General features: G+C 34.0%; 2 protein-coding genes and 1 pseudogene across 2 annotated transcripts; all 3 read right to left on the bottom strand.

Annotated features, from left to right (window-relative positions):
* Positions 1-15,335: 15,335 nt before the first annotated feature.
* Positions 15,336-19,791, bottom strand: LOC112999786 (uncharacterized). Its single transcript, XM_026126099.1, has 6 exons — positions 19,072-19,791; positions 18,503-18,965; positions 18,300-18,406; positions 17,601-18,184; positions 16,231-16,276; positions 15,336-15,509 (listed from the first exon to the last, which is right to left on the bottom strand). Exons 1-6 carry the CDS (start codon positions 19,789-19,791, stop codon positions 15,336-15,338), a joined length of 2,094 nt encoding a protein of 697 aa, XP_025981884.1.
* Positions 19,792-28,535: 8,744 nt separating this feature from the next.
* On the bottom strand, positions 28,536-35,325 carry LOC102666084 (receptor-like protein EIX2). The gene is made up of 2 exons (XM_006599826.1): positions 35,319-35,325; positions 28,536-31,789 (listed from the first exon to the last, which is right to left on the bottom strand). The coding sequence occupies exons 1-2, from the start codon at positions 35,323-35,325 to the stop codon at positions 28,536-28,538; spliced, it is 3,261 nt and encodes a 1,086-aa protein (XP_006599889.1).
* A 1,684-nt stretch (positions 35,326-37,009) lies between these two features.
* Positions 37,010-55,250, bottom strand: LOC100808688 (probable hexosyltransferase MUCI70; annotated as a pseudogene).
* Between the last annotated feature and the right edge of the window lie 16,839 nt (positions 55,251-72,089).

Below are 72,089 nucleotides of genomic sequence, written 5' to 3'. Positions count from 1 at the left end.
GGGCCAGCCCAACCGTGTATGTCTTTATGGGCCTCATTAAAATTAGTTCGCATTTAAATAGCTATATATAATCATCTTAGGAAACTCTTGTGCTAATTGCACGAATTTTGTTAATGTCGTTTTATTAAAAAAAAATATTATTAATAATAAAAAAATGTCTACTTATTTTTTGATAAATTTAAACCTAACATTTTAAACTTTTTTATATTATTTTTAATTAGGTTTTATCTTAATAATTAACATTTTTCATTTTCAAAATTATGAAATTATTTATTACTTTCAAATTAATTTTACTTTTCTTATAATTATTTTCATGATTTTTTTTTATTGAAATGGTTGGTTATGCTTTCTTATATCAATTAAATGGTTGATTTATTTCAATTGATTTATTTGAAAATTTAAAATTTCTTAAACTGAATCGCTTATTTATTTAATTTAGCTGTATAATATATCATAATTTAGCATATTTTATTTATTTTTATTTATATTTATTAAAGGATAAATTATATTTTCTTCGCTTATAATTTGTCTGAAAAACACTGATTAAAATTTGATATGTTACCTCTTTATACTACGTTTCATTAATTGGCCATCTTGATATACTTTAGTCTATTTTTTAATATTACACATTCAAAATATAAAATTACTATTTTCCACATCGTTGTTTAATTTAAAATTATTTTTTTCCAACTTCTAATTTAAAATATAATAAGGTAATTCTCTAAAGTTATATAAAAAATATTTCTTTCATATACAAACAATATATAATATAATTTTAATACATATGGAGAATGCTTAACAAAAAAAATTATATTTTTATATTATTTATTGTCACTTAATATAAATCACAACATTATACGTGCACACACACACATTAACATTATTTACAGGATTCATTTGTTATATAAAAAAATGTTGTATAAATATATAGTAAGTAAACAAAACAAAAAATTAAAACAAATAAAGGCTTAATAACATTTTCATCTTCTTATGTGATTTTAGTTTACAGTTTCAAACTATTTTTTAATCTTAAATGTTTTATTATTTTATATGTGTATGTGATTATTAAAATACTAATAAGCTGACATACCATGATTGGTGCATGTTGGTTTGTTAGATAAGTTGACATATCATACATACATGTATAATTGACATTGCTTATAGTTAAGGATTTTCGGTGGTCATCCACTTGTGTTGAAGGTTTTCGTGGTAGTTAACCCCTATAGATGTTAAGGTCTTTGTAAGTCTTACTAAGGTAAATCATTACCTCACACTCATCTATTTCTAATACAACTACACTTTCTTCGTAAGGTAAACTTAGGTCTCCACCAATAGTTAAGGAAAAGGATTATGTTAAGGAATGTACTTAAATTAATCACTTAAAAGGTGAAAATCTCCTTGAAGTAAGCATTTGCATGGTATAACATAATTCATGAATATGTTGCATTTGGATATTTTGGTTTCGAAGTGGATGTTGTTATGTAATTTGGCAAAAGGTTTCCATATTATTAGTGTTTGTGAAATTTCAAATCTCTTTTGAAGTTTATTTTTATTATTTCATGTTGTCATTTATATGTTATGTTTTTTAAATAAAAAAATAAGCTTACCTTTTTTGTTCTATTGAACTATGATAATTGTGTTAGTTGAAATGGGAGCAAACAATGATGTAGCTTCAGATAAACATGTTTTCATGGTTGAGATGGACTTGTTGGTGGACTTAGTATCGAGATTCGACCCTTAATCTTTTTGCTTTGTTGTTTGGATACATGTTGTATTTATGGTTTTGTTGTATTTATTCTCTTAAGAGAACCATTGATACTTGTTTTATTTGCTTGGATATGCTTATGTTGTAGTGCACCAGGCACAATACTATTTATGTTTTATATGACTTGATGATGTTTTTATTTCATGATGGATAATGATTGATGACATGTTTAGAATTGCTAAAACTAAATGAGAATTTTCATTAATTAAATTAAATTCAAGAGTTTTGAAAGAACTTAAATGAATCCTTTTGGGTGATAGCCATAGTGTCCTTTAACAATTTTTGGGTCGTTACAATACTAAGCATTCAACATTTTAATTACCAAGCTTTTATCACATGTTTCAAATTTCAATGGTACCATGGAAAGGATTTAAAATACAAACATCATTTCAAGAATTATATATATAAAAAAAATCCCCACTTGGTCCAGGTTAATCTTGGTATGGGCCATGTGACACGGTTCTAGTTACATATTGATTGATGACAGGTGGAAGACATCATTATTTCCAATAATGAAAGATAAGCCAAAGGAGACGCCACAAGGGTGATAAACAACCCCTGATAAGTCCGAACAGGTTTAGCCTGGAGAATACCTTCACGGTACACATGTATTTATTTGAAAATTTGTTCATTTCATTGCAATTTCATGTGCATATAGGTCATCAACCTTTAATTATTCTAAATACACCATTAACTTTAATTATGGAGGCAAAACATTAATTCCTAGTGGTGCGCATTAAAAGGCACCAAGGCTACCAACCACTAAAATAAATAAAAGAAAAAAAAATGAAAATAAAACTTTATTTAATTCTAAAAAGAAAAAAGTTAGTAACAGCACCCTTTAGCTAATGGGTCTTCAATAATAATCCTGCACTGAAATAATTTGGGTTCAATGTCCTTCGCTGTAGGTACAACTTCAAGAATTGTTGTTGCCACTTATTATAGGGTCTCCTTTGCCTTTTTGTTTATAGGTTCTCCTAGTCCTTGTGTCGGTCCTAGAGCTCCAATGTCTTAATCATCATCAATTTTGGTCAAACTAGATTGAGTCAACCTAGATTTATCTAGGTCGATTGCATAACTGATACGATGACCTGATACGATGACATGTTAGGACCAATTTTATCACTTGTTTGTAATTTGATCGACTGATTCGAGTCGATTTCACAGACACAATTAAAAAGTTGAATTTGGTTCCTCTATAATTAAAAAATAATAATTTGATCCCTTATTTTTCAAAATTATCTCAATCTCGCCTTTGATATCCATTTGAATTAAAAGTCATTATTATAAATATCAGTCATTTAGATTTGTGAATACCTACAATTTTGAATTGCTACTATTTAAATTTTAAATTATTTAATTTTATAAATTTATATAAAAAATTAAATAAACATATATAGTGTTGGTTATAAACCACCACTGGATTTAGAATGGAAGTATCTAATGATGAAATGTTCTCATCATCCTCGATTTTGGTCAAACTAGGTTGAGTCAACTTGGATTTATCTGGGTCGATTGCATAACTGATATGATGACCTACTAGGACCAATTTTATCACTTGTTCATAATTTGAGTCAACCTAAATTTCACTTTGAGGGACTAAAAACAATAATTAAAAAACCAAAATCATAAGTGCCTCAAATTTGATTGACTAAAAAGATATTTAAACCTTGCATATACACTAGACCAAAAGGACAAGAGAAATGATAATACTATCATATCTTATTGGCACAATAAACAATGATTATAACAAAATAGGATAGTTGTCCTATCATATCTTGACCACCAAACAATGATTATAACAAATATTATAGTAATGGTTAAAAATCATCACTATTTTAATCTTAATTATATTGATGATGTTAAGTTTACACCAAAGGACCATTTTGAAACTTTTTAAAAATATAAAGGACCAAAATGAACTTTTTAAAAGACGAAAGACTAAATTGAACAAAAATAAATAAAATAAAAACACCAAAAAAATCATTTAGCCTTTTATAATTTAGAGGGCTTCATTGAATTTTTCAGAAATAAGAAAGACCTAATTGAACACTCTAAAATAATTAACGGTGACATTAATAATTAATCCTAATTTATATAAAGAATGATCAAATAACAAACAAATAATGGAAAAGGAAAATGTATTTTGATGCTACAGTAGAAAGCAATGCTATCAGACTCGACTCAGACCAATCGGGTCGACCTAGTGACTGGAAAAAGATCACCTAACTAGTCTAAGCCACTAAATAGATTGACCACACAACAGACTCAGTTTGACTAATCGAGTTCAGAGGTTGAACCGATGACCCAATTTGACCTGACGAGCCATGCACTTCTTTTTATAGAAGAGCAACATCACTCATACAAGGAAAATCAATTTACACCTTACACTTATGCTATTTATTGATTTGCTTACTACTTTTTTTTATCAAGCGTAGATGCATCTTGGCATTTAAGATGATAAAGTTGTTGTCACTTCCAATTTGGCTCTTTTCTTTATTTTATATTGTTACCTAGAGTAAAACTTGTATTTACCTTATCTTGTCCAATAAATTTATTAGTTTGAAAAATGATTATTCTTTATCAGAGCAATAATGAGATGAATGAAAAAATAGTCTTGTCTATATAAAATAGTTCTTTATTAGAGCAATAATGAGATGAATTCAAAAATTGCATTGTCTAAATAAAATAGTAGAATTTGTAAAACTTTGTTGAGTTCATTGAATTTGCTTTTATATTTGCCACTCATAATCATATATTAATAAATAAATGGTAATAATATATTTTAAATTCTAACTTAAGATTCTGTACACTGAATTTTGAACAAATATGTTGCTCATCAAAATTTTTAAACAAGTTCATAATTGGTTCCGTGCATTTTTTGTTACAAAACTCATTATAATCTGTTCATAATCAAAATTCTTTGAAAAATAATTTTCAATAAAAATTAAAACAAAACTATTTAATCTATTGTGTGCATAGTATATCTCATATAAAATTTTAACATTTTCAATTTTGATAAACTTTTTTAGTAGATGCAACAATAACATGAATAGTTAATATTATTCTATAAGATGTAATGCATTAGGAAAACAATTAAATGTCTTCAAAGAACTCAATATCATAAAACTTTATTTTGATTCAATTGTTAAAACCTCTCAATTGGCTTTTAATTCTTCAAATAAAATTTGACCATCAAGAGCACAAGAATTATCATGTTTTAGAGAAGTTTCATTTTTTATTGTTTTCTTTAATGTTCCTATTTATCCTTTTTATATTATGCAACCCAACCTAACATAAACAAATTTTCAGGTCCCATTGGAATTGCTACATTATAACATTATATAAAAAAATATTTTAAAATTTTATAGATGTAATAAAAATTTGGTGCCCCTTTAAAAATGATCTCATCACCTCCGTGGTCACCCACCTTAACCATGCTCAAGGTCACCAGTGACTACTGAGGTTTGGTTGAGATGAAGAAAATGGAAAAGAATGAAATAAAGAAGAAATATTTGAATTAATGTGGAGAGAAAGAGGGTGGGTAGACCTTGTTATTTTTTGTGCCTTAGGTGAACAAAAAGAATTATACCCTCGTAATCATTTGAATTTTATCCTTCTTGCAATTTTTGTGGCAAAATCATTAATAATTTGTTCATAATCAAGATTTTTAAATAATCATATTTAATAGAAATCAAACCAAGTTTATATAATCTACCTTGTGTCATAGTTTCTCTTCTCATCGAATTTGGCAGAACCTATTCATGGCGGTGGTCCTCCGTGAACTTCTCCACGTATGGTGGTGGAGTATACCTACAAAGACACTCCGACACTTAAGTTAGTGGGATAACAGTATACAAGTATCATAATATAGGTTGGATTACTAGTTGGTTTACTTAAACCTTAATTACTCCCTTTTATAGAGGTAAAATTGGATATAAGATATCAATTTCCCTTTTAAGATAATGTAAAATAGGAAAAAAATATGATTTTATCTTATCTTTCCTCTAATAATAGATAACATATGGTTTTAGGGGATATCTTTATCTTTTTGGTAAAAGATTAAGTTTCCCTCTAACCTTAATTAAATCCATTTAGATTCTTTGAATCCAAGTAGCCTACTCGATCGGCCACCGAGTACGAAGGCTTGCCAAGTCCGAGTAATACACAAGCCCCTCAAGCTCTAAAGCTGGATGTATGAGCCTTTTATGTATCAGTGAATGTTCAAATAATGATCTTTCTCATCGTCATAGCGGTTTTGATGTCGTCAATGACTAAGAATCTAGTATTCCCCTTGGTGACAGTGTCGTAGTTAGTGGTGTTATTCCTCTAATCGTTGGTGATGCCACCTCTGTTGGTGGTGTTGGTGCTACTAAGGGAGAGCGTCACCCAAACACTAGAGTTTGCTTCTTCCCAAGGGAGGACGAGGTTAAGTCCCCTCTACATGTTCCTCCTCATAATGTTATTGACCTAGACTCGAAGGCTACTGTCATCCAAGTTTTGGTTTATCGTCCATTTATTCCTCATCCCCCTTCTCCTAGAAAACCTAGTAAGGTCAGAAAAGAGTTCCCTCCTACAACCCTTCTAGGCTACTCTTGGGTTCACGAGGAATTCCAATTCTATGAAATTAGTTTCCAAACTTATGAATCTATCATTGACATCCTTGAGTTTGTCAAGCTCTATCACATTGATGGACTGAATGTGATGGTCATTGAAACTTGTCTTGCTAGTGAGCATGTCTTTATGCACGCTTATTTGACCAAGACTCACTTTATGTATATGTATTTTACTCTCTTCTCGAACCTACATCTTACTGCCCCTTTTAATAAGTTTGACATAGATGTTCTTTGTGAACTTAACGTCACCCCTACCCAGTTGCATCTGAATGTCCGGGCAGCCATGTGTGCTTTTAGGGTTTTATGTGACAAATTCTTTATTACTCCTATCGCTTCCAAATTCCTCCATCACTATAATGTGAATATAAACAAAAAAAGGGTTGGGTTTCTCTCCTTGGCATTCCCAAACAAGCTATTATAGGCTCATATATCCTTTTATAAAAAAATTTAAGGGTCATTTCTTCTGAGTTTGTCCCAGTGCCAAGACTATGTCGAACTATTTTACTCGGCAAATGATGACTCATTTCCCTTTTTATTGGACTTCTTCCCCTAACAAAGATATCACAAAACTTGTGGTATGCATGTCTCCCTTCGACTAGGAAAATATGGTTGTACTTCATAAGTTCCCCAGGGCTCTTTATTGTAAGACCCTAATGGACAAGTCTTTCTCCAAAACTCCGACCAAGGATTGGGATTGTGAGTATCTTTTTGTTATATTTTCTTTGCTTTCTTTGTTGAGTTATAACTTTTTTTTTCTTTTTAGGAATTATGGCCAAGTTCGATTACTAATCCATCAAGAAGGCTTAGACTGAGAAGGTTCCAAAAGCAAAGGCTGAGAAGGTTCAGGCCAACAAGGCCAAGGGAAAGCAACAAGACCGCATCGATGACTAGGTTCCTCCTTCCCTTCCCATCAGCCTAGTGTCGCTAAAAGGGCCAATCCAGGTCCTCAACATGAGGGGTCTTCAAAAAGGCGAAGAGTGGAGTCAATGCCACTTGTTGTTACTTCTTCCCCTAACAAGGATATCACAAAACTAGTGGTGTACATGTCTCTTTTTGAGTAGGAAGATATGGTCGTACTTCATAAGTTCCTTAGGGCTTTTCATTGTAAGACCCTGATGGGCATGTCTTTCTCCAAAATTCCGATCCCAGATTAGGATCATGAATATCTTTTTGTTAATTGTTCTTTGCCTTCTTTGTTGAGTTTTGACCTTGTTTTTCTTTTTTTAGGAATTATGGTCAAGTTTGGCTACAATTCCATCAAGAAGGCTCAAGCCAAGAAGGCTGCAAAAGCAAAGACTATGAAGGTTCAGGCCGACAAGGCCAAGGTAAAGCAATAGGACCACATTAATGACTAGGTTCCTCCTCCCCCTCCCATCAGCCTAGGTGTTGTTGAGAGGGCCAATCCGGGTCCTCAAGATGAAGGGCCTTCAAAAAGGCTAAGAGTGGAGCTGGTGCCACTAGTTGTTACTTCTTCCATTGAGAGTCACCCCGTCTTACTTTCTATGAAGGAGGAGACTGTTTCTCTTTAGGGGAAAGATTTCAATCCTAGTGCCCTCATCCAGTCTTCCATGTTCAGCCAATTAGATCACAACATGCTAAAGGGTGTTGGCCCCCATGTCGATGGACTTCATTGCTTGTTTCATGACAAGAACTTGGGGGATTGCTGATTTATGGGCTAAAGAGTTTGAGAAAGTTAATGTTGAGTCCGAAAAGGCTCAAGTTGAGTGTGCCAAGGCCAAGTAGGCCTTGGTCGAAGCTACCAAAGCCAACGAGACCCTACTGCAATTCATTAAGGACTCATAAAAGTCTCTTAAAGATTCGGAGACAAAGTTAAAGGAGGTCGAGACCAAAGAGGAGGCATTAAAGACCAAGTTAGCCTCCATCGAGAATTCTTCTAAGACTCTCCTAGAAAAGATTGAGTGCCTCTACAAGAAGTTTTCTCTCTTTAAGGTGGGTGTTGAGAATGTTGAGGAAAAGTTAAAGAGTGATCTCGGTGAGGTTGAGTCCAAGATCCTAAGGACTCACAAATTCAATTTTAAGAAGGCGCTATGTCAGGTCAAATTTTTTCTGATATGCCCGAGAATGAAGTACCAATCGGTTCGACCCAAGTGTAACTTGTCTTTTATTTTTTTTTAAAGGCCTGGGACCTGGCCTATCGAATAGGGTCCTCTGATTAATATATATATATATATATATATATATATATATATATATATATATATATATATATATATATATATATATATATATATATATATATATATATATATATATATATATATATATATATATATATATATATATATATATATATATATATATATATATATATATATATATATATATATATATATATATATATATCAATGCCTTTTATTTTATCCCAAGTGTTGTATTCATTTGTATTCATACTCTAATTCTTAATTAGGAACTACTTGTTAATGCAATCACTTTTTTAGCCGAATCTCTTGATTAGTTTCAATCTCATTTGTTAGTTAACTAACCTAGTCTAGTTTTATCCAAGTATTTTAGTCTAATTTCCAGCCAAATAGCTTAGTTTCTTTGGTCTTTTTTTTAGCCAAAATATTCTAGTTGAGTAACTTTTGCATTTTTTGGCCTACTTTTAGCCAATTGGCATAGTTATCTTTGGTCTATTCTTAGTCGAATAACCTAGCTTTTTTTGTCTTATTTAGCCAAATAGCTTAAGTTATTTGTGGTCTATCTTTAGCCGATGCGGTTCTCGGTTTATTAGTAAGCCGAATCTTTATCCAGTCTTATCTATGCCTTGTTTTGGTCTTTAGTAAGAGAGATGGGTTATTCTTCTCGGATCTATAAAGCCAATAATATTGATGAAAATAATGTTTTTATTCAATGAAAAATTCACGTGTGCCTCATTAAAACCTTTCTAACCAAAAATCCCATGGGAAAAAATGTTAGAGTAAGAAAAAGAGTACATCACCACTTACAAGTTCAACTATAATAGAATTTGAGATGAGTGATGTTCCAAGTTCTTGGAATCGCCTTGCCGAATAAATGTTTCTAGTTGGTAGGCTCCGTGTTTGAGTGATTCAGTTACTTTAAAAATGTCTTCCTAGTTTACAACAAGTTTCCCTAATTTGGCATCTTTTCAGGCTTCTCCATATTTTCTTAGTACCCAGTCGCTTGCCTAGAAGTTTATCGAGTTGACTAGACTATTGTATCTTTTCTCATCCATTCTATGGTACAAATGAAATTTTATGTGGACTTCTTTGCAAGGAACTCTTCAACACATTTTTCAATGAACCACTTCCCATTGTCAAAGATCTAAGTGTTGGGAATCTCAAATCGACATATAATGTTTTTCCAAATGAACTTTTGGACATTTGCTACTGAGATGGTTGTCATGGGTTCAACCTCGATCCACTTTGTGAAGTGATCAATATGAGCTAAGAGAAACTTCACTTGTCCTTTTGAAGGGGGAAAAGGTCTGAGTATATGTACCCCTCGAGTGGCGAAGGGCCATAGGGCGATTAGACTTTTTAACTCTTCGGCCAGTAGCTGGGATATGTTGTCAAATCTTTGGCATTCTTCACACGTCTTCACATATTCTATGCAGTCTTTTCTCATTGTTGGCTAGTAGTATTCAACTTTGAGTACTCAGGTAGCCATGGACTGAGGTCCCAAGTGCATCCCGCAAATTCCTCTATGCATCTTGTTCATCACATACTCAGCTTGATCCCTAGTTAGGCGTTTTGATAGAGAGGATGTGAAGCCTCTTCTGTATAGGTCTCCTCCTTCTATGGCATAATAGCTCACATATATCTTAAGTTTTCTTGTCGCTGTTGGATTTTTTTGGAAGTGAGCCTTTTCCCTAGAAATCCCAGATCTCAATCATCCATTCTCAATCAATAGGAGTTACACTCTCTATTGCCTTGTCCAAGCTTGGTTCCAAGATTGTTTCTTATTTAACTATTTTGTATTAATCTTCTTCTTTGTATTGGTCAGTTTCAACAGTGAGTTAGCTTTCTGATTATTTTCTCTTACAATGTGTTAAAGCTCAAACTTGGTGAAGGCCTCTTTAAGTCAGGTAGCCATGTGGTAGTATCTTGTCATCCGAGGATCCTTAATGTGATAATCTCCATTCAATTGACCAGTGACAAGTTTGGAGTCACTTTAACACTTTAAATGTTTGGCTCATACTTCAGCTATGAGGGCTTCATAGTAGGTATGATTGTTTGTTATTTCAAACTCAAACCCTTGGGACGGCTCTAGGATTACTTTATCTAGGATTTCTAAAATGACTCCAACCCCACTTTTCATTTGATGAACCATCTACATCAACTTTCACCATTACAATTTTGTTTCTGTAGTGGTTGTCAATTCAACAATGAAGTCTATCAGGCATTGAGCTCTTATTGGTCCCTTTGGCTTGTACCTAATCCCGAATTCTGATAGCTCAATGGACCAAGCTATCATTCAACCTACAAATTCTAGTTTCTATTGGATTGTTCGGATAGGGTGACTATTTCAAACCATTATCTGATGACTTTGGAAATATGGTCTTAATCTTCTAGTAGTGGTGACTAGAGTTAAGGCTAACTTCCTAATCATTTGATATTGAGTTTTTGCATCTTTGAGGACTTGGCTAACATAGTAAACATGATTTTAACTTTTTTCTTCCTCTACTATGATTATAGAACTTATAGCATGCTCTGATACTACTAGGTATATGATCAGATCCTTACTCAGTTAAAGCTTAGGAGAGGTGGGTGGTGAGGTGAGGAACTCTTTGAGTTTCTGAAAATGGGCTTTATATTCCACGTTCCATAATATTCCATCCTGCTTTTTCAATATTTTAAAGAAAGATTTAGTCGTGTCAGCTACTTTCGACAAGAATCTAAACAATGTTGCTAATCAACCAGTAAGTCTTTGCACTTCTTTTAGAGTGTTTGGACTTCTCATTTCAATAATGGTTGCACATTTCTCCAGGTTAGTTGTTCGCGTATCGACAAGTGTACCGATTTGCACAAGTAGTATTTAATCGGTAAGATCGAGTATCATATCCGCAAGGAATTTGTTTCACTTAGATTATGTACATTCAGTATGTAAACACTTTTTAGCTTTGGAAATGTAATAAAAAATTTAATGATGGTTAAATTTTCTGCAATCAACTACTCTACTTATCAACTTATGAATTAAACTCAAAGATGTAAAAATATGATAAATATCAAGATAGAAAGCATCGGGGAGCCTTCTACTGAACTTTCTCTTGCCGTATAAAAAAGGTTTTTCTCTATTTAATATTATTCTAGTGCTCTTGCACCGAGTATATACTTAGACCTTGATTCCTCACAAGAATGAGCCTAACTCTTTTAGCTTTTGTCCATGATTCCTCAACAAACTTGTTCTAAAAGAGTTGCAATACGCGCACAGTGCAAAACATACTAGATTACTGCATTCTATTCCTAGATACACAGGCCTCTAGCTTGCTCTATCAAGTTTTAAGGTTTTAAATCATTTTCCAACACTCAAAAGCCTAATTAAACATACAAATGGATGATCAAGCCACAAGCATGTAAAATAAGTGCAAATAGAAGCAAAGAACACCTGAAAATAACATTAAATAGATTGTTAGAGGTTTACATTAAGAGTGCTCAGTAGAATACTCCCTAACAATGAGGTTCTAGCTCTCCATTAACAAAGAAAGCTTCATACAAATGGGAAAATACATGTTTTTGTGAAAGAAAATGGAAAAGGATGAAGATGAATGTCTTCTCTCCAGCTTCTCTGCCTTCTTCTCTCTATTTTTACGTAGCTTCAACTTGGTCTAGCTTGGTTACCTTTGGTTTCCTACCAACTCAGTGTTTTAAAGGCTTTTGGACTTCTCGACACACGAAGGTGCGCTCAGCGAGCATGTCTCATTGAGCGAGAGTAAGTGAAAATCCGCTAAGTGAGCTTGGGCTCGCTAAGCGCGGGTAGAGATAACGTCCTCACTGGATGGGCTGGCTGCGCTCTAAGCACGCTGATCTCTGACTTATCCTCTTCTAGGGTTTTTCATCTGCTAAGCGAGCTGACTGCCTTGCTAAGCAGATGAGGCTCGCTTAGCCAATCTGTCTCGCTAAGCGAGTTCATCAACAACTTTTCACACCTTCTCTTCTTTAGCCTACAAACTGAGTTGAATTCAACATTAGATCACAAAAATAGAGTTTCTACTTTATAAATTCACACAAGAATAAAAATATCTACAATTTCCACAAAAGAACCGTAAATTGGAGGCACATTGCTCTTTTCTTACTTATTTTCAATGCACTAAAAACTCATGAATAACAATTAACAAACTCCCCCAAATTTACAGTTTTGTTTGTCCTCAAGTAAAGAAAATAACAATTTACTTGTCCTCAAGCAAAAGGACTTAACAGTGGTTAACCAAAATGGTGTTTTTCTCACATGTATCAATCACACAAACAAAGATGACTCAACATGCATCAATCAACAACCTTTCAAATTGAAGTGCAGTATTTTCAAAGATATGAGCATGTGCATTAAGCAGCAAAAATGAAATAAGCTAGCAAGCATGACAAGTATCAAGGAAGGTAAGCCAAGCTTAATCCTCACGGTCACTATTTCTCTCAATCGCACAGGTGTTTAAGGTAGTTCTCCAAATAGACAACCAACACAATTTCCAACTTTTGCATTTCATCTCATTCCATACTGTCATAAACACACAAAATGAATCTGAAGGACTTCTTTGGCTTGTAATAAGGCTAGGCTACAACAATTCATGGTTTTTCTAGGATGCAAAACTTAGGTTCTAGGAGAGCATTCATCTATAGATTAGCTTTTTCTTTAACTTCCAACTTTTCTTGACATACCATAATTAGCGGTGAAGTTAATAGCACAATTAACAACACACAGAGCTTCTTTTATTTTTGCTATTCTTTTTCTCTTTTTTTATTTTTTTAGTAGTTTTTAATTACTGATAATGATTGAAACTTTAATTCTCTGTGTAGTTGTTACTTACATTCCTGAAATATAAACCACCCAAACACACTCCCCCAAATTTGGGACAAATTTGTCTTAAACCATAAAATGATCTCCTATAACCTAAGATAGGGTAAACATAGATAACATTTACATTTAGGTTCATGGTTTAATGACACATTCATTTACATGTAGGCTCAAACGGGTGCAAGGATTTAATCATTTATGAACATGGTAAGGCTATTTGGCTAAGTAACTAAATCAATTCAATCATGGCCTTCATCATTTTCAAATCATGCATTCATTCAATATTCAGAGATTCATGCAAAAATCGGTACTTGATGCTAGTCGTCCTCTCACAGTTTAAGGTTCACACAACTCACCAGGTTACAACCATTGGTTACCTTCACTATTTTCCTATCATACAAGCTAACATTTTCACTCACGCCCCTAATTTTCATGCTATTTTTCTTCTACATAAAGCACTTATTCAAGGTATATGATTTATCAGCGCAAGTCACTCATATCATGCAATCAATTTAGTTCAAACCAATATCAAAACAAACACCACTGCTAAATAAAACCATAAAGTGCAGAATAAAACCATTGTTCAAACTTCAAAAACAATAAATTGTTCAAAAATAGAAAAATGCTAAGTAAGTAAAAAGCTAAATTAAAAACTGTTCGAAAATCAAAGTAATTAAATGGGGTCCTATCAACTTTAGTCATCCTGAGCTGGAGTGGGCTCGTCCTAAGGTGGAGTGGGGTCATCCTAAGCTGAAGTGGGCCATGGATCCCAAGTCCCCTGCGTCGTAGTGACATCAGCTACATAATCTTCGTCGATGCCTGCCTCTGCTGCGCCTCCCTCCTTAGCAACCTCCATCGGTGTGCCTTGGTCCTCTGCCTCCACCTCTAGGGTCTCCTCAGCTTCTACCGCGACTTCTATGGCATCATCCACAGCTGCGTCGGTCGGAGTGTCTTCAGTATCTCCAGGGACCTGTATTTGTGGCTCTTGGGCCACACGAGCCTCACCTCCCCCCAAAAAGGAAGGCTAGACTCTGGGCCAAGCCATCCGTGCCATGAAGTCCTTCATGCTAATAATCATCTGCTATTGAGCTATGAATGCTCTGCATCACCAGGCAAAGGCCGTGGTGAAGGCTCTACAACATCAGCACGATGGCATCGGTGCTTTGCATAAGAGGGCAAGCTGGAGTTGCGATTGGTGTTGGAGGTGGAGGTACTGGTGCTAGTGCAGGCACTAGAGCTGGAGTTGAAGCTGAAGCATCTGAAGGGGTCCTGGCCTTGCGGGACCCAGGGAAAGTGATATAAGGGTCCTCTGGGTTCCAACAATTCTTCCTGATATAGGCCAGATTAATGATCGGGCTTAGGGACTCAAAAGTCAATGAAACAGAGACAACTCCTCTGGCTATGCATAAGGCTGTGATCAGGGCAGGAAAGCCCAACCTAGAGTAGTTGGACTGGGCCATCTATGATATCTGTCCAGAAATGATCGAGCCAAGGTCCATGTCCATCTTTATGACAAGGCCATACACCAACCTCGCTCTGTCCATGTTGAGGTCAGAGGTGTGAGAAGTGGGAGAGAGGTTGAAGAAGTAGGAAAGGACACTCCATGTCTGAGCCAATGTAGTTAGGTCCTTCCTAAGTAGCTTCCACGACACCCCCTCAACATTTAACACAAATCCTCGCCCTGGTATGCATAATTTTGTTGTGAGCTCCTAAGGGTCCGGATGAGTGTGACAAAAACGGGAGTATGCAGAGTACATCTCCCCAGGCTCTAGGACCACCAACGTCTCGAGAAAGGCATTAAGCGTGGCGGCATCGAACTTGATCAGCTTCCCCTACACCTTTCATTGTCTGGGGGAGCAATCCTTTGGGTCATAGAGGTTAGCATAAAACTCCTTGACCAAGGCAAGGTCAATGTGGTTCTCCATTTGCTTGGTCAAGTTCCTATGCCACTGGCGTCTCTCCAGCTCTCAGAGGAACTCATCGTAATGGGAGTAAGCCAACTCCACATTCCTCTCTGGGAGGATATTCCTGTTGTGCACATTAGTTTCATATCTCTCCGAAGTAACCTCAGACAAAAATCTGGATGTGTCATAGGGCTCCTGAGATCGAGAGGATGAAGCACGTCTCTTCTTTAAGGCCATCTGCACCAAAACACAACAAAGGGATGAAGTTAGACAAGATGTTATTGAAAAACAGACCCAAGAAAAACAAACAGTAAAATAGGTTGGGCGCTAAGCGAGATGTGCTCGCTTAGCGCGCCTACAAAAATAGCAGTAATCCGCTTAGTGCGACAACAAAAAAACACTAACAATGGCTAAGCGAGACCCTCTCGCTTAGCTGAAACACAATTGCGGCTAAGCGAGAGTGACTTGCTAAGCCTTATTCACACACATAGAGGTAATTGCACTTAGCGCATAAGGCACGCTTAGTGCGACAGACTATCTAGGCTTAGCGCCAATGGGCACTTAGCGAGACTCACTACATCTAACACTAGTGGCTTAGCGAGATAGGTTCACTAGCCCTATTCTAAGACAGAGAGGTATTTGCGCTTAGCGGGCATGGCTCGCTTAGCGCATGAACAAAACCTACAAAAACTAAATTCCTTGGGCTTAGTTGGACTGGCTCGCTTAGCCCAATTTTATTCCAGAGGCATATTTGGGCTTAGAGAGCTCGCTAAGCCACAAAAGGAATGCAAAAAAGCCTCTAAGTTTCATAACTATCTAAGTGTACTCACTAAGTGCGGATGGCCGGCTTAGCAAGTTCATGCAAACCCAAAAAACTAAACGCGAAACTCAAAGGGTCACTAAGCCGTAGTGCAATGGCTTAGCGAGTTCATACAAAAATGCAGAAATTTAAAAAAACTTGATGAACTCGCTTAGCGGAGTAGGGCTTGCTTAGCAAGTTCATCCTGAAACCCAGAAATTCAACAAAACAGATGAACTCACTCAGCGAGGCAAGCTCGCTTAGCGAGTTCATCGCAAAACCCAGAATTTGGCTTGTCAGCCTCAACTCCCTAAGCCACTGTTCAGGCTAGGAAGCTTGAGGCTTAGCCTTCTAATCAAAACACATTACAACCTATATTATAGCCCTAATCATAACAAAAACTACACATAAACTAACAATCATTAATAAAAACACAATTAAATCATCACAAAGCAAATCCCAAAGGCATTTATCCTAAGGTTTCAATACATAATTGAATAAAAGAGAAGAAAAGAAAACTTACTTGGAGTAGAGAAATGGAGTGAAAAGGCAAAGTAGCAAAGTGCAAATGGTGTGATGTGCAAATGATGAGCAGAGCAATTGCTGTTATAAAATTTGTGAAAATGTAACTGCCCTAAGGCATTTATGTTTTCCTTTTTCAATTTCGATCTGCTCGCTAAGTGAGCACTCTGTGATATTTGAATTTTTAGAATTTAAATTCTCGCGCTTAGTGAGTCAGATTCGCTTAGCCCAATTGTCTAAATTGTGAACCTGAGAGGTTTTTGGGCTTAGCGTGTAGATGCACGCTTAGCGAGTTCTGCAGCTCTAATTGGTCTACAACTTCCGCTAAGTGGGCCATGGCTCGCTTAGCGAATTAAATGAAAGAGGATACAATAGTTGGGTGGCGCTTAGCGAGATGGTCTCACTTAGCACAATTATCATTCCAGAGAGACTTTTGGGCTTAGCGAGATGGCTCGCTTAGCCCAATAAACATAAAAGCCCAAACATAGAGGCTTTTGTGCTTACTGCGCTGGTGCGCTTAGCGAGCTGGCTCGCTTAGCCCAATTTCATTAAATACACAACCCGAGAAGGTTTTGGGCTTAGCGTGATGATCTTGCTTAGCAAGACCCCAACAACCACCAAATGAGGGGTTGGTGCGCTCAGCGAGAGGGTTACTCACTCAACGCATAGGCTGTGGCTCGCTTAACGCATGTGTCGCGCTGAGCGAGTTGGATGACTGAAAAAATTTTCTATGTCTTTCCTATCCTTAGCTTTAGAGAAGCTTATGGCCAACCCCTTTTTCCTTAAATTCATGCTTTTTCACTCTACTCTACAGTCTCAAATGAACAAAACCTAATTAACATGCATTAAAACAACAAACAATGATTGAGAAGGGTAAGAAAAACTGGGTTGCCTCCCAGTAAGCCCTTCTTTAACGTCACTAGCTTGATGTTTGTCACCTCTAAGGGTCCTATAAGTGCAAGATGGTGGTCAATCTCTCAATGTTCCCACCATGGTACAACTTCAACCTTTTCTCGTTCACAATCCAGCTTCTCTCAGGAGTTGTTGATTGAGGATCCATCAACTCCACTGCTCTGTATGGCTTCACTTCTTTGAAAGTAAATGGTCCAGACCATTTAGACTTCAATTTTCCTGGGAACAGCTTTAGCCTTGAGTTGAACAACAGTTCTTGTTGTCCTGGTTGGAAGTCTTTCTTCAGCAGCCTCTTGTCATGATATGCCTTCACTTTTTGCTTGTATAGCCTGAAGGATTCATATGAATTCAGTCTCATTTCCTCCAACTCCAGGAGTTGCAACTTCCTTTTCTCCCCTGATAAACCTTCATCAAAATTCAGGAACTTCAAAGCCCAATATGCCTTATGTTCCATCTCTACTGGTAAGTGGCAGGCTTTGCCATAAACCATTTGAAATGGAGATAGGCCTATAGGGGTCTTAAAGGCAGTCCTATAAACCCATAATGCATCATCCAGCTTGCTTGACCAATATTTTTTGGTAAAGGCCACAGTTTTTTCTAAAATCTTCTTCAGTTCCCTGTTGGAAACTTTAGCTTGACCGTTCGTCTGTGGTATGGTGAGGCCACTTTGTGTGTGACGCTGTAATGGCCTAACACCTTCTGAAGTTGGCCGTTGCAAAAGTGAGAGCCCCCATCACTGATTAGGACCCTCAACACCCAAAGCGAGAAAATATATTCTTCTTTAAGAACTTTACCATAGTTTTGGCATCATTCTTTGGGGCAGCCACTGCTTCAACCCACTTGGAGACATAACCAACAGCTACAAGGATATATTCATTCCCAAAAGATGGAGGAAGTGGACCTACAAAGTCAATTCCCCAACAATCAAAGACTTCTACCTCCATAATATTCTATAGGGGCATTTCTTTTCTCCTTGAGATTCCTCCCATTCTTTGACATTGATCGCACTGAGTTGCGTGTTCATGGGCATCCTTGAAAAGTGATGGCCAAAAGAATACTGCTTGCAGGACCTTAGCTGTTGTTTTGTCTCCACTATAATGGCCTCCACAAGGTGAATTATGGCAATGCCACAATATGCTTCTAGACTCTTCTTTTGTTACACATCTTCTCAAAAGATTATCAACACCAATCTTAAACAAATGTGGATCATCCCAGACATAAAATCGGGCATCATGCAAAAATTTCTTCTTTTGCTGCCAGTTCAAATCCTTTGGAAGGATTCCTGCTGCCTTAAAGTTAGCCAAGTTAGAAAACCATGGCCTTTCATTCACCACTAACAACGATTCATCTGGAAATTCATCTCTGATCTCCAGCTCCTTCAAAGTCACTTCTTCAAAGTTAGCAAACCATGGCCTTTCATTCAACCACCAGATTTTCAGATCCTTTCTTGTCTTGAATGACTAGATAAAATTCTTACAGCAATAAAATCCACCTGATTAGCTTGGGCTTGGAATCAACTTTAGTCATCAAGTATTTAATGGTTGCATGGTCGGTGTACACAATAACCTTGGATCCCACCAAGTATGATATGAATTTTTCCAGGGCATAGACAATTGCAAGCATCTCCTTTTCTGATGTGGCATAGTTCAGCTGAGCATCATTTAAGACCTTGCTCGCATAGTAGATAACATGAAAAATTCTGCCCTTCCTCTGGCCCAACACAACACCGATGACATAGTCACTTGCGTTGCACGTGAGCTCAAACTCTTGGCTCCAATCCGGTGTTGTAATGATGGGAGCAGACACTAAGCTGGTCTTTAAGGCGTTGAATGCCTTCAAACACTCTTCATCGAATAAGAAAACAACGTCCTTATTGAGCAGATTACTAAGTGGTTTGGCGATCTTCAAGAAATCTTTAATAAACCGCCTATAGAACCTAGCATGCCCCAAAAAGCTTCTGACTCCCTTGACATTCACTAGAGAAGGTAGCTTCTTAATAACATCAATCTTTGCTTTATCTACCTTAATTCCTTTTACAAAAATTTTGTGACCCAAAACAATCCCCTCTTGGACCATGAAGTGGCATTTTTCCCAATTAAGCACCAGGTTGGTCTCCTTACAGCGTTGCAACACCTGCTCTAAATTCGCTAGACAACAATCAAATGATGAATCAAACACCGAGAAGTCATCCATAAACACCTCAATGCACTTCTCGACCATGTCAGCAAATATTGCCATCATGCATCGCTGAAACGTAGTAGGAGCATTGCAAAGCCCAAAGGGCATTCTTCTGTAAGAAAACACACCAAAGGGGCATGTGAATGCTGTCTTCTCTTGATCATTTGGGTCCACATCAATTTAATTATAACCAGAGTAGCCGTCCAGAAAACAATAGAATGATTGACCAGCTAATCTCTCAAGCATCTGGTCCATGAAAGAAAGAGGAAAGTGATCCTTCCTTGTGGCATCATTCATTTTCCTGTAGTCTATGCACATCCTCCACCCCGTGACCGTTCTTGTGAGGATCAAATCATTCTTTTCATTCCTGATTACTATCATGCCACCCTTCTTTGGGACTACCTGTATAGGGCTAACCGATGCACTATCAGAAATGGGATAGATGAGGCCTGCTTCCAACAACTTTAGCACTTCTTTACGCACTTCTTCCTTCATAGAAGGATTCAGTCTTCTTTGAGGTTGCCTCATAGGTTTGTACTCGACTTCCATTTTCATCTTGTGCATGCAGTAGGAAGGGCTAATTCCCTTAAGGTAAAAAATGTGTCATCCTATAGTTGCCTTATGTGATGCAATCCTACCCCCCAAGGGCATTGGATAGAAGACTCCAAGAAGATTGGGTCAGAGATGCAAGAGAAGGCCCTAGGGTTCTCATGAGCCTTAAGGTAGATTTCAGACCCATGGGCTAAGTATGAGCCTACTTATCTTTGTACATATTAGATTAATGTTTCATTATTTTTGGGCCTTGTATTTAGGGCTCCATAATGTAGGTAGGGTATCCTAGAAATGTAGAATTTTTCAGTCCTTGTATTTTAGGGCACCTAGACTAGTTTTTGTATTAGGGGTAGTTTTGTAATTTCACATGCATTAAGTGAATATTTGATGTGTGTGTTGGAAAATAAATTTAAATGAATTGGGAGAACCCCAATCCAATTAAATTTAAGAGAGGGAGCTGAGCATTTGCTTGTTACACCCTATTGCCACATCATATAGTCACACTTTATGCATGTCCTTCATGCTTTACATGCCTCATGACACCCAAGCACACTTAGTGAATCTTGGATTAATGGGCTGAATCATAGCTAAAATTCACTAATCCTAATTAGTGAAAATTTGGCTCCACAAATTGAATTTCAAATTCAAGTAAAATTTGAATAGAAATTTAAATTTCTCTCCAATTTTATGTGACACTTAGGCTATAAATAGAGGTCATGTGTGTGCATTTTTCAACTTTGATAATTTGAGAATTACACTTCAAAGTTCAGACCTCATTTGAGGTACAAAATTTCGTGCCCTTCTCTCCTTCTCCCTCCCCTCATCTTCTCCTTCTTCAAGCTCTTATCCATGGCTTACTATGGTGGTGAGCTTCTTCTTGACTCATCTTCTCCTTGAAGTGGCATCTCCAATCATCTTTCTTCCATCTCCATTCCGATGCCATGATCTTTAAGGAGCAAAAGACTCCATTGATGAAGAAGATCCAAGGCCTACAAGCTCCACATAGAGCTACATCATTATGCTTCTTCAAAACTTCTACTAGCCGAGACTCCTCCTCATTAGTCAAGGAGTTACTAATGACCACTGGACTTGCCTCATTATCTTCTAAGAACACATACTTCAAATGCTTAGGTAAGATCTTCAAAACATTGTTCATTTCGCAGTAATGTGATAATCTTATTTTGTTTCCTCAAAAAATTGTACCTAATGTGTGTATGTTGTCCAAAAATCATACATGAATCAAGTATGGGTAGCTCTAATACCAAATGTTGAGATTTAATTCCAAATATAAGGATTCAATCTATCAGCCTAATTTTATTCTAACAGACAATGATCAATCCTAACTACATGTTTTCTATTCATGTAGAGAGAAATTACTGTGCAAAGATAAATATAACCCTTTTGTATTCCCATACTCAAAAATCATGATGAAAATTATATGCAAAAGTGTACCTGAATTAGCCATAATGGAATGATGATGAAAGGTTGATTGATTTTATGATCTTTCAATTATAGAGAGCCCTTTTCTTTCTTCTCTGAATTTTTTCTCTCTTGACGGGATAAAAAGAAACTGTACGTGATGCGCTCCTCTATACAGATGGAGACCATAATCCCTTATATTAGTAATTGTCATCAGTTACCCCAAATTTGATAATTATAATTTGGCCCCTCATATGAACGAATGTTCAACTCAAGAGATGTTATGACAAACTACTCTTTCACAAGACTATGCTCAAACAATCAATATAAAACATATATTTGTCATAGCATCAAAGGAACAAAATGATTGAAGCGTTCGATTAACAATCCGAGAGAGGAGCAAAGAACAAAAACAGCAACTCAGCCCGTGGAAACAGACACTAGAGTTTCCCTCTCAGCCAACTCCTTCCTCGTAAGGTACTCCTGCAAAATCGCAAGCCTCGTCGTCTCAAAAGCATGCACTATGCAGCACCCTAGGTCCCATGCCACGTGTCAACCCCACCCAGCCTTCCTCCTTGAAAATCTGCTTCACATTGGCTGAAACGCCGTCGTACATAACCGCAACAACCTTACTCACCCCTTCACCCCGTCTTCACCACATCCAACGACGTCGGTGAGGGTTGAGATTGAGATTTCGTGGTGTTTGGGAGAAGGGAGGCCAATAGAGGATGAGACACTGGCCTCCATTTTGGAGAATGAGACTTTGCCGTGGTGAAATGGGGTTGTGGGTGTTCACAAAACGAAAGAGGAGATGAATCGCAACGTGGTCGTGTTTGGCTTTGTCCAACTATTTTCTTTCTGGGTTACAACTTTTACGTGGTGATTCGTGTGAAAAACGTGAAAGCAAAATGTTGCTTACAATTTAGAAAAGGTAATTACAAATGGACTTAAATACATTTTTATTGTTAATAAATTTTAAAAATTTTGTTAATTAATTCTGTTTAATTCGTTAAAAATTATGATATTAAAGATAACAAATAGTTTTGTATTACGTTTAATTAACAAACAATACAAATCAAATAGATTATGACATGATAGAATATTTAATTTTTGCTACTAAAAAAAATTATATTACTTTGTATTTGACCTCTGAAAAAAACACAAAAGATCAAAGAATATTTTAGCTTTAAAACTATTACAATAATAGTTAAAAGCCGTCAATATGTTTAAATCAACTATTTTATATATTTATAAATTAGTTATTTTAAAAATATGAAACACTAACGACATGTTAATGTGAAGCGGGAGGAATCACAAAAATGAGTTAAGTTAGAAACATAAGGATGAAAATGAAATTTTTAAAGATAAAGGACTGGAACAAGAATTATTAAAAAAATATAAAAGATCAAAAAGAGATTTTAGCCGTTTATTTAAATTAAAAAACTAATTGAGTTAGTTGTCCAAGGTTTTATTTTTTTGGAAAGAAAAGAAAAGGCAAAGCTAAAAACTAAAGAATCTTCAGAAGCTCCCTTCTTGGCCAAAATGTCCGCACATTGATTTCCTTGACAATGAGTGTGCTTGATAACGAGACTTCTTGGCCAAAATGTCCAAAAGTCTTCACTTTTATCGACAAGTTCGGAAGTTAATTATTAGTTGAGACTCACATATATAGAGTCTTGGTGAAATACTTAGGCTGTCAAAGGATTTTTTGTTCTAACTCGGTTAGAACTTCAGGGGTATATCAAGTTAGGGTAAAGAAGTCCTCATTAGCATGTGGTTATGGTGATAAAGTTGAAATTTTTTGTTGATTAGTGGTTATGGTGTTCACCACTTGCCCTTCGTGTGTCCCAGCGTTGGTTGCAGATGCTATGTTTTGAAGAAAGAGACTAAAAGGGAGGGTGCGTTGTTGCAGCTGCTGTGTTCCCAAGAAAGAAAATAAAAGGAGGTGCAGATGGTTTATTTCACTTGTTGGAACCCACAATGATTTCAACCCATATAATCAATTAATCAGTACACTTCCACCGCAAAGGAGAAACCAGTAAGTATTTTAATTTCTTGGTTTAATATATTTTCAAAAAGTAGGCCTAGCTTCAAAGCATCCAAAATATCCTATCCAGATCAAATGCAATCCTTTGTTTTTACCACAATATTGGATAAATAACCTAGTGTAGCCACAAATGGGCCATTCCTTAATATCCATAGCCTCCATTAGAGACATAGAGTAGGTGAGGATAGTGTCTACTGTCTAGGAAACAAATATTGCTGCCTATACCACCATCAATTCCTCCATGTGGTCACATAAATAGAAGCCTCGAAATCACCATCATCTCCTAAATTAGGGACTACCAACATTGACATTTAGTTTATAAATGTATTCAACTGGCTTTACTCGAAATCTCATTGAATATAGTGAAAAATATGAAGACTAGAGATGGAGAACACTATTTTAGGATTGAGAATCTCTTTAAATAAAACGAAAGAGAATAGAGAATACAAAAGATATGAGATGGATGGTGATGATAGAGTAATTGCTAACTAGTGATTAGAATTAAGGCATTTATTCCTAAATTTGGGAGACTTCGCCTAAAGCTGCAGAAAAAAGAAAAATTAGTATTGGAATAGATTTATTGTAAATAATGGCGGTGAACCTTCAATGTATCATGATCATGATTTCACAGGCTAAGCCCATGATGAACCATACGTGGTCCACTCCTATCTTGAAAAGGTAGTCTCCAAGAGATATTTTCAGTGATACCAGTGAGAATATGTACTAATTACTAATGATATCATTTACTGCAGACAGACTTATTATAAAACTTGAAGTTTGATAGTTTACAACATTTAGAAAAGTGTATCAATTTCAAGAATTAAATGACAGAATTCAAATTAAAAAAAGAAAATTGCAAAAGAAATGGCAAAACTGCATGAAATGCAATTGTGTTTTAGACTGCCTATGATCCTTTTCTTTTTCTTACAACAATTATTGCTAAAATAAGGACTAGATGATGGGATCTAATTGACACTCTCATGTTGGTGCAACGGAAGAGAGATAATTTCAAAATTAGCATTCATTGGGAGAATTTCATTTACAGATATACCCTTGTCTATCTTCATGATAATTGTGAGATAAATTCATAAAATGTGATAAGACCAGCAACCTAACACTAGCTTGATGCAAATTTTAATGCTCTGCTTGTACAGAAGGGGTCTAACACAAGGATGCCAATATATTGGTAGTAACTAGGAACAAATAGGGTATTTTGCATTCTTCTTAATTTTCATGCCCAAATTTGATTCACAGTAAGTATAGCTGAACTAGGAGAATATATTAGAAAGCATTGATGAAGATGAAATATGAAGTGGTCAAATTTGAAAGTGATCTCCTTTTTATTTTATACTTTTTACTTTCGACAGTGGTGTAGAAAGTTGTTAAAGTTTTTATGTATTTATTTCCTGGTGCATTGAGCTATTGAATTTAATTTATTCAACCATAATTATTAAGGGAGTGATGAGAATTCAAACATGAACCGTAAACTTTATGAATAAATTATTCAACCAATTATGCTTAGTGCATTTGTTTGTTTAAAACAAATTAGTTGGATGTTGTGAAATGGAAAGAGAAAAAGAGTAATTTGCTACATTCAAATTATACAAAAATTGGAAAAATTCGCTGAAGCATCCTGTAAATTTTGATGCAGATAAATATAGGATGTTATAAGAGAATTTGCATGTATGCATGGAATGTAATTGGGGCTCACGGGATGGAAGAGTAAGAACAATAATGAATAACAGAAAGGAAAAAAGAAAGGTGAAAAATAAGAAAACAGCTAGATTTTATAATTAGATGCTGATATAACATTTGTTGACTTCCATTTTGACCAAACTATCAATCTCATAATTTGATCTGGTAATTTATTTTGATGTGTTTCTTGTTTTATAGCTGCTCAAAACGGATCCCCATTATCAGAGCCCCAATGATTTCAAGCTATCCGACCGAGCTAGGCATTCTAACACAAGGGTGCAAATATACTGATAGTAACTAGGAACAAATAGGGTATCTTGCATTCTTCTTCTCATGTACAAATTTGATTCACAGTAAGTATAGCTGAACTAGGGGAATATAGCAGAAAGCATTGTTGAAGATGAAAATGAAGTGGTCAAATTTTAGACATCACAGATCTAAGCACATTATAATGAAAAATAAACAGCATTACAAATATATTATACAATAAAATACAACAATATCATACTGAGTTTCTGCAAAAAAAGATTTTGCAGTTCATTACTTAAATACAAAACATTGTAAACTCCTATACTAAAGAAATATTTCGTACTTGTAGCAGCCAACAATGCTTTCTTCTCTGATCAGAAGCGTTCAGCACATCTGCAACAATCAGCATTTTTTTGTACAAAAATTAATGTGGTGCATTACAAGATAAAGACAGAATTATATTTGTTTATATAAAATTGAAAATGGAAATATACATGCAGGGGCCATGCCCCCAAGTTTTTCACAAAGTGTATTTAAAATACCATGTAAAAACAATTACGGTCCCCTTAAAATTTATGGAAAAAAATGTTGAAAAATACTACATGTCATGTTAGTTTACACTTAGGGAGAGGAAAAAAAAAGAAAAGTGTAAGTATAATAGGTAAATGTGATAGTAACAAATGAGATATAAATGTTGAAGTGTTCATATATAATTATTCAAAATCATTTTATATATTTAATTATTTTTTCTTCTCTTATATTACCTTCATTCACATTTTAATTAAAAATATCATAAATTAAAGGTTAAATTACCCATTTGATCCCTATAATTTCACTATTCTTATCTTTTTTATCTCTATAGTTTGAAAGTAATTTTTTTAGTCTCTGTAGTTTATATTTTAATTCTCTTTTAGTCCCTATAATTTTAAAAATAGTTTTTTTTAGTCCTTATCATTTTTATTTTAATTCTCTTTTAGTCCCTATAATTTGAAAGTGATATTTTTAGTCCCTATATTTTATATTTTAATTCCATTTTAGTCATTACCATCAAAATATAAGTAATGTTATCAATTACAATTAACTACAAAAATATTAACAAATAATTCGTAACTAATTTATCCTAAGATAATTTGTAATAAAAAATAATTGATAATTTATAACTAATTTGTAGTTAATTATTTTTATATTTTTTTTGTAGTAAAGACTAAAAGGTAATTAAAATACAAACTATAGGGACTAAAAATATTACTTTCAAACTATAGGGATTAAAAGAGAATTAAAATACAAACTATAAAGAATAAAAATAATATTTTTAAACTGAGACTAAAAGAGAATTAAAATATAAATTATAGGGATTAAAAACACCACTTTTAAACTATAGGGACTAAAAAGGTAAGAATCATGAAACTATAAGGACCAAATGAATAATTTAACTTAAATTAAAATTTTATTCTAAAAATATACCCATAATTTAAATATTTTAAGTAGTAGTTATATTAATATCATTAATTACTGAACATTTTTTCACCTATGTGATTGACTTAAATTGTTAAGAAACCAATAAATATATCCACCTGTGTATGAAATGATCGATTGTTTAATTTGCAAGCTTCACAATAAAGAGTATAAACTAATTGCATCTATTTGTTTTTTTTTAAATGTATAATTAATATATTTGAGAGAGATTATGTCTCTAATAATTAGGAAGAAACCATGTTTCTATTTATTTCTCATATAACTGACTAAATTAATTAGATAGTAAGGTGTTTATGCTTAATATAGTTTTATATTTTTTCTTTATAAAAAAAATTCCAAGTCAAATATTAATTACTAGTTTATCATTTTTTTTAGTAAAAGAGATTCAAATTCATAATCCCTTTCTCCTTTTTTTTCTCTTGTCAACCATAAAATCAATCTTATAACTCCATATATATATATATATATATATATATATATATATATATTAAATGTTTTTATATTTTTGTATAATGTAAAAATTTAAATTATTATTATTTTTCTTGGGCCATCTAAGTGAATTCCTAGCTCTGCCCTGTATATGATAATATTGTAACAAACACTTCTTATTTAGCATAGTTAGGAGTTGCCTTTGCAGTTGATGGATTGGGCAGGAGTGGGTGGTGCTAAGGAATCGACACAAACTGTATCTGTTTCGAAATATTAGACAAGCATGGACAATAGAACAAGGTAGTCATATATGCTGAAACAGTACATAGTAACTAAAATATGTTATAAGAAATCGCTCATAAAGTGTAGATGGCTGCATCATAAAAAATGTGAAAATTGAAGAATTTGTGATTTGAGAATAATAACCGTTTCCCAAATTTTCTATGAGAATAACCTTTCAATAACTTAATTCACTCAAATTAAGAGTGCCATATGCTGCACCTAGGTAAGAATAAAACAATTTCTTTTAAACAAAACAAAAAAAAAAATCTCAATTGGAAAACTTTCTGCTAATTCTTTCACGATAAAGACATCTAAGACAGTATACTAAAGCACGTCTAAGACACCTGAATAAAATGTCACCCTAGCCATTTAATACAAACATATTCCATCAATGAATTATTAAATAAAACATTTATGAGATATTTTTTTAACTCTTTCAAAGTAACACTCTAGTTAAAACAATAATTATTTGAGTAAGCACTAATGAATTTGTTAAGTTGGGATGAAGAAATAAATTATTAACTTCTAACAATTGGTTTACGGTTAACATGAGCTTTCTGTTCAAAATACATATTACCCTTTCTGATCAGTGAAGCAATTCTTGATATATTTAAAACAAAGTCAGAACATAAACCATGAACTTGACAAATAAAATCTAGAGCATACCTTTTTGCCTTCGAGCGATCAGCAACAATTCCCACATTCACCATAAGCATACACATACATAGTCTGTTAATCTGTTCAGAAACCTGATGTAAGCAATTCTCCAAGGACGCCACAGTAGTAATGGCCCTAATAAGCCCCAAAATCCAGTGAAGTATCCAATCCCCAAGCTCATGTATAATCCCTCATAGAAAAAAGAATCATCACCATTGACTGGTGGTTCTTGATGCTCTGCTGTTGTCTGATCTCCATCCCCAGGACAAGTTTTGTTAAGTTGTTCACCACAAAGATCAATGTTTCCTTCAAAACTAGAGGCTTCAAAGGTTTCAAAATGTCTTCCTGATGGGATTCTTCCAGAAAGAGAGTTGTGTGACAAGTCTAATTTTCCCAAATCATCAATTTCAGAAAGAGAAGAAGGAATTCTCCCAGAGATGTGATTTCTTGACAAGTCAAGTGATTCAAGTGAACTTAAATTCCCAATCTGAGAAGGAATTTCTCCACTCAAATTGTTTCTTGATAGATTCAAAGAAACTAATCCAAGCAAATATCCGACCTCTTTTGGTATTTCACCCATTAAATTGTTACTAGAAAGATCAATGCTTTTGAGCTCTAACTCTGGATTCTTGAACCCCCGTTCCACACCTTTCCACATCCATGTTATGTCAAGCGTATAACCTCCCAATCCGTAAACACCATAAATTTCAATGTAAGTATTATTATGCCAATATATACGAGACACAATGTCACTTGAGTTGATGCTCTGTTCAGACATTGCAGTCAAATTCTTTAAGCATGTTGGAATTCCTCTTGACAAGTTATTCCTTGAAAGATCCAACAACTGAATACGGTTCAAATAACAGAGATGAATGGGTAGATATCCTGAGAGGTGATTTCCTCGCATGTTCAAGATTATCAATTGCTGCATACTTTGTCCAATCCATGATGGTATTGGACCCGACAACATATTTTCACTCAGGTCCAGCATAAATAAACTGCTGCAATTCTTCAAAGAAGAAGGCAACTCACCCATTAAACCATTGTTTCTTAAAACCAAGGCTTCCATATTAACAAGGGCGCCCATGGACATAGGAATCTTCCCTGACAATTTATTGCTGCTTAAATCAAGAAACAGTAATTGCTTTACTGATTTCCAACAATCTGGGAGTTGCCCCTTTATTTGATTGTGTGATACATCTAAAGTGCCCAAATTTGAAGCTGTGCTTTGGTCACATAAGAATGAAAACAAATCTGAAAAATTATTTTCAGAGAGCATCAGCTGGGAAGCTTGTAGTAAAAATGACGGAATTTTACCCTCAAACTGATTTGAATTCAGAAGTATAAATGGTCTGTAAGGAAGCTTCCACGATATATTAGGAATTACACCAATGAGATAATTGAAAGACATACTTAACAATCTCATATATTGCAAGTTATTCCAAAACCAGTCTGGTACAGAGTCATTAATCCCGTTATCAGAAATATCAAGCCAATTCAAAGAAGTTTGAGTCTTGAGCCAACTAGGAAAAGTGGGGCCCAACTTGCAAGATCTGAGTCCCAATGATCTTAATTGGAATGGAGGAACCCAACTCGGGACGAATTTCAGAGACAACGAGTTCTCTGATAGGTGCAAGTATTTTAATTTGGAAAAATTAGAAAGATGGGATTCAGTGACGTCACCCTCCAAAGAATTCCCAGCCAAGTAAAGATCCTCCAACTCTGATAACAATCCAATGCTTTTAGGTAACATGCCAGTAATCTGGTTATAAGATAAGTACAAGCTCTTAAATATGTATCTGTTGCACCATGAAGAATTTCGGAAGAAGCTAGAAAATTCCCCGTTCAACTTGTTATTTGAGAGGTCTAACCTCTGCAATGTGCACATGTTACCAAAGAAAGATGGAATCTCGCCTTGCAGTTTGTTACCGGAGAGGTAAAGAACTTCAAGAGAGTTCATTACTTTCCCAAATCCATCTGGAATGGTACCTTCTAACATGTTCGCATTAAGGAAAAGGTTTTGAAGATTGGTGGTGGAGTTAAAGAGCCAGTAAAATATAGTTGATGATTTCAACAGATTTGAGTTGAGATCAAGGGAAACAAGAGAAGATGAAGAACTCATATTGAAAGAAGATGACACAAGAAAACTTCCATCCGTAAGACTACAATTTCGCAAATCAAGATTCTGAAGTTTTGAGCTGAAGTTGAAACCACCTTGAAAGACTGATGATGCCATATTATTATAGGAAAGGTCAAGGATCACAAGAGAAGGAAAGTTTGTGCAGAGAGGAGATGCCAAAACAATGTTATTATCACGAAGATAAAGCTCCTGAAGATTAAGGCTAAAGTTTGACAACAGTTGAAATGTTGAGGATGTCAGCTTATTTGAAGAAAGATCAAGGATTGTAAGAGCAGTGGAAAAGTTGGAAGGTGAATAAAACAGAGATTGAATATTTGTATCTGAAAGAGAACAATCAAATAGCCTCAACTCTCTTAAGTTTGGAATAAGCTTGCTGATCATTTGTAGCCAGTGATGAGAAGAGGAAAGGTTGCGTAGTGAACTTAGCTTGAGTTTTGTCAAACAAGACAGATTTGTCAACCACTCTACATCCTTAGATTTCACATCAAAATTGCTACCAAGTCCAAGAGTGTGCAACAAAGGAAGATTCCCAACTTGGAAAGGGAGTGCTCCCGAAAATGAATTTGCATCAAGATCAAGATACCTCAACTGCGAGAGATTTCCAAGTTGACAAGGGAGTTCCCCATCTAGATAATTATCACTTAGATCAAGATATTGTAAATGTATAAGGTTTCCAAGTTGATAAGGGATTTGTCCATGGAGATACATATTGTTACCTAGATCAAGAGACAGTAAATGTGTAAGCTTTCCAAGATCAGAAGGAATACTCCCAACAAATGAACAATCAGAGAGATTGAGATATCTTAAGTTGGTGAACGAGCCCATGAGTTCTGGGATAGGACTCCCTTCAAAATCATTATAGCTGAGATCCAAGTGTTCAATATTTTCAAGGGCAATCAATGAAGAGATATTGATTGCACCTATCAAATATTGTGTATCCTGACCACGGAGATGAAGCATCTCAACATGACCAGTTTGATTGTTGCATTGAATGCCTTTCCATTTGCAACAGTCTCTGTTACTGTCATCGTCCCTCCATGTAGACAGCATGCCAAAACCATCTATGAGGCCATGTTTGAAGTTGAGGAGTGCTTGTCTCTCACTCTCAATGCACTTAATTTCTGCGCTATTGGAAAGGCTGTTGAATCCAAGAATGGATCCTGCAGCATGCAATAAAAGCAACAAAAGTGCATAAAATAGTTTCAGAAAATAACAACTCATTATATTTTTGTTGATATGAAATGACTAAGAGTAAAACAAAGATCGGTTACTGTGATCAGTTTTCTCTTAAATTGTGAAGTATGAAAGATGGAGCCTGCGGCAGGATTTATATAGCTGATAGTATGGCTAAACGACACAGTTGTTTATTCTCATTCACTCATCGAAGACAAAAAAATTAAGGAAATTTTTTCTTTACAAAAAATTATTTTTAAAATTAAAATACAAAGACTCCATATACGAGGTTTATATAGTTTAATTTCCTCGACTTGAGCACAAATCTCCTAATATAGTTTTTGTTCATACATTTAATATTTAACAAAAATATTGATCCAATAGTGTTGCCATCTCCATTTCTGTTAAATACTGAATATCAAATTAATTATGAACAAAAGTTAAAATGGGGAAAGACCAAATTTACAAAGAAAAAGAAAATGGGGGACCAAATTTCAAAGTTGGCAATAACAAAATTAAACTAAAATAAAACTTAAGTGCCATATTCTTTGATAATGACCTGCAAATCAATTTCTATGGCAATGTTGTAACAACCTTAATAATTTCTTTGACATATCTGCGTTCCATCTTTGCATAAATTGACTTCCAAGTCAATGCAAAACAAAAGACATTATAGCAACGTTTTGCATGGGGTAAAAAATTGGAAACTTTGTGTCGAACTTTTTGGCTAAAGAAACCTCTACTCACCCACAACACACTTTCTATCCCTCTCATTCTCTCCATTGATGATATTTGCTTTGTTTTATACTAATAAATAAGCAAATTATAATCACCCCATTAACCAACTAATTTTTTTTAGTAATCCATTAACAAACTCATTTGCAAGATTTCTTTGGCTAATTTATGCGATTATGATTTCTAAACTTTTTGGGATACAAATACCAAATATATATGTAAGTTCTAAAAGATAGAAACTATATAATTCTATTACTAAAATAAAGATGTATTCTTTTTTAACTGAGAAATTATTTAGTTTATTCAAATTAATTTATTCAATATTATTTAATTCCAGTCAACTACTTGCTAAAACTGATTATCTACCTTCACTGAAGTTTGAAGGTTTACAAATTACAAAATGCATTTTAAAGAGAAAAACTAAAACAATAAAATAGATATATGCACGGGCGGACCTACATGTAAGTGAGGGTGTGCACTTGCACCCTCTCATTTTTTAAAATTCATCAAATTTGTAAATAAAATCTTATATTTTTATATTTTATTTTATCTATATTTATATAAGTAAACCCACTGATTTTATTTTTTATAATTTATACCCATTGACTTAGGGTCTTGGATTGGCCGTTGGATATATGAAGTAGAAAAATCAAATAAATCATGTTTGTAGAGAGTTCCAATTTAATTCAAATGAAAATAGTGGTCACAACCTCATATAGCATAACGAAAGGGTTAAGAAATGAACGTTGGTTTGCATGAGGGATGAGATTGTTCAAGGGTGTTTGGTTAGGTGTTGGTAAGATTGATTTTGATTAAAATTAATTTTGAAGCGATGTAGTTTATGTTTGAATATTTTATTATAAAATCAAGATAAAAATAAAATTCAATACAAAATTTTGGATCCAATATAAAAGTTATTCAAAATTGCTTCAATCTACAATTAATTATGGAATCAAAATTAATTCTTAATTCTTCTCTAACGTGAAAGTAAACAACTGAATGTATTCAAAATCCATTCTACAACACTAAATCAAACACTCATGGAGTCTTCAAGCTGTTGGGACCACATGAGACCCAAAAGGGCCAAACAACCAATCAAGGATTTTTTTTTTCAAATTTATCCTATGGGGATAAAATTTAAAATAATATCCCAAAAGAGATAAATCATAACAAATATTACAACGTCTGAATTGAAATATCGGTTATGATTTTTTCTTACACGGAAATAGTAAAAAATTTACAACTTCCATTTTTTCATTTTTTTAAATACGACTTTAAAGTTATAAGAGTCTTTTCACAACTACAAAGTCGTAAAAAAAAAATTATTGAAGTCACAAATTATTTTACGATTTTAATTTTTTTGCATGTATTTTTTTTTAAAATCGTGAATAGCTCTTTACTTTAATTATTTAATGAAATAATGTATGTTTTCTTTTTTAGTTTTATTTAAAATTTTCTATATTTTTTTATATGGTTTTATTTAATATTTTTAAAAATATTTTGTACATTATTTATTTAATATATTTTTTTATATTTTTTACTAATGTTAAAAATTATTATTTTTTATAAATTAAAAAAATCATATGAAAGACTTAATTTTAAATAAAAAAATAAAATCTATTACATATTTGTTTAACAAAAATATTAAAATGCTTTGTTACTAATATTAAATTACAATTTATCAAATAATATTAATAATTTATAATTAACAAAATAAATAATAATTCTTAACATTAGTAAAAAAATATAGAAAATATATTAAATTAAACAATATAAAAATAGAAAATATACATTAATTCATTAAATACTTAAAATAAAAAATTATTTATGATTAAAAAATACATTATCTCATGTTGTGTTTCCATTTCAATATCACTCAATAGCAACTTCCTTCACCATCGTCTCCGCTGAGTAGTAACTTTCTTCATTGCCACTACCGTTGAACGATGAGTTCATTCACCATAGCATTGATACCATGGTAAGTTTACTCTTCAACATTCTTTTTGTCATTTTCACCTTTCTTATTATTACAAGTATTTCATATTTATTTTTAATTTTCCTCATTTTTTTAATGGATTTCTTGATATTTTCATATGAGAAATCAAAAAGGTTTTATACAACAACAAGAAGTTGTGGATATGTGGTGATTATCATTCACCTTTTTTTTTCTTTTCATTTATACTTTTGTGATTCTAATGTCAAGGTTTGATGAACCTACTTGTCATAACCTACTCTTGCTCATTCCAGCTCTTCACAACTATCATGATTGATGATTGATGAACCTGTTTATGGCCCGAAGGCTATCTTTAGTTTCAAAGTTCCTTACCAAAGGTCTGGAAATATAAGATAGTCAACTATTTTACATAAATAAAATGGAGATGCCTAGCATAGTTAAGTCCTATTTTCAATCTTTAACCATGTCCACGAGGAAACTACATATTTTTCAATAATGTACACTTCATTAAATCTATGATTTTTTTAGAGGTTTTTACTTTAAATAGTTAAATAGACAATCTACTTAATGTTTACAAAATAAGTATTACTTTCAATTAATGCAAAATAAATATTACTTTCAATTAACATGGTGCATGTAGGATAAACTTTTTGGAGGGGGAATAGGATGTTGTGTATTGTTAATAGAAAAGCCTCAATGGCTTGTGAGAATGGTTGGAGGTCAACTCAATAAAAAGGTGAAAAGGAAGACAAGGATGAGATCTAATGAAAATGGTAGCAGAATGAATTAGTTGATATATGACATGACTGGAGAATGTCTTTGCATACCTGCCATCTTTGAAAACAAAACTTAAGGAAAAGAAATTTATCACACTGCATTGCATGGGAGATCTGGTTCAAAGTTTTGCTGTAATATGAATGTGTCATACTTTTGCTTTTTTTGTGTGTTCTTTTTTTGTTTGTTATGTGTAGAAGAGTGCGATGTACTTCATTTGCCTTGAGCTTGCCGTTTTGATCTATTTAATACGTATAACTGTAGCAGTGGCTGTATAATAATATGTGTCGTATAATTTTAAAAATGCTATGTGTTGTCCAATGCTAAAATGTTTAGTATCTTAACAGTATGTAGTTGTCTCATTTCATTCAAGGAGCTCAATTCACGGTTTTACCCTTTCTATTGTTGTCTATTTAATTAATTTTTTAACTATTTAACCACGGTGACATGACATTAGAACCTCAGGTTCAAAAACTTAACTTTTATAATAATTATCTTAAAATTTAAATATATTTTTATCTTTAATAAATAGTTGATTTTTTTATACTCCCTAATCAATTTTTATTTTGCTTTGATTACTTAATTATAAAAATGATTTTATTTTTTATTCTTAATATTTTATTTTAATTCCTAATAAATTAGCAAATTTTTTCTTTACTTCCTGTTAAATTAACAAATTTTATTTTAATCCCGACTAATAACGAATGAAAGAAATTATCGAAAAGTAAACTTAAAATTTGAGAATTTATCATGGACTAAGAAAAGTGTCAAGAACCAAAATAAAATTATTATTTTTTATTTGAAATTCAATACAAAGAAAATATTTATTAAAAATTAAATACAAAAATTAAATATTTATTAGGGATCAAAATTATAATTAAAATTTATCTTAAAGATTATATTTATTATAATTTTTAATTGGTTCACAACATATAAATATTTACACTTGCTTGTTAAAATATACTATGATTTCTCTTAAATTTTTTAATGAAATGTAATAGTAAAATAGTAGGAGCTTAATCTAAGTTATGTTCAGTGCCTAAATATTAGGTAAAATTGGTAAGAGTGTGAGAAATTTGATTATGGATGACTGTTAATTATGTGAATTAATTAATGTGGGTTGTTTAGCCGGAGAAGAAAGAAACATAAAATTTATGAACATCCAGTGTTTGTTTGGATGGAGTAATTAAAATGGGTAAAGTATTTTAACTGAAATATTAAAATGTCTTCTTATAAAATAATCTGTTTGGATAAAATATTTTAGAAGCAATTAAAATGCCATTATTTTATAAAACATTTTAATAGACTAAATTGGAAGAATTTCAAATTCTCACAAAAAATAGAGAAATTAAATTCTCCATCCAGTCTCAGGCACGCTCTCTCTCCCTCTCTGCCATTCTCTCACACCGCACACACTCTCTCTTCCTCTCAGCCACTCTCACGCACATGACGCTAGCGCTCTCTCTCCCTCTCAGCTTAGTAGCTCTCTCTCCCTCTCAGCCACTCTCACACACCACACTTAGAGTTCTCTCACAAGTAAGTTTCCCTTGCGATTTCGACCCATACTCTCATTGTGCCACGGTGTGTTCATTTTTTTTCGTTAATTTGTAATTTATTTTTTATTTAGTTGTTTGATTTCATTGGTTTTGTACTGTGGGTACTCATTGTTTGATTTTGTTAATTTTTACTGTGGGCATTTTTGCAAATTTGTTAGGAACAGACCATGCACTGTAGGTGCTTGTGTTTATTCTTCTATAAGAACTTTGGTTTCTTCACTTTGTGTTTATTCTTCACTGTGTTTATTCACTTTGTGTTTATTCTTCACTTGATGGAACAAGTTGACCTTGTACCTCCAAGCATAAAGCATCTACAATTAGATCGATTTCTTAAAAATGGTAAGGGTTTATTTTGCTTAGACCAAAAGATCCACAAAAAAATAAGAACTAGGCAGGGCGAAGTAGCTGTATTTGCTTAGACCAATTTCTTGTATAAGATTTCATCCTTGAAACCATAGTTAAAATTATTTACTGAAGATGTATTTGCTATTTCCTTTCCTAGCAATATTACATAAACAATACCTTATTTCATGTTATTTAATCATAAACTTTGCAGAATCAAAATTTTCTTATGGAAATTGCTATGATGTTTTATATCTTTTTCCATTCAAATTGAAAATTATAATCTTCTACTTTTTTTCTGTTTAGGTTTACTAACACTTTAGTATTGAGACTTGACACCATCTTTGTCCTTCCCTATATTGTTGTTGTCATCCAGGTTTTCTATTATTAATGAGAGTCATCGCTGTGTGACACTAGCTGCATCACTAGCTGCACGGCAGGGACCAACATCTATGGCTGCATTTCAAGTATGTCTGCAGGTTTGGTTGGCAATGTCTCTTCTTGCGGATGGTCTGGCTGTTGCTGGGCAGGTTAGATATTACTTTGTCCAATCAATGCCTTGCTATGTTACTACATGATGGTTTCATGGCAAAAGAGTGGATAAAATAGCAATGATATCCACTTGAATAATGTTTTCTTGTATGAAAAAACTGAAAAGGTTTTAGATAACATGAGTGATTCTTCGAATTCATTTTCAATTTTCAATGCACACTTTCCTGTGAAAAATGGGAAACTGATTAAGTTGTAAAAAAACTTGGTTGGGAATGAAATGAGCTTCCATTTTTTAATGTTACATGGTATTATGATAAATGCATATTCAGCCTTCTGCACTAAATATTAAGGACTACTTCATTATGGTAACTCTCAGGTTGTGGTTGCAATTCTTAGCATCATTTGTCTGCTTATTTTGTCATCCGTTGGTGGTTTCATTGGAATTTAGGTGCTTTGACCATCTATATGGGTCTTAGGGCATTTGTTGGCTTCTTGAGGTAATACTGATTTTTAAGGATTATTATTGCTAATGTTTTCCACCTAATTGAATTGATCACCATCAAGACGCTTTTCACATTTAGAACATTGATTCAATGCATTCTCTTTTAGTTAATGAACTAATGTTGATGCAGAATTGGAACGGGATCAGGACCTTGGGAGTTCCTAAGGAGCTCATGACTACACATGGCAGACACCGTAGTTATAGCTTCATATTAGGCCTAGGTTTCAGTGGTGTTAGCTGATTACATTTAAGTGAAGAGAAGCTTTCCCTAGGTTTTTAAGTCGCTTAAAAAATTCTTCAGAAAGAATAGGCACTTTTCCCTGCTTGATTGTGCTTGGGGTATTAGTTGAAAAATTTACCTCTGCATCATAAGTATGTACAGAGAAATCTCTAACTCTACTTTCATAGTACATATATAGTGAAATGAAATGAAATATAGAATCAAGCTTCTATTTGTAACCATGCAAATATAATTAATTGCATGAATAACGTGAAAATGAAAGATTGCAGAGAATGGAATAATCACTAGTGCTGAAAAAAGATGCAGAACTCCTTTCGTTTTTAGGAGATTTGTATATGGTAATCACATCAACTTAGTCCTCATTGCAATATAATTTGAAATCAAAGTATTTATAAGACCAATATCACATTTTAATCATTATTAGAAGATGTCAGACTTTTCGGGATAAAAATTATGTTTGAGATATTCATTAAATTATCCATTTACCCAAATCCACAGTATATTAGAAACACTGTTTAAAAGAAAAATAAAAATAAAAAGAGCATATCAGAAGAATCAATGCCTTTCACTAGACATGAAAAAGCAAAAGCAAAATAAATATTTAAAAATGAAAATTTGAATTTCATTGAAATTGAATTACCTCATCCAAACAAGGAAATTAAAATATAAGAAATTGAATTACCTCATCCAAACAAAATATTTACAAAATGAAAGGAATTTAAATCAAGACAATCAAAATTATGTGTATTTGAATTTCTTAGGAATTTTTAAATCCCCCATCCAAACATATGGTCAAGTTTTCACATGGACATTGCATCATATAAAAGAAGTAGAAGAAAGAGCCTACTCCCTCTACATCACAATAAGAGAAATATAAAGAAGAGACATTCCCTCCATTGGGACGTTATTTTTGTGTCTTAAATAATAATATCCATATGAGATTTTTTATAATATTATGTTTTTTTTTTCTTTGTATCATCTTAATCATTAACATGATTAAAAAATCATTCTTTTAGAATCACTCAGAATTTTTATTTTTCAATTCAAGGGTTAAGATATGCACTTGAACTCTTACAATTAATGAAATCAATGTAACTATATACATCAAATTAAATTAATTTTTTATTCTTTTATAAAAAGCACATATAAAATTATTGTTTACTAAATGAAATAAAGGTGTTTTAGCTAGTAACAAAAATCCAATCATATTTTTATAAATTTGTCGTTGTAATAATTGTGTCACATTGTCAAGAATGATTGATTTATTGTTACCGATTGTATGAAGTCACAATTAGTATTGAATATCTAATAATTTTAAAATTCTTTTAAAAATCTAATAATTTGAAATTATATTTAACTAGTCGACAATAAAATGTTGAAAAAATAAAAATCCCGTTAATTCTCTTTTTTGATGTAGTGCATGATGATAATAAAATAACATATAATAATTTTCAAGTTCCCTCATGTGGTCATGTAGTTAAACGTAAAGGTAGGGTTAAACTCATAGTCACAAAACATGTACAATGATGAAAAAATTTCCTCAAAATTAGTTGATCCATTTAAGTAAGGGTGCACTTTTTAAAAAACAATTTCATGAGTTAATATTTTTTAAACTTTATTAAAATAAAAAAATTAATATGATTTAAAAAATAATTTACTCAAATTAAAAAAAGAATAATGATTCTACTATTTAATCACTACACCTTAAATAACTAATTTATTTTCCTACTACTAGAGAAGTTGGATTCTACATCGGTTATTTAAGGCTTACTAAATTGGTTCAGGACCGTCGTCGTAACTGACGTCGTCAAAAGGTCTCGCCTATTCTACGACGGTCGCGTAGACCATCTTAGAATGTGTATAATTCTACGTCAGTGTCTCAGAAGAACCGTCTTAAAATAGTATGCATTCTACGTTGGTCTTTGACACGTGACCGGCGTAGAATGCAATGCATTCTAAGACAGTCTACACATGACCGTCATAGATGACCAATGTAAAATGCTGTGAATTTTACGACGGTCACATGTGTAGACCATCTTAGAATGCATTGCATTTTCAAGGACCGACGTAGAATGCAATGCATTCTAAGACGGTCACTAACACGTGACCATCTTAGAATGCATTGCATTCTACGACGGTCTCGACAGAACCGGCGTAAAATGTATTTTTTTTGTTTTTTTTGCTAATTGGATCTATTTTTTTTGTGTACATTTACAGTGTTCAAACAGTTGTTGAAATACCTTGTCCCTATAATAAACATATGACAATATGGAATTAATTAAATTTTATGCTATCAATTAATTATATTTTCTAGTTTCATAATTTTCCAATCAATCACATATTTTATAGTAGCATAAAAATTAAACAAGAAATAAAAAATTATATATGTGTGCGTGTGTGTGTGTTATAGATCAATAATATTGTATTACAAGAAGCCAAAAATTAAACAAGAACCCTCTGGTCTGAGATCATTTTACACAAACGAAATAAATAAAACATTTACCTGAACTACAAAGTTGCTTCTTTCATAATCCAAGAACATGAGAAAATGAAAATCCACCCTGGACAAAAGTTTGTCATTGACAATTGAGAAACTAATCTGGTCCCTAAAAGTGAATCATCCAACTTCATTGAATCAAAGACATGTAAAAAGATCGCTAATGGGAACATGGTCTCGTACTATTACACATCCTTCAGGAACATCTGCAAATTAGCCATAAAGGTTGAGAAATAAAAATGAACCAAAAGCAGTTGCATCTCATCCAACAAGGAAACACAAAGTTTAGCTTACCACTTATAATAGGAAGTTTGGCCTCTGTATATGGAGTCAGTCCTTCATTCTTGTAAAAGTCAATCTGAAAGTCAATAGAGGCATTCTCATACTTTCCAGCAGCTTTATTTGCTTTGGCCTCAACAAATACATCAAAGCGTCTATAATGTTTAGATATTGCAAAACTTGCATTCTTCCTCCACAAAAACCTAAATAAGGATGACAACAATTAATGTGCCAACACATGTATTCTATCAAGAAAATTTAACATAAACCTAGTACAAAGTTACCATAGGTATGATTATTTGTGGCTTATAAATAATATTCAGGGATAATATACCCCAAAAGGCATATATGAAAATCCAATAAAAACTCAACCTTGATTTTCATGCAAGATACATTATAAATGGTCAATAGCCACCCAACCAAGATGGAAAACAAGACTTGACATAGAGCAAGAGGAACAGAAAGATCTAAAGAGGAAATGCTAAAACCAACATATAGAGCAGTGGACAGAAGAAGCTGCTAATCATTAAATTTTAGTATCCAAATAATAGTTTCATACACTAAAGTAGGCAATTGCCAAGATTCTAGTACTTCAAACCAAAAACAATGAAGCTATAATCCTATAAAAAAAATGTCGTAGTGGTTAGCTCTACAAGGTGATAACTGAACTCCATTTATGCTAGCTCCTGATGAGTACTAATGCCAATGAAATAGCAATTTTGGATTTTGAAGAAATGCCTATGTTGCATGGAGACAATTTATTATCTTAATTCATAATAAGAGCAAGCTAAGATGAAGATCTCTGATCTAATTTTATACACGACAATGTTTTGATTTACACAGCATGTCTTAGGCTTGCACTCTGTGTGAGCATAACTTTGTTAGTCTAGATGGGAATTTCTAGATATGGCAATCTAAATGGTATCTTAGGATCTGGAAGTTAAGGAAGACAGTAAATGACTCAAACATGATTTATTAGGAGATGAATAGAGCTACTGTTCCTTTATGGAGGATAAATTTGAACCATGACCAAAATAAGGTTTTTTAAATTTCAGATTTAAGTTATCCTCACTTTTCATTGCTATGCTCTTTAAAGACTACCTACTGGTATTTAATCCACTGAAATAGGAAATAGAGGCAGTTCAACATCTTGAATTTTAGCAACCATATTAAATGCAATAAACTTTCTATTGTAAGACCAGTTATAATTTTCTTCATTAAAACTATGCTTACATTCACCACATGTCAATTAAAGACAAATATAGATGCCTTTGATGGTCTAGAAAGAGTAAAATGCCATGTTGTGTGGGAAGGAAATCACATAGTCAAACTTCCAAAATATAATAATGGCATGTTATGACACAAATAACCATTCTTGGTAAGTTCAATAAACATACTACTAGCATATATCAAGATTCATAACTCATAGTGCCTCTGTAGTTGTAAGCAGTGCCATTAAGGTGGAAATAAAATCATTGAATCAATTCTACACATGCAATATACTGTATCTATGACGACAAGAATTAGAAAGATGAATCTCATATCAGACGATGTACAGATGTAGGACTGAAATGTCATCTACACAAGTTTCACATGTAAAATGAATCAATATATTGTATTAAAGAGCAATACTGAAATATACCTTTCAAGGATTTGATATGGATCAACAAGAAGCTCAAGCTTTCCATCAAGCCATATAGACTAGTGGGCATTTGGAACCATTCTATGCAATAGAAGCTTTGGAATATGCAGAAAAGATAGCTTAAGTTACAAGTACATAAAAGTACTATTTTATCAACAAGAAAATAAAATAGTGTCTGACTGAGATATTTTTGTTATTTTCAATTCAAACCAAAAGGAAAAATTATATTTGAATGAAAAGAAAAGCAATAATCAGATCATAAAGAAAAGAGTAATTATTTAAATCAAATCCTAAACAAATGAGTATATGACTAACAACAAATATGTTAATTTCTTGATGGTGCTAGTTGGCATATAATTCTGACCTTCCTTTTGTGTCTTGGATTTGTATAAGGAAGATTATGAGCAACAATAATTCTCCATAAACCAATCTTCTTTTTGGTCCCCAGCCTAGTAGAACTCCTCAAATTAGACTCTATTTCTTCATCTACAAACATAAGAAAGCATACTTCTCCTTTGAATAATCACTTATATTTGTTAGGTCATTTATCCCGTCAAAATTTCCTAAACAACAAATATAATTCATTAGCAACATGCTAGATTAAACATCTAAATGAAAGCAAAAACCATATAATACAAACCAAATATGGCTGATGCAGCAACTACGCCATGGCACTGCTCCATTTCAACGAGGTCATCTTCATCCATGTCAAATCCTATGTTGCGGCCAGGTTTACTTCCTCTTACAAATGTGAATGATGTGAGTAAAAGGATAGGAGAAATACCCTTTATTACTGAAACAAACAAATTATAACCACAAACACCCTTATTCAGTACTCACAGATATACCGAAGGGAAACATCAAACAAAACACGAAACATACCCATAGTGCACACTCATTGACTCTCGTATATCAAAAGATTCATTTCTCTGCCTCAAAGTAGGATATCCACCAAATTCCAAACCACCAAATTCATTATCCCTGCTAAGATTTTCCTTATAGATAAATTCTAAGTTCTTAAGTATTGGAGAAGGTGACGAAAACTTTGGCATAAGTGCAATGGCTTCATCCACGGGAAGGTAACATACTGGGCATGTTGAAACACAAACAAGCCAAAATGTTCAGGATCATACCACTAACATTAAGCAACCTAAAATATTCACCTGCCTTCCATATCCTCATAAACTACCCTAGCTTAACAAACTTACTAATATCTGCAGGGAAGAGGGACACTATTGAAAATACCATATAAAATTACCTAACATAAGATATATGCAGAAACAATAGATGCAATGGAAGAACCTGTATTTCTCCTTGAGCGTCTTCGTGGGTTTGCGTGCTAATTGAATAAGCGACATACCATTGTTTTGAAGTTGTTGTTACTGCTTCTCCAAAGACCCATGATCTACAAGAATCAACATGCATATCTATGTCCCCATGATATTATGTAAAAGATCAGTTACTTAAGCACAAGAGAATAAATTGGAGCTTGCCTCTAATATGCCAACATTCTTTGGCTCATCATCAAATCCAAAACTGACACTAGGGGTTTTTCTTTCCTATCAAAACACCAAGCCATCAAATCCAAGGGCAGGTTGCTCAATGAGGATGGTCATTTTGTGCTGCACTCAAATAACAAAACAGAGAAGAACCAAGGTAGGTAGATCGACCTGAGCAAAACAAAAGATAGAGAAAAAGAAATGAGTGTGGTGGCAGCCTAGTTTGACAAGAGGGTATATATAGTCCCAAGATAAATTTGCCTGAAGTCATGGCAGTATATGTACCTTATTTTTGTTCTTCTTAATTACACAATCTGGCAAATGGAGTACCATAATGCGGATAACGCTAACCTGCACTCAATCAGTGTGCCACAACAAAAACACTTATCCTATGGGGATAAGTACAAATCGTAACCCGAAAACATTGCACAATGACTAAGGTACATAAAATTTTAAGAAATACTTATACAATAATGTTGAATTAAATGTCATGACCATAATTATTCATGAAGCATAAACAATGAAAACATTAAGTTTCAAATAACAATGTTCCTATGCCATCTAAATTTGTCTAACTTCCATGTTTTGAAGTTGGAAATAATAGGTTGCCCATTTCTTCCGTAGTGTCGTCATGGTGTCATTGTCTAATGTTGTTCCATCTAAAAACCACTACAAAATGTTAAATATTAAATTAGTTTTGTACATCAACCATTGAGTTAGGATTTCATACCAACAAACTGATTACTTATTCTTATAGTATGCTTACCTTATTCCATTCATTCTTCAAACCGCCGCTGACTATGCACCACATCCAATGCATGACATAGTATCCACACTCATTGCACTAATTTCAAAAATAAAAAAAAATGTATATAACATATAGAAGACTTTGTTGCTACATAACAACTGGTAAACCATAAATTTTTTTAAGCTTGCCAATTACCTGTTAATTGCAGCCTTGATGTGAACATCAGGGTTTTTCCATAAAGAACAAAACTAAACTATAAGATTCTCTCGTGGACACAAAACAAGAAGTTGCCAATGTGCCTTGAAGTGAACAAAATCAAATTAACAAATTTATAATGCAAACTTTTTCACAACAGTGACATGAATTTACTTACTGATTCAAGTAAGGTCCTAAGTACATTTCTTGATGTGATTCCTTGACCCACATTTCTATGTATTGTTCACATTCTTGATGTCTGTCCTTTGGGTTGTATATAGACTGTGGCTCCAAGAAACCCTAAACTGGGGCAAAGCCTATGCTTGTACTCCAATCATTCATAAACCTTTTTGAAACACGATAAAGAATATTGTTAACCAAATGTTGTAAGTACAATTAATTATGACTTAGATAAGGAGATCTAATTTACTTACATCATCCACAACTGTAGTATAGATATGTTTAAACATTTGTCACTTAAAATGATTTCAGTAACATCTGCATGTGTGATGAAAAACCCATTTTTTGAATTTGGTATCCCAAATTTCGCCCTGTCCCACGACAACTCGACTGGCTTTTGGTAAACGTGAAATAAGTTCTTCACCAATTCTCCCAGGGGATCAACTGTAGCCACTGTAATGCCCCTTTTAGCCTATCCAACCGAGTTGGGCAAACGCTTTTGTGAATCCTACAAGGTTAATCATAATAACAATTAGTGTACATGTAATTCATTACGACAAAATCACAAATGCTTTATAGGGAAAAGAAATAACCTCATGATGTAGACAACGGATCAAGCTGAATGTTTTGATGATGCCAAAGGATCACATGCTTCTCAAAGCTTTATTCAAGACAAAGAAATTAAAGATATTCAAGATGGATGATCAAGACAGTCTCTAGATTCTTAGGAAGGGTATATTAAATAGGAAGGGAATTCCTAACTGAAGTAGCAAAAGGTTTGGCCAAGAAATTTAAGTTAAAAAGTCTTTTTCAAGAGATTTACTCTCTGGTAATCGATTACCAGTGGCCAAAAATGATTTACAACAGCTATTAAAATTTGAATTCAAAATTTGCACTGTGTAATCGATTACACATATATGGTAATCGATTACCAGTAGTTATTGAACGTTTTAATTCAAATTTTAAAGCTTGTAATCGATTACACACATACTGTAATCGATTACCAGAGGAGTTTTTCAGAAAATATTCTCAATAGTCACATCTTTTTATTTGATTCTTGAATGGCCATCAAAGGCCTGTATATGTGTGACTTGAGACACGAATTTGCGAAGAGTTTTCAGAACAAAAAGGTCTTATCCTCTTAAAAAAAATTGTTTTATCCTCTTACAAATTCCTTAGCCAAAACACTTGTGATTCAATAAGGAATTATTTGAGTGCTCAAATTGTTCAATCTATCTCTTTCAAGAGAGATTTCTTCTTCTCTTCTTCTTTATTCTGAAAAGGGATTAAGAGGCCGAGGGTCTCTTGTGGTAAAAGAATTCTAAACACAAAGGAAGGATTGTCCTTGTGTGTTTAGAACTTGTAAAAGGAATTTACAAGATAGTGGAACTCTCAAGCGGGTTGCTTGAGGACTGGACGTAGGCACAAGGGTGTGGCCGAACTAGTATAAATCTGAGTTTTCACTTTCTCTTCCTTTAAACTCCTTTATTTATTATTGTTTTATATTCATATTCAAATTGTTCTATTTGAATCAATATTTAAGAAGTTCATTATTAAGGGAATTTATAACTTGATAGAATTTTAATTGGGGAAATAGTTTGTAATATCTTAATTCAACCCTCCCTTCTTAAGATATCTGAGGCCACTTGTCTAACAAGTGGTATCAGAGCTTCATTCTTGTATAAAGTTTAGAAGCTTCAAGAAAAATGGCCTCAGCAAACTCCTTATTTCCAGAAGGAAATTCTATCAATAGACCTCCAATTTTTAATGGAGAGGGTTACCACTACTGGAAAACCCGAATGCAAATTTTTATTGAGGCAATAGACTTAAGTATTTGGGAAGCCATAGAAATAGGGCCATATATACCCACCACAGTAGAAAGAATTACAATAGATGGTAGCACATCAAGTGAAAGCATAACAATAGAAAAACCTAGAGATAGATGGTCTGAAGAGGATAGAAGACGAGTACAATACAATCTAAAAGCCAAAAACATAATAACATCTGCCCTGGGAATGGATGAATATTTTAGGGTTTCAAATTGTAAGAGTGCTAAGGAAATGTGGGACACTCTACAATTAACACATGAAGGAACTACAGATGTTAAAAGATTTAGGATAAACACACTAACCCATGAGTATGAACTGTTTAGAATGAATGCAAATGAAAGCATTCAAGACATGCAAAAGAGATTTACACATATAGTAAATCATCTGGCAGCCTTAGACAAAGAATTTCAAAATGAGGATCTCATAAACAAAGTGTTAAGATGTTTAAGTAGAGAATGGCAACCTAAAGTAACGGCCATTACTGAATCAAGAGATTTATCTAACATGTCTCTTGCCACTTTATTTGGAAAGTTACAGGAACACGAGATGGAATTATTGAGATTACGCCAACATGAAGAAAATGACAAGAAAAAGAAAGGAATTGCTCTTAAAGCATCATCTTCAATCCAAGAAGAAAGTGATAAGGAAAATGATCTAGATGATGATGATGATCTAAGCCTTTTTGTAAAAAGATTCAACAAGTTTCTTAAAGTAAGAGGAAATCAAAGGCGACCCAATTTTAAATCTAAGAGAAGGACAGAAACTTCATCCTCTACTCTAAAATGCTTTGAGTGCAATCAACCTGGACATCTGAGGGTTGATTGTCCCATCTTTAAGAAAAAGATGGAGAAGTCTGAAAAGAAAAATCTTAGTGAAAAGAAATTGAAGAAAGCATACATCACATGGGATGAAAACGATATGGAATCTTCTGAAGATTCAGAAAATGAAGAGATAAATCTCTGCCTTATGGCTAAAAGTTATGAAAGTGATGAAGAGGTAACATCTTCAAATAACTTATCTATTTCTTTTGATGAATTGCAAGATGCATTTGCTTATCTGCATAAAGAGTCAATTAAACTTGCAAAGTTAGTTTCATCTTCTAAGAAAACAATTTCAAATTTAGAAAATGAAATTTCAAAATTAAACAAAGAATTAGATCATCTTAGAAATGAAGTCTCAATTTCTAAAACAAATGAAAAAGTTCATATCTCTACTATTTCTGACAAGAAAATATCAGATTCTTGTAGTTGTTGTGAAAAATATGAAAAAGAAATTAAAGAGTTGAAAAACTCACTTGCAAAATTTTCTTATAGTAAAAATAATTTAGATGTCATATTAGGTAAACAAAGATATGTTTCCAATAAGGCTGGACTAGGGTATAAATCTGAAAAAGAACAAAAGTTTCATAAAAACTTCTCTACTTCCACACAAAAATATAATTCTAGTTCTATCACTTGTTTTTGTTGTGGAAGAAAATGACATGGCATATCTACTTGCTACTTTAAAAAAAATTACAGCAACATTAAAATGATATGGGTCCCAAAAGGATCCTCAGTTTATACTAACATACAAGGACCCAATAAAGTTTCGGTACCTAAGTCAAAAACTTGATTATGTAGGAGTCTTTGAGGAAGAAGTGGTACATAGATAGCGGATGCTCAAAACATATGACTGGAGATGCATCAAAGTTTACACATATCTCTCCAAAGAAAAGCGGGCATGTAACATATGGTGACAACAACAAAGGTAGAATCCTTGGAGTTGGTAATATAGGTACAAATTCTTCAAACTCCATTGAAAATGTTCTACTTGTTGAAGGCCTTAAGCACAGCCTACTTAGCGTTAGTCAATTATGTGACAAAGGCTATCTAGTATCATTTGATTCTCAGAAATGTCTTATAGAACATAAGCATGACATTAATATAAAGCTTGTAGGACATAGAGTCAATAATGTTTACATGATAGACTTAAGCCTTAAACTAGAAAACAATCATTGTTTTCTTAGCAAAGATGATGATCCATGGTTATGGCATAAAAGAATTGCTCACATAAACATGGATCACTTAAATAAATTAATTTCAAAAGATTTAGTAGTTGGTTTGCCTAAATTGAAATTTGAAAAAGATAAACTATGTGATGCATGTCAAAAGGGCAAACAAACTAGAGTCTCATTCAAACCTAAAAATATTGTTTCAACCACTCAACCCTTACAATTATTGCATATGAATTTATTTGGTTTGTCTAGAACCATGAGTTTTGGAGGAAATTACTATGCCCTTGTTATAGTTGATGATTTCTCTAGATATACTTGGACATTATTTATTACACATAAAAGTGATGCATTCCAAGCATTTAGAAAACTTGCTAAAGTTATACAAAACAAGAAAAATCTTAAGATTGCATCCATTAGAAGTGATCATGGGGGTGAGTTTGAAAACAAAGATTTTGAATCATTCTATGAAGAACATGGTATTGAACACAATTTTTCTGCACCTAGAACCCCTCAACAAAATGGAGTTGTTGAGAGAAAAAATAGGTCATTGGAAGAAATTGCTAGAACTTTATTAAATGATACTTTTCTTCCAAAATATTTTTGGGCTTAAGCGATCAATACTGCATGTTACATCATGAATAGGGCCTTAATAGAACCCATTTTAAAGAAAACCCCATATGAGTTATATAATGGTAGAAAACCCAACATTTCACATCTACATGTTTTTGGTTGCAAATGCTTTGTGCTCAATAATGGTAAAGATAATCTAGGAAAATTTGATGCAAAATCTGATGAAGATATCTTTCTTGGATATTCATTACAAAGCAAAGCATATAGGATATATAATAAAAGAACTATGAATATTGAGGAATCCATTCATGTTACCTTTGATGAATCTAATGCTATCTTGTCAAGAAAGAATATGCTAGATGATATTGCAGATTCTTTAGAGCAAATGCATATTCATGGACAAGATTCTAAAGGAAATGATAAAGGAAACAATGAAGATCCTCCAGAAGAAGTCAAATCCAATGATGAACTTCCAAAAGAATGGAAAGCTTCAAGAGATCATCCCCTTGACAACATTATTAGTGATATCTCAAAAGGGGTAACAACTAGACATTCTCTTAAAGATTTATGCAATAATATGGCTTTTGTATCTATGATTGAACCTAAAAATATAAAAGAAGTCATAGTAGATGATAACTGGATCATTGCCATGCAAGAAGAATTGAATCAATTTGAAAGAAACAATGTGTGGAAACAAGTAGAAAAACCTGAAAATTATCATGTCATAGGAACAAAATGGGTTTTTAGAAATAAATTAGATGAACATGGCATAATTATTAGAAATAAGGCTAGGTTAGTAGCAAAAGGATATAATCAAGAAGAGGGAATAGACTATGAAGAAACATATGCTCCAGTTGCAAGATTAGAAGCCATTAGAATGCTCTTAGCATATGCATCCATAATGGATTTTAAGCTCTATCAAATGGATGTTAAAAGTGCTTTTCTAAATGGCTTAATTCAAGAAGAAGTATATGTTGAACAACCCCCAGGTTTTGAAATCCCGGATAAACCAAATCATGTTTATAAATTGCAGAAGGCTCTTTATGGTTTGAAACAAGCCCCTAGGGCGTGGTATGAACGTTTAAGCAATTTTCTTCTAGAAAAAGAATTTTCTAGAGGAAAAGTGGATACCACATTGTTCATAAAGAGAAAGCATAATGATATTTTGTTGGTTTAAATATATGTTGATGATATAATTTTTGGATCCACTAATGATTCATTGTGCAAGGAGTTTTCCCTTGATATGCAAAGTGAATTTGAAATGTCAATGATGGGAGAACTAAAGTACTTCCTGGGATTACAAATCAAGCAAACTCAAGGAGGTATATTCATCAATCAAGCCAAGTACTGCAAGGAATTGATCAAAAGATTTGGGATGGAAAGTGCAAAACACATGGCTACACCGATGAGCACTAGCTGTTACTTAGATAAAGATGAATCTGGTCAGTCTATAGACATGAAACAATATCGAGGTATGATCGGATCTCTTCTCTATTTATCTGCTAGTAGACCTAATATTATGTTTAGTGTATGCATGTGTGCTAGGTTTCAATCCAACCCCAAACAATCACATTTGAGTGCAGTAAAGAGAATCATGAGATATCTATTAGGTACAATCAATTTAGGATTATGGTATCCTGAGAACTCAACATGTAACTTAATAGGATATTCTGATTCTGACTTTGCCGGATCTAAAACTGATAGAAAAAGCACAAGTGAAACTTTTCAATTCATTGGATCTGCTCTTGTCTCATGGCATAGTAAGAAACAAAACAGTGTTACTTTATCCACTGCTGAAGCAGAATATATCTCTGCCGGCAGTTGTTGTGCACAAATTTTATGGATGAAGCAACAATTATCTGACTATGGTATCCTTCTTGATCGCATACCTATTAGGTGTGATAATACTAGTGCCATAAATCTATCCAAAAATCCTGTACAACATTCTAGGACGAAACATATAGAAATTAGGCACCATTTTCTAAGAGACCATGTTCTAAAGGGAGACTGTTTGTTAGAGTTTGTTGATACAAAGAATCAGCTTGCTGATATCTTTACAAAACCTCTCCCAAAGGATATATTCTTTTCAATAAGAAGAGAATTAGGCCTTTTAGACCTTAGTGATTTGGATAGGTAAAGTTTATGATTGATTGATTGTGTTTTGATTAAGTATGACGCTTGTTTCTGTTCAATTTATTTTACCTTTCTTGTTGATATAATTAACTCTTAAGATAGTATAAGTTTTTAGACTTAGAAATAAGTTTTCTTTTAGGAAAAGGCTATTATTTTGTTCTGGTAATCGATTACATGAATACTGTAATCGATTACACTAGAACAAATGGCCTGTAATCGATTACAGTATTCATGTAATCGATTACCAGTAGGCTGCCTCCACCTATAATCGATTACAATGCGTCCTGGTCTATAAATACCACGTTTTTTAGAAACCCCTGCGCAACCTCTTCCTCCTTGCGATGTCCCTCCATTCCCAAACCTTCAAACCTTCCTATCTTACTCATTTCTTCATCAAATCGACTCCCGTAACTTGCAATCTTCCTCTTTTTCATTTTTCGTTTGATTTCACCGATTGCAATCTGCAAAAACTCCATCATATGGCAGAATCATCAAAGAAACGTAAGGGTTCATCCACCTCCGCTTCGGCTTCAAGAGATGATCGTTCTGGAACCACCAGCGCATCCACAACACCAATTCCACCCTCATTATCCTCTTCCACACTGTTTTCTTCCGAGGAACAGCAGAAACGGTACTCAAACCTTTTCTCATCTCATTCCATTATCGACCCTAAGTTCATAGATATGGAATTCTTTTCTGGTGGAAGTTTTGATTGCATTCAAGCATTTCAGAACTTAGGTCTCATACCTTTCATGTCATTACAATTGCCTGTTTATCCTGAATTGGTTAAAGCTTTTTATTGTAACCTTGAAATTCAGGAAAGCACTTTGATTTCTGAGGTTTTTGGGATAAAAATGGTCATTGACCAATCCCTTTTCCATAACTTAACCCAATTGTCCAGTGACGGTGTACCATTTGAAGGTACACTGAATGACGATTGGAAATTTGATTTCTCTGCACATGATGCCCGCCAGTTGGTTTGCACTAACCATGCGGATATGACCGAACGCCTTCTTGCCGGTTCATTGGCTTTTGAAAGTCGCATCCTTCATTATCTCATTGTGCGTATTTTGCTTCCACGATCTTCCAACCTTGCCCAGGTTTCTGAGAAAGATCTTGTTATCATGTGGGCCTTTCATACCGAGCGTCAACTTGACTGGGCACACTTAGTCAGATATCGCATGCATAAGGCATTGCGATTAAATGCTCCATTGCCATATCCACACCTTGTCACTCTCTTTTTTTCGCCATTTTCAAATTCCTCTTGATTCTGAACCTTATGTTCCAATCAAGAGATCTTTTTTAATTGGTGCTGCTGTGATTGCCTCCTTTGGTTACCACAAAGAGCATGATGGCTCTTGGGTCAAAAAAGGTGCTCAACCCGCTGATGATGAAGGCAATCTACCAGTTGAAGATAATTGCTCTCTTCTTCGAAAGCTTTTGGACAAGTTCGATGGTCTTCAGACTTTTGTTGGTGACAAGTTTGATGCCATGGAATTGCAAGTCGACATGCGGTTCAATGCCATGGAATCAAGGATCACCAAGGTTGAAGAAGATGTCTCCTTCATCCGTACTTGCTTTGATCCACCACCACCGCCTCCGTCATCCTCTTAGCTTATTTGTTATTATTATGATTAAGTATTATTAGTACTTAGTTTTATCGCCGTGTATTTGACTTTTTGTTGCTCTAGTTATCATAATCTTGCACTTCTATTATATTTCTCGACTTTGCTTTGGTTGGTTATGACAATGTATGGACTTATTTTGGTTTAATGTCTGGCTCTGTTTGGATATTGATTGTTTTGCTTAGTTCTTTTTGATGTTGCCAAAGGGGGATAGAACTTGGGTTAGAAATCAAGTTCAAATTAGAAATCTAGCATTAAAAATCAATCCTTAAAGTTAGGCATACATGCCAAAAGATAGGGGGAGTAAGGGTTGTGTGAACGTGCTATCATCTTGTATATAGCTTGTCTTGATTTCAGGGATTGTCATCATCAAAAAGGGGGAGATTGTAGACAACGGATCAAGCTGAATGTTTTGATGATGCCAAAGGATCATATGCTTCTCAAAGCTTTATTCAAGACAAAGAAATTAAAGATATTCAAGATGGATGATCAAGACAGTCTCTAGATTCTTAGGAAGGGTATATTAAATAGGAAGGGAATTCCTAACTGAAGTAGCAAAAGGTTTGGCCAAGAAATTTAAGTTAAAAAGTCTTTTTCAAGAGATTTACTCTCTGGTAATCGATTACCAGAGGATGTAATCGATTACCAATGGCCAAAAATGATTTACAATAGCTATTAAAATTTGAATTCAAAATTTGCACTGTGTAATCGATTACACATATATGGTAATCGATTACCAGTAATTATTGAATGTTTTAATTCAAATTTTAAAGCTTGTAATCGATTACACACATACTGTAATCGATTACCGGAGGAGTTTTTCAGAAAATATTCTCAACAGTCACATCTTTTTATTTGATTCTTGAATGGCCATCAAAGGCCTATATATGTGTGACTTGAGACACGAATTTGCGAAGAGTTTTCAGAACAAAAAGGTCTTATCCTCTTAAAAAAAATTGTTTTATCCTCTTACAAATTCCTTGGCCAAAACACTTGTGATTCAATAAGGAATTATTTGAGTGCTCAAATTGTTCAATCTATCTCTTTCAAGAGAGATTTCTTCTTCTCTTCTTCTTTATTCTGAAAAGGGATTAAGAGACCGAGGGTCTCTTGTTGTAAAAGAATTCTAAACACAAAGGAAGGATTGTCCTTGTTTGTTTAGAACTTGTAAAAGGAATTTACAAGATAGTGGAACTCTCAAGCGGGTTGCTTGAGGACTGGACGTAGGCACAAGGGTGTGGCCGAACCAGTATAAATCTGAGTTTGCACTTTCTCTTCCCTTAAACTCCTTTATTTATTATTGTTTTATATTCATATTCAAATTGTTCTATTTGAATCAATATTTAAGAAGTTCATTATTAAGGAAATTTATAACTTGATAGAATTTTAATTGGGGTTGTAATATCTTAATTCAACCCCCCCTTTTTAAAATATCTGAGGTCACTTGTCTAACACATGAGATACCACTTTGACTAGATGTTTCAGCCATGCGACGACTGTGCCAACAGCTTGGCTGACAAACCAAACCTCTGACATCAGAAAAGGGACCTGAGCATCACCGTGGTAAACTGTGACAACACTCACCCTAACCATGTCATTTGCATAAGGCACATTGTGTATGGAGGATGAAGTGTCGTACACTTTTCCCAATGCCACGAGCATAGTACTCTTATTGTGTACTATTTACAAGCCCATTAGGTCCACAACAACATCAGAAGGCTCTTTAGATACTCATTTTGTCTCTGGTTCAGCACAACTACCCTTTGTGCTCACACGTGCACCTAAAACCTATATTTATGTCGGCTCTAGGAGGGCTGATTGATGTGATGCAATATGAGATAACTCTATTTTAATTGATTTTTTTTAAATCTTCTTTCATTATCTCCAAATTGCATATGTGTTGCACTTCAACTTCCCTCCTCCATGCCTCCTATTGTTGCTTGTTTTCTTCTTCAACCTCTTTTCGTACCTAATCCTTGAGGTCACCAATGATGTCAGCCAATTGTTGTTGGGTGATTGATGGCGACAAAGTGCTCGAGCCACGTGACATTTGTCCAAAGTATTGGCTGATTGTGACATTTGTCCTTACGACACGAACACGTCCTAGATGCTTAGGTTTGCCAATAGTTATGTTTAGGATATCCTGACGACCATGGGGAACAAAGCTTCCCTACGTTGCCTGATCCTCTAAAGAATCCTGCACGCAAACACAATTTATCAAATTAAATGTGAGTGGCTATTGTAATGACACAATTATTTGACAATGATTGTAAACAAACAACAAATCAACTCACAATTTTGTCTGATATCTGTTGTGCCGCTGCAGAGGTCATTTGCCTATAACGCTTTGTTCGGGCCATCTTCCACTTAAGATGTCTCAACACGGGGAATGGATGGTCATTACTGAGTTATGAATTTTCAATAAACTCAGCTAGATGTTCTTGATGCTTCCTTTTCTCGTCCATAAGTTTTTTGTCTAGAAGATCATACCCCCCACTAGACAGTAAGTGGAGGTAGTCATTGTATTTTTGAATCTCCTGCGCCTTCTTCTATATTCCCTTAGAAACACAACCAATAATTTTTGTATATTACATGACTTTAATTTACTATCTGAATTCATTTTGAAATACAAGAAAAATTCACAAACCTACCAATTAGGGGTTTGGCGGCTTTTTGCAAATTCCGCCTATGTAGCTGGATCAAGACCATACTTCACTGTGTAGGATCATTTATTTGTTGACCCTCATTGTCAGCATACACAAATTTAGAAGTCAAGGAAGACTTAAATTGCCTCCATCTAGTTGTGACTGTTGACATCACCTTCTTTTTGGCATCCTCACCCTCGGGGATGTCAAATTTGCGCTGAACATGAAAGTTGTTATGTAAGAGTGCATGAATGATTCATATTAAAGTGACTTATAAAGACAATCATAAACATACGTGTACTTTAAACCACTTACCAAAATATCTTCCCAAATTAGCTTCTTCAGATCGTTCGGGACAATATTCCAGTTGGAGTGGACAACATAAATTTTTTCCCGTGCAACAACCCCTAGATAATTGTGAAATTTTTCTTTATGGGGCCCTGATCCTCTTCCAATGGCAAGATTGACGTTAACAATTGGTCGTGGCTGATCTAAGCTTCTAGTAGTCAGCCTTCTGAGCCTGGTGGATTGTCTAGTCCTCCTAGAAGTAACCACCAGAGGATTATCTGAATGTGGTGGGGATGTTGGGGGTGTTTCCATGAGCCTGCAGATATAAAACAAATTCAGTTAGGACAAATTTAGTTATGTAATACGCAATAAGTTGTAAATTTAATTATAAATTTATGCATTACAATTATGCGACATATATGGTGCTTTGTGCTTAGGCAGTTATGTAGGAATGTTCTCCCATAAACCCTCATCATGATCAGTATGATTTGCATATACATCATCCTGTTATTGTTCATCATTAATCGAAGGCATGTCTTTAGAGAAAGGAGGCATATCATTGACATCAACTGTTGAACCATCAATATGGTGATTGCTAGAAATTGTTCTCCTTTGCAAAACCATTGACCATCTAGAGTCGCAGGGATCTTCTACATAAAACACCTGTCAAGCTTGCGCTACCATAATGAATGTGTCGTCCTTGTAACCTACCTTTTGAAGATCTACTAAAAGTAAATCCCATTTTGTCCTGATGCACACCGGTATTTCCATTGACCCACTGACATTTGAAGAGAGGTACTCTAAATTAACCGTAATCAAACTCCCAAATATCTTGAATGACTCCATAGTAAGGCATGCATGCTTGAATGAGATTGTTATCTGAAGCACTACAAAAGTGATCCGATTGACCATCAACAGTCACCCCACTATTCTGCACACTACTTTTATCATCCTGGGACTTTGTGTAGAAAGAATAATGATTGATATCATATCCCTTCCAAGTTGGCACATTCAAATTTGGACCGACAGCTAGCAATCTTAATGTGTTTGAAGCACTGTGATCGACAAAGATTGTTTGTCGAAACCAGTGGATGAAATTTCTATTGTGCTCTTGCAACAACCTCGTCATGTTCATTTTTGGGTGAATACCGCTAACATGTTGTTTGTGAGCATCTATGTATGGGATGACCTCTGTTGTATTGTGTAATACGTATAAATGAGCTTGTGACAGCTGTTGGCGATCCATGGTTACAACATTGAATCCTCGTGTGCCCCAACCTTCAATGGTACAGTCATGACGACTTTGAGGAACTCCCACTGGTGTACCGGTGTGCATATATTCAGAAAAAAAAACTCAATAGCTTCCTCAACAACGTATCTTTCAACAATGCTAGCCTCTGGTCAATATTGATTTTTTGTATATGCTTTCAACACCTTCATGTAGCATTCAACAAGATACATCCAACATAAAAACACGGACACACACAACTGAATCTCACATACAAGATGAACAATTAAGTGAATCATGATGTCAAAAAACAATGGCGGAAAATACATCTCTAATTCACACAAGATAATGGCGGCTTGATTCTCCAAATCATCCAATTGTTTTAGGTCAATAACCTTGCTACAAATAGCATTAAAGAAAAAACACAAGCAGGTTATGGCAACCCTAACTTTCTCAGGCAAGATACCACGAACGGCCACTGGCAACAGTAGTTGCATTAACACGTGACAATCATGAGATTTCAAGCCAACCAACTTCAAATCATTAACTGACACAAGGCTCTTGATATTGGAAGAGTATCCTTGTGGCAGTTTAACATTTTTTAGATAATGACAAAAATGTTTTTTCTCCTTGGTTGACATTGTGTAACATGCTGGGGGCAAATACATTCGCCGACCTTGTGCCTGCAAATGCAACTGGTATCGTATACCTAGCTCCACCAAATTCTGATGACATTTCAAACCATCCTTTGTCTTGTCTTTAATGTTAAGAAGAATGCCTATTAAACTATCACACACACTCTTCTCCACATGCATTACATCGAGACAATGTCGAACATGTAGATTGGCCCAATAAGGAAGATCAAAGAATACTGACCTTTTCTTCCAAATGTTCTTGTCAGCATGATCCTTCCTGTGTGTTTTACCAAAAACAGTTACGATGTCTTTCACTCGATCATACACTTCATGTCCAGCTAACGGTTCCGAGGCACCTTCACTCTCATGGGTTCCATTAAATGCTTTCTTCAATCGCTGATACAGGTGATAATGTTTCAAAAATCTTCGATGCCTTGTATATACTATCTTCTTCCCATGTTTAAGTTGGATGAAACTCGTGTTTTTCTCACAAATTGGACATGTGTGGTGTCCTTTCACACTATGTCTTCTTAAATTCCCATAAGCTGGAAAGTCATTAACGGTGCAAAATATCATCGCACGTAACCTGAAGGTCTGTCCAACATTTTCATCATACACATCAACCCCCTCTTCCCACAAGTTGCGCAAGTCTTCAATCAACGAAGTTAGATAGACATCAATATCATTTCCTGGCTGTCTTGGACCCGTTATCATTATACACAACATCATGTATTTGTGTTTCACGCAAAACCAAGGAGGAAGGTTGTAAATCATTAACAAAACATGCCATGAACTATAACTAGTGCTCAAGCTACCAAATGGATTCATGCCATTCGAAGCAAGACCAAGTCGTAGGTTTCTTGGTTCCACTCCAAATTCAGGATACAAGTGATCAATTGTCTTCCACTGTGGAGAATCAACGGGATGTCGGAGTAACCCATCATTTATTCTGCCAACTACATGCCATTTAAGGTTTGAAGCATCATGTGCAGTAGCTAACAATCACTTAAACCTCAGTATAATTGGAAGGTACCAACAAACCATTGTTGGACGAGTGCTGTTTGTGCCTACATCACTAGTGTATTCCCTGTCGTTCACTTTTTATCGTGAAACCCCACATGTCAGGCAATTCCGCATTTCCGCAAACTCATTTCTATACAGCATACAATCATTACGGCATGCATGAATTTTCTGGTACTCCATACCCATAGGAAATAATATTTTCTTAGCCTCGTAGTGACTCTTGGGTAACTTGTTATCATTACGAAGCATATTCTTCAATAACACAAGTAACTCAGTCAGACTTTTGTCACTGCACCCAAATCTAGCCTTCTAGTTGACCAAAGCTAGCACCGTACATAGCCGAGTGAAGGTTATGCACCCGAAGTACAATGGCAGCTTCAAATCTGTTTGTAATTCTTCATAATAGGGTGCATGAGCTTGCAAAAAAACCCTTTTGCCCAAGATCGTGTATCATGTCTTCCATTCGATCTCCGGTTTGTACTTGTGCCGCTTCAGTGTTGGTGGGTGTTGAGATCTATGGCAATTCACCGTGCCATATCCAATTTGTATAACTCCGACTGAGGCTATCACAAATAAGATGTGATCTAATATCATCTAATGATTGATGCCTTCCATTGACAGAGTTAACACAAGGACAAAAATAATTTCCACCCTACACTAGTGCATGTTGTTGCGCAAACTCCAAGAAATCTTCAACCCCTTTTTCATACTCATCACTTATGCACAGTGCTTGATTCCAACTTCGATTCATGTTTTTTGTTCTATAACGTCTCTGTTATGCCATATGCATGATATTCTCACTTATTTTATATGAAGGTGAGGTCCTATCCCATTTAAGAACCACCTTTTTTACTTCATTCATATGTACAAGTTAAGTATGTTATGATAAATTTGATGAAATTTCGGCAGCATTTCGCATTGGTCTCCAAGTACACAAAATGAAAGCGGTCACATAAATTGACCACAATCAAGAATGCACCCGGAGAACAAAGCAATACGCAATAAACTGAAATTTTATCAAATATAACACATCATACTTAACCTGTAACTATGAATGAAGTAAAAAAAAAAAAAAAGAGTTCCCAAACTGTCTGAACGGACAATTCAAGATTCCATACCACGACTAATCCAAACTATCCATATTAATCATGGTGTGGACAATAATAGAAATATATGAACAACAAACTTAGAATCCAAATAAAAGTCGGATTAAGTTACATACCTAGATAGATGGTTTTGACAATAAAGATCATTGCGGTAATGACAACTTCAAATGCTATGACTTTAATTATCTTCGGTCAACCAAAAAAGTCAATTGTCCTAAGTATCTTTAATCTTCACCTACACAACTGGTAAAAAATTGCCAACCTAAATTTAACCAATGTCTCATTAATATAAACATAACATATATGTATATTATAGTGGGTGTAACATTTCACTAAAATTGTTAGCTTGCCCTACAATGAAATTGCAGGCAGGGGCAGTAAAAGGAATTCACTGTTGTGAAGCACAATAAATGCTACACAAACATGAGCAGCTGCTAAAAATATAAATAAAATCTAACATTGTTGACTAAAATGCCATAGAAATTTAATTCTAACACAATAATGTATGGTGACTGATAAAAATATAACAATTGTTGTGTCTTGCCTTAGTGGTTAGTGTGAGCCAGTTGATTCTATGTTTGTGCGGGTGCTAGGTTTGATCTTGGGTGGCTATTATTTCTTAAAGTGGTGCTGCTAAATTTACATTTATTATGTGGTACTACTGGTGCTTCTAATTAATATATATTTCAGCCCCCAAGTTTCATGTCTATCCACAATCAATTCAAACAACATGCAAGCAACCACAAAGTTTCATGCTGCATGGATATATTTCAATTTAGGAAGACATTAATCACATTTCAAAATTAGAGCTAGTGGTGCTATATTCAATATTAGTTCCAATTTTGAGTTTGCAGTTCACAAAAGGAAAGGAAACAATAGTGAATTCACTTACCAGATATGAAGACCAATAGTGATAAATGCCTGCATCCATAAGAGAAAGAAATATATATTATATGTTCTATTGAAGATGATATTAGATAATGCACACATGCTTCATACACAGCCGAAGATCAAAACATTACCCCATGCAAGGTATATTATGTGTTGATCAATGTAAAAGACCCCAAATCTAACTAATACTTCAAAGCCTCATTATATAAGTAATAGAGGATAGCATGTCTTACCCAAAAAAGCTTTCAGAACTACAAAACCAGGTGTCACATCAAAAAGATCTTCACCAGTTGTCCCAACATTCCTAACTGCTACTGTTATTGACTGCAACAACAACAGAATCATTTAGTTAACATTGTAATTGGCATGCTATCTAGTAAACTATAAGAAGAATTAAACAGTAATTTCTTCCAGCAAGGCAAAAGTGGACCAGGGATAATACTAAATTAGTTATGGATGGTCATTTTGCAACAATAATTTGTCGTTGTTCAATTTCTCTCTTGCTCCATTTCTCATCCTCATCCATTTATCGATCCATGTCCACACCATCTTTCTTCTCCTATTCTCTCTGTTTTCTTTTATTTATTTTTTTCTTCTTCTAAAAACCGAGAGAAGAAAAAAGGGAATTGAAGGAAGAAGATTGAGAAAAAAGGGGAATGCCTAGATAATTAATACGGTGAAATTTCAGATTTTGGTAAGTGGGTGTTTTTCTTTTCGTGTTTTTACCTTCAATGGTGGAAGGAAGGGGGTTTGGTTTGGTGAGTTGATGGACTTAGAGAGCGTTAAGTGTGTGTAATCCTCGGACGGCATGGATAAGGATGAGATCCACGCCAACCATCATCACTCTGAGTTTTCCTCCATAAAGCCTCGCAATGGAGGCCCTAGTCACATCAATTCTGTGGGCCCCAACGCAATTGCTCTGGCAACCAGCGTCCATGAGTTGCTGGAATGTCCTATTTGTACTAATTGAATGTACCCTCTAATTCATCAGGTATGTTCTTTCACCAATTTTAATGTGTCATGTTTGGTATCTTTTGGTGAATTTGATGACTCTTAGAAAGGGTTTGAGTGGATTTGGTTTAGCAGATTTTGAGTTTTTCTTCAGTTTTTCTAGGGGCAGGGGATAAGGCAACCTATATTTGGTTGACTAGAAATGATGAGTCTGCAATGTTGATTGTGGAATTATGAGATTACCTGCAATTCATGGTGATATGGTGTCAAATAGAGGGATTTGCTATGTTGTGAAATTTTAATCTTGTCTTGGTTGTATGTATTTGGCTACAGAGGGCATCTTGGTGCTGTTTGACACTCCTTTTTCTGCTTATTACTTGGCAGATCGGACTAATTCTATACATGTTTTTGCATTTGAGGGAAGCATGATTTTAGGATAGTTTACATATTTTGCTTTCAAGCATTGACCAAAGTATTAGGTTTTTTTAGTTAGGTAACAAGAATTTATGATCTTTACAACATGATCATTTGTTTCTTAAGAGAGCAAGAGCCAAAATTTTAATAGATTTTTGTTTAATAGATATATCTTGTCAACAATGCTGCATGTTGGATAGGTTTCATAGTTGTTGGATGTCAATGTGTTCACAATGCGAACATATGGCATGCTAGTATGATGTTAGATGCATTGTCTTGGTTGTAATTTATTGATAATGTTGAAAGTGGTTAATTCAATGTATCTTTATGTAATCATACCTGAATGTCAAACTCAGAAGGCACATAAATTTTATGAGAAATTTCATAAGGTAGGTACAATGACTAAAAATAGGAAAAACAACAAAGGAGCCAAAAAGAACACAGTCAACAAAAAGACCAAATCATTAACTCAAGCAGGGATCTCCAATCCTCCAATCCCTTACCATGTCTAATTAAGCCCTTTAAAATATCAATGAGCTAAAATAAACAGGCTAGTAAAGCAAGTCCATACCAAAAAAGACATGCAAGTAAAAACTTTAGATTGAAAATACCTATTGTTGTTATGCCTAATGCTGGAGTGATAATTGAAATTAAACAAAGTAAATTGTATCACCCCCTTTATAGGCCATCAAACCCAATTATGTTTTCATTTCATCCGTGATTATCTTTTTCTGTGTGGATGTGCTTCCTTTGAGACATGGTTGAATATTTGTTGATTTGTTTGACAGTCAGATTTGAAACTCAACAAATTCTTGCATATAATTGAGGATTCCCTTGTTTTCCCTATTATATATGACAGTAAGAGGTATGATGTGTTCATAGAACCCTTATATTTAAATTTTCAAAGATCTGAAATCTTAGCTCTCATTTGCATTATGCTATGAAATAGTAATGTCCAAGATGTTATTCTCATTTTTTCTGGTTATGAAGATTTGGAATCTTTTATCTCTCATTTGCATTATGTTGTGAGAATCTTGTAAAACTCTACAGGTTATGTATTTTGCACAGAATATTTGTGTAGTCTTAAAAATTTAAATTTAACAATTAAAAATAAGATTATATATGTATTATATTTCTGGTTCATATCACATTTGTATGGGGATGGCAACCCTATGAGGCTGCTACCAAGTTAGGGATTTAGGGAGGGTAGATGTATGTAGAGTTACTCACAACAAGTTGTTTCCAAGGGTCAAAGCAGTAGCTATATTGTTGTGCCAACTGCCAGTGCTCACCCTCAAAGTTGAGGAGATATGGGGAGAAACAATTCAGTTAGAGAATGTAAAGAATAATGATAGAAATTCTGGCATGATTATAAAAATATTACATTTTTATATGTGATTGATCTGTTGGCTACTTAGCTGTCTCAAAGTTATATTTAGACATCTTATAGGTTGAAATTCTAATTTATAAAATTAACTGACAGATTTTGAGCATAAAATAAACTCATATTATATGCAATATTGCAATGTAAAGGTGTTGGAAGTTATTCAACAAAACTTTCATATTAACTCATGAAACAACCATACCCATACACACTAGCCAGTCGCCATCGCATGGATGCATAAACTGAAAAGAATTTTCATGTTTTCATCAACGAGATGCATTCCCAGTTTTCCACTAAATTTTGATGAAGTTAACTTGCTGAAATGCTTTTATAATTGATCCTTGTATAATTTCTATTATTTGTGTGCTTTATGAACAGAAAACTACTATTGTCAATTTTCTCTAGTATTCTTCATACATGTTGAATTCAACTATTAATATTCTATAATGTTATGATAGAACTTTGTTATCCTTACCCCCAATTATTAATGGTGCACATTTAGCCATCATCACTCTATCTACAATATGGAAGTTATTGTGAAAACATATACCCTGATTTATCTATCTACAATATGGAAGTTTCTCTATCTTACATTACTAGACTGATTGGGGTATCATTGGATGCAGAAGAGGTAATTATTTTGTTGCTTCATTTCAATGGCGTGATCCTGTACTTGCAAATTGACTATTGATAAATCATTTAGGCTTATTATTAACATATTTAATATCTAACATCTGAGACGTTGATGTTAAAATAACAAATACAATTAAGACAGCTTTCTGCCCCTGTTCTTTCCAGATTTTAATTATCATTGGAAATTTGCCCGTGTTAATTTATCTTAAGGATTTAAATTCTGTACGTATTTGAACAACCAAGTTTTTTTTATACATTTACCAAGTGACTACTTTCTTTTATGCAGGCATTTTACTGCTGTGGTTGAGTTGTTCTTTTGTTTGTGTGAAATTTCCTTAACTTCTATCTACTTAGTCTTTTTATTGCAGTTAGTTGTCTCTAATGCAAGATTCAATACTCTCATGTTTGTTTTTAACAGCAACTGAAACAAATATTTTTAACTTGTTATTGTTTGATAATCTTCCCACCCTCCTCCAGGTCACTAAGTTCTTAAATCGAATGCAGTTGCATGCCAAACTATCTACATCTGATAATAAGCAGTGTAACTTTGTGGTATCTGTACCAACTTTTTGCATGTTGTAATAGATTAAGGCACTAAGGTGGCTCTGAAATTTTCAGATTTCATAAGCTGTGTAATAAAAAAAACATTTTCTTCATTCAGAGTTCATTCTAATGAGGCATGTGCTTCCAATAGTTTGAAGTTGGATAATATATATTTCCTGTATCAGTGTTGATTTATTAAAGACTCTTACCAGGCTAGTTTCAATGGAGGAGGTTAAGCAAATTGTATTCTGTATGAGCCCTTGTAAGGCTCCAAGTCCACATGGCTTCCAACCAATTTTTTTCAGAACTTATTAGGACATTGTTTCCAATGAGGTCTAGGAGTTGATAAGTACAACCTTCCCAACTGCTAAATTTCCTACCTAATTAGCTGACACTCTGACTGTCCCAAGATAGACAACCCTACAACTATGAAGGACTTTGGTTCTATCACTATCTATAATGTTATGTTTAAGTTCATTTCAAAGGTTCGAGTCTATAGGCTTTGCCCAATTATTGACTCTCTCATTGGTCCTTTTCATAGTAATTTTATTCCCAATAGAAGTACTACTGATAACACCTTTGTTGTTTAGGAGATTGTTCATCATAGGCGTAAGAAGAAAGGTAGGAGAGACTATCTTTTATTCCCATATTAGTAAGGCTTAATTTCATAACCAGAAACTTCAGCCGCAACCAACCTATAGATCGTTTGTGTGTTCATATTCGACAACATCAAAAACAAAATGATGATGACAAGATGATATACAAAATGAAAACATAGTCACAACAAACAACCCTACATAGCAGCTCAGTGAATACACAAGAACAAAATAACATAGACAGTGACAAGGGTACTTACCACCTGAAACGACATGGCAGTGGTGCGACACACCTTCGCCAACCCAAACCCGGTGAAGATGAGAAGGCTAGCACGAGCACCTTCGAGAGCTGATTCAGGGTCAGAGAGGGGATGTCTTCACACAATTTGAGCTAGTACACCACCTAGACAGAGGGTCACAACGGAGCAGCTAGCGTGGGTCATGACGGAGCAGATCAGAACCTAGGCTAGGGCAAGTGATTGAGAAGACGTGTTTTGAAAAGATGGTACGTACGTGGTGCGCGCCCCTGAGTCGTAATACTGGGAAACAAAACGAAGCCGATTTTTCAAATGATCGTCGTTGTTATGTTCTCAATAATTACAAATTTGCCATCCAAGCACATTTTAAGACGGTCGTTAACAACCGTCTTAGAATGTGCGTTGTAAAAATGATTTTCAGTCCTTGTAATTACAAGTTTGCCACTACCTCACATTCTAAGACGGTTATGGATAACCGTCTTAGAATGTGCGTCCTGAAATATAATATTTTTAGTAGGGGTGGGTAAACGGGCCCAGATCCATGGACTGGACAGTGGGGGCCACGGTCCGTGTGGGTAACGAACCGATTTTTTTAAATAGTCCATGGCTATTGATCGTTGCCTGGCAAGTGTATCATGGCGCGCAAGTAGTATTAAAACGGTAAGAATATCGAGTATCGATCTCAGGGAAATTGTTTTACTTGGTAAAAGTTGTCGTTTGGCGAGCAGGCGTTGGTGATACAATTAATGGTTGAAAAGAGAAATAAAAGTATGATCTAGTCTAAATGAAAGCGAGTAAAGTGAGTAATGGTGTGTGAAAACAAATATGCGAACGTGTTGGTTCCTCTTATAGGGTATTTTGATGTAATTTAAGGATATTTCTCTACTTAACAGTGCTCCTATATTCTATGCTGAGGTCCTAACTACTAAACCCCGATGTCTTTTGAGTTTAGCCTAATCCTAACTAGACTTCATTCTAGATGTCTCTTGTTGAACTTAGCCTAACTGGACAGCATTACGGTTACAGCATACCGAAAAACCAAGTTACTGCACTTCGTGTCTAGATATACGATAAATTATCCCTGTCCTATCAAGTTCTAAGGATCAAACCATTTCCCAATGAGGATGATCCTAACTACACATGCGTTTGCGTGATCAAGACAAAAAAAATGCGACAATTAAAGGCCGATAGGAACAAAGAACACATGAAAACACTATTAAATAGATATGAAAAATTTTACATCATTTACTTTGTAGAAGTTCCCAACTGAGGATTTAGCCTTCCATTGTGAGGAAGCTCCTTTTTACAAGTTCAAAGAAGAGAAGAAGAGAAATTGAAAAAGTACAATGTGGTGGGGATGTCTCCTCCACCTCTAAAAACCTCACAATCTCTCAAAAACTCCTTCAAAGCTCTTTCAAGATGCTTCCTTTGGTCTGCTCAGTCGCCTCTGGGTCCGCACACTCCAAAACTCTCTTCCAATTCTGTGTTTTAAGGTTTTATATGGAAATCCTGTCGGTGGCCTCTCGCTGAGCGCCAATCTCGCGCTTAGTGAACATTAGTGAATTGTGGCTCAACGCCAATCTCGCGCTTAGCCTGGAAGATGACGGATGACTCGCTTAGCGAGCGACAACGCACTAAGCACGTGCTTGCAAGGCATATTCTCTTCCAAATTCTTGTGTCTCGCTGAGCGCGCTGGTGCCTCGCTTAGCGGGACATACTCGCTAAGTGCACAAACCAGGCTTAGCGAGACACCAGATTCAACACTTCACAAAATCTCCTTTTTCACCTGAAATAGAATTGAAATTTACATTAATTACAAGCGGAAGATTATAATGAGTAATGATCAATTTATTAACCAAAAGTATTTACAATCCTACAAAAAGAACTGTAACTTGGAGGAATTCTATATAATTATCAAAAGTTTCTATACAAAAGTTAGTCGTATAAAATGACTAACAGTTATACAATATTTTTGGGTCTGCCCCGCTTAACCCACGGACTGTGCGAGTTTGGCCCGCGAGATCCGCGGGTTGCCCGTAAGCCCGCTTAATCCATGGTTTGAGAATCCCACCAACTACAACACCTTAAGAATCCCATTTAATCCAGATCTTTCATTGTTGGCTTCTGATATTTTGAGCATCTAAATTACAACTATGGCTTCCAAATCGGCATTTAGTATTAGCTCACAAGTGCTTAACAAATATCGAATTAGGCTTCTTGGTGATAATGTGCAAGCCTTGATATGTACTAAAAATTGGTTACTAAGATATGATGAGCAAGGTAAATAATGTGTAATAATTGTTGTCTTTTAGTCACTTCAGTTGATTCTAATATTTATTATCGTTTTGAGTTTTAGGAAAAGAATATGAAGATGTGGAGATGGAGAAAGCTCAAGCTAATTCAAATATGGAATCATTTATTGTTGGAGATGTTTAAGTTTCATATTTTAGATTTATTGTTTGGATTTTCTTTTATTAAGAAATCATTTATTTTATTGATGTAATTGACTAATTGTTGATAATTTATTTACATTTATGTTGAACTTAATTTGATTGTGTTACATTTTTATTGAAATTAAAATTCTTTTAAAAACTAGGCCTGTGGATCGGCCCTTTAACCCACGGGGTCTGCGGGACGGAGACGGACCAATTTATTAGGTCCATATAAGAATGCAAGGTGGACTGACCCGATCCGCTACCAATACGAACTTATACGAGCGGGCCTTATGCAGGCACATCATGCAACTGGTCCATTTGTCTTTTTATTTGTTTATTAAATGTAATTTAATTCTTTTATATTTAAATCCACAATTTTGATTCCTATTTTAAAATAAAAAGATTTAGTCCATTATTTTTTACAATCTATAATTTTAGTTTACTATTTTAAAATAAAAATATTTAGTAATTTAATAATTTTAGTTACCCCTCAAGCTAAAAACATTGATGGTTAAGAGCTTAACATTGATTATGATATAGATTAAGTAAATTATCTCGTGTCACATTTTTAATTTTGGATCATATCAAGTTAGTTTCTTATTGATCAACGTTAAATGATTATGTGAATATATACACCCATGATCAAAATTACAGATTTTATAAAATTAGATAATTAAATGTTTTAATTTTAAAATAATAGTATTAAAATTGTTAAATATAAAAATTAGAAAGATTAAATATTTTTGTTTTAAAATAGAGAAATTAAAATTAGATATTTTTAAAATAGGAAAAAAAATTACATTTAAGTTTTTTTTTTTTACCGGAGGTCCATATGTCCAGTACTTAGAATCACGTCATTATAAAAATGCGCCACTAGACCATAATATAATAGCATAGTTGGTCTTCACCAAAATCAAAAAAAAAAAAATAGTATATTTGGTCTTGACACTTTACCAAAAAAATATTAGCATATTTGGTGAATCATGACGCATATCTTAATCCGTAAATACTTGAAAATGCAAATGTTTTATGCTACATTAAAGAGTTTTATTACATTGAATATTCTTTCTAAAAGTGATCTTTAAAACATACAATTTTATAAAAAAAATTGCGTGTAATGTTCCTTCTTTGACAAAGTAATCTTTTGAAATTTTATAAACATTTACTGATCACAGTGGCTTAATTAATATTAGAATTTCAAAATTTAGATGTGAAAGGACGAAAACTGCAATGTGAAAACGAAAGTTGTTACGTGGAAGTATATATGGTAAAACGAAAAGAAAAATTGAAAAGAACAAACTCCGTGTGAGCATCACTAATCAATAATTAAAGATAAAGTTGGACTAAATTAAAATTAAAGAACCAATAAAAACAAAAGTAAGATCACTAACTAAAGTTAAAGTTAGACTAAATAAAAGAATTAATAGAAACAAAAGTAAGAGAAATAAAAGGCAGCAGACAGGTACCGCTTCAAATACTTGCAAGCTTAACAAAATAATGAAAATCTAATAAAAAAAATGGAGGAAATAGCCAACATACCTGCTATATAGAACCATGCATTGTTACATCTGTACCCTTGTTTTTTTTTTTTTACCTTTGTTACCTAACGCTTTTGACATTAGGATAGATTTGAATATTTTTTTTACCAAAATCAATGGGATATTATGAAGCTTACTTTTTGTAAATAAATTTAAAAGTTTTTTAGAAGTTTATCTTAAGTGGTTTCAATCAATAAATTTTTTATAGTTTTGATCTTGAACGATTGATATTTACTCAATTCAGGTTAATAAATCTATATAATTAATAATCAATAATATTTTATTTTTTTAAAATTGAAATATATATATATATATATATATATATATATATATATATTACAAATAATAATAATAATTTAATACAAATAATATATCAATGAATTCAGATATTAAAACTCATCTCTCAAATCAAATTTAATGAGTTTAATTGATTTAGATTTAACTCAAAACAAAAATTATTCAACTCAAATTATTTGAATTAATTTAGTTGTATTCGGATATGCAACTAACCCGCACCCCCGACTTACACCCCAACTTCAATTCCTTCACTCCACATCATATCCTAAGGACCTGACTTCTCTGTTGTCCCTGTACTGTCCCTTGAAAATCACACAATTTTAAATTTGAATCATAAAATTAAATATTAACAAAATTAAATATTAACACAATTACATGAACAACACAAAGACAGCCGAGAAAAGTACAACACAGAAGCCAATTTCATATCCCTAAGAATTCGCTTATTAGTCAGTTCTTGTTTTTCATTCCTCAACTTGTCAAGTTGCATTTTCCACTATAGGCAATATGCCACTACACATCTAATATGCTTTATATATAGGGTTGAAAATTAAGCCGGTCAATAATGTGAGAGGGTATGAAATTGGTGCAAGGGCTACGAGCTATTGGTATGTATTAACCACAAATAATGTAATAAAATTTATCATTTAATAATTTAAATTAAAAAGAGTTTAACGGTTATACTATGATAGTTTTAAAATGTTTTACATTTCATTCAATTGTATGTTATCATTTGAATTTATTTAAGATAATTAATTTTAAATACATAATAAATTGTGATGAAATAAATGAGTAAAACTTTTTATAATCATTTTTATCTTAAAATAATATCTCTCATCAACAACCATTACATATACCACCTTTTGTTGGATATCCTGATACGTATTTCTTTGTCGTCCATTTTTTTACTGGTAAATTAGTTTATTCAACAATTGAATATGAGCTTGGCGTGAAATCAGATTATTGTCCATTTTATACTCTTTTATGCAATAAAATAAATTAACAGGAACATATTTATTAATTAATAGGAACATATTTATTGTCTTTGCTTTTAAAATAAATAATTTAACCGGAACATATCCATAAAATAAGTACTAAAAATAACTAGCTTAATTATGCATATAAAATGATATTCTTAATAAATATGCGCACACCAAAAGAGAATGATGTTGTATGCTTTTTGTAATAGCACTGAAGATAACCATTTGATTTCCATATTTCTTATGCTTTCTATAGCATTTTTAAAATGGATTTCCCATGCATATAACTTCAACACTTTCATATTCAGTAGAGCCTCCGAACCAGCCTTGATCTCTCATCTTGTACTACCAAAAGTTTGGTCAGAAACTTATGCTGTAACTTTGCCAATGGAGTATTGCAAAGCACTGCGAGAACCATCACTACCAATGAGACATTCAGTAGTAGAGGACTAGCTAACAGAGTTAGTACCTTGAGCAAAGCAAAAAGTCCTGACATCAAAATCTCTCTCCGATGTCACAGAATTATTGCCCACAAATACAATTTTTGTGACAATGGTTCCTTTTTTTTCTGCCTGCTCAATTGATCTACAAAAGACAAATAAATAGCAGCTCTCTGCTTGATCCGACTCCGGCAACTTTGGGATGTCCTCATCCTTG

Source organism: Glycine max, chromosome 16 (genome assembly GCF_000004515.6).
Source record: "Glycine max cultivar Williams 82 chromosome 16, Glycine_max_v4.0, whole genome shotgun sequence".
NCBI classification, from domain to species: domain Eukaryota; kingdom Viridiplantae; phylum Streptophyta; class Magnoliopsida; order Fabales; family Fabaceae; genus Glycine; species Glycine max.
The sequence above is the reverse complement of the archived record's forward strand: the minus strand, read 5'-3'. Positions and strand labels throughout refer to the sequence as shown.

Excerpts from the sequence above, each read along its gene's own strand:
- LOC112999786 (XM_026126099.1), bottom strand. The coding sequence starts at position 19,791 with ATGCCCTTTGGGCTTTGCAATGCTCCTACTACGTTTCAGCGATGCATG. Across the intron at positions 16,277-17,600 it reads TGGATTGTGAACGAGAAAAG|GATGAACTTGCTAAGCAAGC; the intron begins GTTGAAGTTGTA and ends TCTGGGTTTCAG. Across the intron at positions 15,510-16,230 it reads CCGCTAAGCGAGTTCATCAA|ATGGCCTTAAAGAAGAGACG; the intron begins GTTTTTTTAAAT and ends GTTTTGGTGCAG.